This window comes from Juglans microcarpa x Juglans regia, chromosome 7D, assembly GCF_004785595.1.
Source record: "Juglans microcarpa x Juglans regia isolate MS1-56 chromosome 7D, Jm3101_v1.0, whole genome shotgun sequence".
Lineage (NCBI taxonomy): Eukaryota > Viridiplantae > Streptophyta > Magnoliopsida > Fagales > Juglandaceae > Juglans > Juglans microcarpa x Juglans regia.
Genome location: NC_054606.1, coordinates 12,556,665 through 12,628,753, shown reverse-complemented (window position 1 = coordinate 12,628,753; position 72,089 = coordinate 12,556,665). Strand labels below are relative to the sequence as shown.

The 72,089-nt window shown below is 35.5% G+C and overlaps 2 protein-coding genes across 2 annotated transcripts; one reads left to right on the top strand and one right to left on the bottom strand.

The window, feature by feature from the left end:
- Positions 1-26,857: 26,857 nt before the first annotated feature.
- Positions 26,858-45,611, top strand: LOC121238772 (protein ENHANCED DISEASE RESISTANCE 2-like). The gene is given in 22 exon segments (XM_041135795.1): positions 26,858-27,285; positions 29,926-30,000; positions 30,104-30,157; positions 30,257-30,322; positions 30,399-30,460; positions 30,740-30,870; positions 30,944-30,990; positions 31,061-31,158; positions 31,306-31,401; positions 31,499-31,563; positions 31,657-31,728; positions 32,083-32,229; positions 32,323-32,633; positions 33,516-33,579; positions 33,683-33,858; positions 34,333-34,434; positions 35,255-35,305; positions 35,393-35,536; positions 43,246-43,297; positions 43,300-43,340; positions 43,534-43,635; positions 45,340-45,611. Coding segments are annotated over 22 exon segments (2,202 nt in total). The 5' UTR covers positions 26,858-27,132; the 3' UTR covers positions 45,433-45,611.
- Positions 45,612-48,586: 2,975 nt separating this feature from the next.
- LOC121238773 (disease resistance protein At4g27190-like) lies at positions 48,587-55,402 on the bottom strand. The gene is given in 6 exon segments (XM_041135796.1): positions 48,587-48,864; positions 49,406-49,475; positions 49,690-50,247; positions 50,988-51,098; positions 51,533-52,249; positions 52,490-55,402. Coding segments are annotated over 6 exon segments (4,422 nt in total). The 5' UTR covers positions 55,319-55,402; the 3' UTR covers positions 48,587-48,727.
- Positions 55,403-72,089: the final 16,687 nt, after the last annotated feature.

Here is a 72,089-nt window from a genome sequence, read left to right as displayed (position 1 = left end):
ATAAAATAAATAAATAAAACAAAATGTGCACGTTAGTAACACATGAGGCAAATTTTAATTTATATTAATAATACTAGATACAGTATTAAAAAATAAAATCTACTATTAAAAGATTAACTTTTTTTTTTTACATAAATCTCATATTTATTCATATATTATAAAAATATAAATTAAAATTTATAAATTTTAAAACTATAAATATCATTTTTGGTATCAAGATTTCTTTCCAACGGGCTTCAGGAGACAATATGTTGATGCTCTAAAAGTCATACAATAGGGCAGAATGGGAGAAAAAGTCATTCTCAACCCGCTGAGGTGATACGGCCCTCGAACGGCATGGTCTGGTGTAACACCCCGCTCCTTCCTTCTGACGTAAGCAAGTTTCGAGAACGGAAATTATGTAACAGTCTGCCCCTTCTCTCTAGCAACTGCGAGCCTCGTTATGTTTGTCAAACCTCATTGGCGTGTTTCTAAAGATATTATGTAAATTCTAAAATACGTCCAGTGTTTTAAATGTACTGAAAATATTTATATGGGGTATTTCTAATATTATTGAACTAACCTTGATTTTAAATAAGACAATTATAATATTTTTGAAGAGCTCCAAAAATATTATAATTGTCGGAAATCATTTTAATATTATTATTAAAATGATTTCAGTTATTTAAATATTATGAGATTATTAAAATGATTTAGTTTAAATAATATTCTACCTTAATTCTTCTCAGTGCTTTTAATTAAGTTAATGTTTACGTATTTTCAAAGCAGTGTTTTAATCCTCTACCGTTAGATCGTTTTGAAGATCCCAAGATAAAAGGATTAGGATTAAAACTCAGACACTCTCTCTTTCTCCCTCACTTTCCCTTTTCCCTCTCCTTCTCCCTCTCCCCTCCCTCTCCCTTACGTCGCTCGCGGCAAGCCTCATTCCTCTCATCTGATTCTTCCATCGCCCAGCCTGGCACCGTCGTGTGCCACCCAGTCTCACCTCCACCACCAACGGCGTCCTCTCACACCGGCAAGCCCCCACCACCGAACCCAGCCTCCACCTCGCAGCCACTTTCTCCATCGCACGCACGAAGCAACCCACGCACGGTTTCACAGTGTGAACCCCTTTCCACAGCCGAACATGGCCACCCACGGCCGCCGAGCACCACCACGAGCCCCCTGAGTCTCCCCCCCTTCCTCCTCCCCTTGGCCCGAAGCCTATAGCCCCTTCCTCAGTAACATGAAACTCCTCCAACGTACTCGTTCTCCATACGCACAGCTGCGCTCCGCCTCCTAGGGCACCGCACCACCACCAGAGGCTTCCCCTCCCATCGGCGACCTCCCCTAGCCACCCCCATGCCCAACCAAGCCACCTAGCTTCTCCACTCTCTCTCACTCTCTCACGGACCCTCCCTCATGCACATCTCATATCTGCCATCGTGGCACCACCCCAACACCACTATCACCTCACCGAGGTCATTCCAAGCCCCTATATGCTTAGCCCCTTCCAGAACCACCACTTTACATGGTGGACAACCACTGTGCTTGGCTAACTGCCACTGTACACGGCTAGATATGATGTGTTACGCCCCTCGCCGCCACCACAAGGTCACCATGAGCCATTCCAAGACCACATGTAGCTATCCAAACTCCCAAGCAGCCACTATACGTGAGTTAGCTGCCACGTACGACCCTTCCGACATCATCGACTATGACGATCAACGAGCAAAGCATGGGTTATCCCGTCGATGGTATAACTCTCTCTCCCTTGCTATTTATGTTATATGTTGGTTGGTTGGTTGGTTAGGTTGTGGACTGTACTGTTAGTATTGTAGAGTTTGCTGTGTAGTATGGAGATGTGATGTGCTGTGAAGTGTTGTGGACTGTGCTGTGTAGTGAAGTGTTGAGCGTAGTTGGAAAGTATGTTGTGTAGTGTTGTGGACTATACTGTGAAGTGTGGTTGTGAAGTATGTGTTGTACTGACGATGCGCCTTCGTGTGGATTAGGAATAAAGTACATGTAAAGTGTACTCTTGTAGCGTAGTGTGGGATAAGGAGAGTATATGTAAAATATACCCTCCTAGCGTAAGGTGGAATGAGAAGAGTACACGTGGAGTGTACTCTGTGAGACGTAATGTGTGTGAAGGGAGTACGCATGGAGTGTACTCCATGTGGTGGAGTGATACACCATATGGCGGGTGTACTGTAGTAGTAATGAGTTATAGCGTGTATGGAGGGAATACACGTGGAGCGTATTTCATAAGGCGCAGTGATACACCGTGTGGTGTGCCGCAAAGATAAGGATGGTTGTGTGGTTGATGGGCATAGAACGTGATAAGTAGTGTTAGGAATTGTGGAACAGTGTCCCGAAGCAGCTGTGATGTGACCTGTAATCTGAGGTGACAAATGTCACCGTAATTGCCTTATGGCTAGGAGCATGTGTAAAGTGGCAAAACAAGTGTAAGAGTGCACAGCAGAAGCATGACTTGGGAATGTCACAAAGTGACATGGCTACTAGCAATCGTGCTTGTGATGGGTGAGGAGTTAGTATAGGAATGGCATAGCAGGAACGTGACAAGATGTCACGATGTGGCAGGAGTACGTGAGGGATCGTATTCATGATGAGTTAGGAATTGGCACAGAAATGATGTAGCTGGATGTCAGGTGACATGACAGGGTCACGGTGTAGCTTGGGAGTAGTCTCGAGTTATACGACGTGACATAAGGCATAGTTGTGAACAGAGTCTTGTCTTGTTAAGTGTTGAGATGAACTGTCAAAAGGGATTGGTAGCATGAAGAGTCGTGCTAGCTTGGTTAAGAGAAGGTTGGTATCGGAGTATGGCGCTTGTCCCTATGAGCATGCGATCAACGTGTTATATGTTAGTCTTAGGTGATAAAGGGGTAATGTACATGTGTAATCTGGTGAGACACATGTACCAGATGGATTTACTGTATGTAATGGGTAATCTATCCTAAGCATGGTTACACGGTGGTTAAGCATCAAAGTTGGGTTAGAGCTTTATGGCGTGAATGGATGAGAATGAGGATTTAGTGTGAGCTAAGATGCATGGAGGCAGTGATGGGTGTATTGTCTAGGATTGGGATGCGTGATTCTGTCGGTCAGAATCATGCATCGGAATGTAGTCAACATGAAGAGTAAGATTAAGATCTTAGTGTTTTAATCCTAAGGTAAATTATAGGTTCATCTTAGGGGATGAGCACTCGAAGTAGAACATCGTGTTTGGAAGAGGTAGTGAGCGTAAGTAAATTCCGAAGGTTTTAACATAGTAAAGGGCACGTAAGAGTACTGGATAGAAGGAGAGTGTTCCAAGTGATGTGTAACTCTATTTATAGTTTAAGTTGCTTATGCATTAGATAGAAAATGACGTTAAGATTATGTGTATGCATGTAGGTTGCAATCTGACACACACATGAATGGACTGCATGATATGAAAGAAGCATGAAGTCCAGCTAAGTATTATGTTCATACTCTTCTAGAGTTTTCTAAAATATAAGAAATGAAAATGAAACATTTTTCCCTTACGACGCCTTCTAAACAACACGAAAGATGTTTTACGAAAACATACTATGTATAAGTGTTTAAAGGTATACATATGTACGGCCTTCCTTGGCAGCCCCTTTTTACGCATCCAAAAGTATTAATTGTACGCATGTGAATGGATGATTATACGTAGTATCTATTGTATTTATTTTTCACGAAAAGAAATGTTGAGGCATGTGCCTTGAGCTTTGACTGACGCGAAGAAAGTGTGTTAAAAGGTTCCTATGAATTGATGTTTTAAGGATGCCATGAACCAATACTTTAAATGATGCCATGAAAGATGATATTTAAGCCCTTGCTTTTAAATGACGTTTTCCATGAACGAACTGTTAAATGAAAGATAGAACTGAAAGAAAGGACTGAACGTTTAATGTATGAAAATGCATAACGGCCATATGAATGAATGAAAAGGATACCGAATGAATGGACACATTGCAATGCCGGGGTAAGTAGTACTGGTAGTGCACCCAGTACTGCCCCTGACTGAAAAGAGTTTCACAACCAGTGGTCACGGGCAGAGTCCGGGTCCAAAGGAAGACCGCTAGCCTACATGGAACGTAACAGTGTGTACCGGCTAATGAAAGTAATAAGAGAGAGTGTATGAATGTATGAACATATGAAAATAAAGGCACTGACGGGAGAAACGTTTTACAAAGAGAAATCTCATTTTTAAAGAAAAAAAAAATTCAGTCCAGTGATATTTTCAAACGAACGCACGCATGCATGTACATATAGTATGTATGGTATGATGAATGCATGAATGAAAACCTATGTTATTATATTTTAACTGTATGAAGTAATACTTACGAGTCATCGACTCATTTTAATTTTTATGTATGCCCCTCCCCTAGCAGGAACCAAATGAGCAGCACGCGTCAGGACGAACACGGCCCATGGGGAAGAGCACGAAAGTCTAAGTATGAGAGTTTAATTGTATGAGAGGCCTTTTTATCTTAAGACTAATGATTTCCGTTGTAAACCTCTTTTATTCTCAAAGTATATTTTATTTTATAACGTAAAATCTTACAACCTAGGTATGGAAGTAAAAAGTTTTAAATCAAACGGTAATACTCGTCGTCCTTTTCTAAAATCATTTCATAAAAAGTCACACTACAAGGACGGACATTACATCTGGTGCCTCTAGCAGTGGTCTGGTGTGGCACATACTGTAACGGCGCACACATCCATGGCAGTGAAAGGGGAGTAAGTGCAGAGAAATAAAGAGAAATTAACAAATGGGTTTACGTGGTTCGGTATAATGCGGACGTCCATAGTCATTTAGGGAGAAGAAATTCACTATAACATTATTATTTGCAATCTCTCATTCCTTACTGTACAATGGTGATTTCGGATACATTTGTTGGAGAAAAACAAGCTCCTCGTCCAGAGGTTGAAAGAGAAGTCGAAGAAGAAAATGAAGCTGAAGAAGAAGAAGATCCATCATTTGGAAGTCGTCCGAACCTCCTATTTATCTAATTTCTTTTCTCGCGTGCCCTCTACAATGGTGGAACAGGGACTGCTTTGCTTGCCCGACAAACTCCTCTTTTTCCCATTTCCCCTGACATCCCTCCCTACTTCCTGACCCCTAACAGCCCACCCTACTCCCTGACCTCATGCCTCCTATGCTTCCTGACTCCCCCTAGCTCCTAACCCGGTGGGTTAGGTCTAGTCTTTAGGCCCTAAAGTTTTACCCCTTCACAATACCCTGCGAAAGAATACCTTGAGAATTTCAAAGGTAAAAAGTACAATCAGATTGGTCTACTCGAGTACTTAGGGAAATAAATTATGAAGGTTGGTCCTTATCCACTCATTCCTCGTGCTAAGAAGTAAAGATTTTCGAGCTTGGATTTACGCTAGCTCAACCACATAGAGTGCAAGCATGAAGCTCAGCTAAGGTGGGAGATAGGCTCAACCATGTAAAGTGCGCACAAAGGATGGCCGGGCAGTCAAGAGACTTGGCTGCCTATTAGAGCGCATGGGAGGTCGGGTGGTCCCTGACCTTTCCCTAATAGGGTACGAGCACTGATGTGAACCCATGAGAGTGGAATATCTTGAACTCATAACCAATTTGAAAACTCATCTAAGAAAGTCAAAATCAAGTCAATGGATGGAGAATCTGGACTAGTTGAGAACTCGTTTCAATGACCTAAATTATATGAAAATCTAGACCCGTTGAAGAACCTGTCTCAAGAACCCAAATTACAAGGAAGAATGCCACAACGGTTGTGATTTACCTTTGATAAGTTCAAAAGTTCATTCAAGAACAAGATGAGATAAAATAAAAAATAAAAAACTCAACTCACAATGAATAAATTCATCAAAATAAACTTTTTAAAATGATATTATAAAGAGTATTTAAACCAAAATCTAATTAAAACCCTAGCTAAAATAAAACTCTTTCTACCAAAAATACCCATGAATAAATAGTATCGCGACTATAGTAACTCGGCTACAATAACTTCTTTAAACCCTATTCAACAAAATAAAACATATGTGAGTCAAGCATCCTCAAACTCAATTACTCTAGACTAATACCTATAACTAATAAAATAAGTCCATTTAATAAAATAAACAAGTTCAAGGCCTTCAATCACATAAACATAATAATAGGCCTTAATTTATGTTACACTCTTCTATAGCTTGTATCACGTGGAGGATCATTAAATCTCTTTCTCTCAAGCCCATTTTGAATATTTGGCTCTTGCTAAACTTGTCCCAAGTGGGTTGCACCAATCTTTGCATTGCTTCCTTGCATTTTTTAGCTCTCGAACTTGTGATTGCCCCATCTGAAATTTACAAATGATCTTTAGGACTTCATCTACCATGGTGTCCATCACTCATCCTCTTCTCAAAAGGATTCGACCTCAAATCTCTACCTGCATCAAAGGAAAAAAGATCAGAAACATTGAAAGTAGCAGAAATATGATACTTACCTAGAAAATCCACTTGATATGAATTTTCATTAATTTTTTCAAGAACTTGGAAAAGTCCATCTAAGTTACTCCTGTCATCAACAAACAAAAGTATTAAAGTTAAAGGAGTAAATAGATTAAAACCATAAACAACTTCAAAAGAAAAATAAGAAATAGTAGTATGCATGGTGCTATTATATGCAAACTCTAATAAGGTCAAATGATACTCCTATGAACGTCCATGTAATAATTTAATAAATAATAAATGATGCTCCCACAAACGTTTATGAAACAAATCTGAAGTTTCCTTACACCACTCCAATTATATGCAAACTCAATGAATGGCAAGCAATACTCTCACAAATGTTCATGAAACACATCTAAAGTTTTCCTTACACCAAAATGATCACTCCAATTATATGCAAACTTAATGAATGACAAGCAATACTCCTACAAACGTTCATACAACATGTTAATGAATGACAAATGATATTCCCACAAACGTTCATGTAACATGTCAATGAATGGCAAATAATACTCTCACAAACGTTCATGCAACACGTCCAAAGCATTCCTTACACCAAAGTTACCCAACAAACCATCATGTCTATCACACACAAGCAACTTATGCATAAAACTAGTAGGCACACAAAGTCTATTCTCTCTAAAAAAGTACTAATCTAGTTTATAGAACTTACCAAACGATATTTTCTCACAAGTTTCATACACACTAGCAAAGTCATCGTCATTAGCATACAATTTTTTTATCATATTTAAATCTTAATAATTTTGCATTTAAAATAAAGATAAAGACATACCTTCTTGCTAATGCATTAGCCATAAAATTTTTCTCACCATGTGTGTATTTGATTACATGAGAAAAAATCTCAATACAATCCTTCCACTTACATGCATTCTAGTCAACAACTTATTTTGTCATTTCAAATGTGTCAATGACTCATGTTCTTTAAAGAAAAGTCGGATAGAAATTGTCGCACATGACACAAAATCAATGTAGTACTTTATCTCCCTAATAGGTGGCAATCCACTAAACACACGGCTAGAAAAAGATACATCAAATTCATTAGTATTAAGACTCGTTTTAGCATAAAAACTTATTTTTCTCTTTGTTTTTCTCTTGCTGATACAAATTTTTAAAATGATAACCCATAACAAAATAGAACGAAGTATATTGTGAAGCTTGTATTGGTAAGTCATAAAAATTCCTTGGTCAGCTCATTTATGTTGGAAGACTTTAAGAGTGGTCTAGGTGGTGTTCCCTCGAGTTCTTAATTTACTTATTTCTCTTTGGATATAGAAAATCTTTGTTTAAAAACCTATCTCAACGAATTCCTTATTCAAACTAATGAATCCACTACTAGTATCCCCATAGAACCTGATAACATCAACCAAAAAGATTACAGTATAATAGATATATAAAGAAATCTACAACATTAAACAATTCCTAATGTTCCAAAAAATCAAATATATAAACATTCTATTTTTTCTTCTAAATTATTATTTCTTACAAATTATACTATTAAAACAGTAGATAAAACTATTAATTTAAATAATGATTATGAATCGTTACAACTATTAATAAAGTAGGCTATTAAACATCACCAAGAATAGAATTACTCTTTCATACATATTGGACTAGTACAAGTATAATCGACCCGTTTACCAAGGAGAGTCTCACGAAATCTTCCCTCTTTACCTTCAATTACATCCGAAAACGACTTGTAAACCTTATTATGACCGTCCCTCGGTTGTCCGCGGATTCCATTATCAAGAAGTGTATCCACAGCTTCTTGTACCAATTTCTCCTGACACATTACTAACAGAAGTGGATTAAATACCTCAGTATTACTTGTTTAAGAGATGGAAGACACTGTAATTTTCATGATTCATTACTTGGAATGGTAGAATCAAGCTTGTTCCATGGTCCAGTTTATTTTAATTGTTATCCCAATTATTCTCTTTTATTATTCAATACTAATATCTTACATGCTTTAATATTAAATATTAAAACAAACGGTTATCAAATGATGAAAATATGTGCAGTAAATAATATAGAAAAGATATACAAAATCAATTTCTTTATTAAAGATAATACTTAAAAGGAGACTAATTCTCAGAAGAATTGGAAGCAAAAGACATGAAGAAATGAAGATTTACAATGGATGGATTTTGAGAGTGAGGAGTAAGGAGGACTATAGTGATTTGGGCGAAAAAGGAAGAGGCTTCAGATGAGAGTTTCTGAATGCCCTAATAAATTAATAATTAATATAATATTAAATTTTAAAATCTTATATTACTATAGTTTATTGTATTAATAGTTATATTAATACTATATAACTAGATATTATAATATACTATAATATATCACTACATTATATACCATAATATATCACTATAGTCTATAATATAATATATCACTAGTCTATAATACAATTATAATATATATTATAATATACTACAATATATTATCACTATAGTATTATATACTATAATATACTATTATATATATTATATAATCGAAATCAGACAAAATTGGACCGGAACCGGAAGTAATGGTTTAGGAGATAACCGGTGCAAAATCAATTCTTGAAAATGCAAAACAGGTACATACTTGTTTGGTCCTAAATTTTATCCAAAACTAGATCAAACCGAATTAATTACACTCCTAAATGAGATGAGATAGATTTACATATCTAAACCGAGCCTCATAATAAAACTTATCAAATACATGCAAAAGGTATAAAACATCCGTATATACTTTCTCCTGAGGAATATTCTTTGAGTTGACATGGCACATATAAAGCCTAAGTTGTCCATGTCAATTTGATAGCTAGACAAAAAATTTAGTTATAAAATAATCGGTTCTTCTATGCACAGTCATCTCATGTAGGCGCTGTGAAGTAGCTGATATTAAAAGAAAAAAGACGAATACGAATACAAAAAAAGAAAAATAGAGAGACTAAATCCATTTCGTTTCCCGCTTCTGAAACCAAAACATTCTGAAGCTGCACGATATTTCATCGTCCATCCAGAAATGGGCTTCTTCCTTCCTCGTGTGGGTGCGATTGGGGTGGGTACTCCATTGGGTGGGTCAACCCAAGGCCGGTCTGGTGGGCTTGGTTTGGGTCAGCTTCATGGGCTTGGTTTGGGTCAACTTCGTGGATTTTGTTTGGGTCAGCTTCGTGGGTTAGCATCAATTTGGGTTAGTTTCGTGGGTTATCTTCATCCCCATACCGTCGCAACCAAAAGATACCATCAATCTTGGATGTTTGCTTCAATCTGCAATTTGTTTCAACATTTGCACACATGTTAGACAAGACAAGATTTGTCTAGATAGATCATCTGTTGAAACAAATCAAGCATGCTACCGTCGCCATCCAACCTGAAATTTTCTTGTCTGGTCAGTGATAAACAATTAAGCATATTGTGATTTAGTATTTTTTTTTCTTCCACAGCATGTTGTGATTTAGATTAGATATTGTTGGATGCAAAATATTAATTTTCTGGTTTGTTGGCTGAAAATATCAATTTTCTGGTTTGTAGATATATTGATCATCAAAACACTAGCTCCCAAATGATATTTTTATTTTCCTACACATATAAAAAAATTAATTGTATTAATTAATTACCCAATAATATTAAAAATATTGAAGATTGATGTTAGTAAAATTTGATCAATGTGGTCCTTTTAAAGAAGGCATGCTTGTCCGTTTGATTATATTGCATGGATTGGTTAGCTAAGGAGTGTCGATGGATCAACAATGATGAATGATTATTATTCTTTTTCCTCATGTACATTAGTTCAATTCTGAAAAACCAGCCCATGCTCTATAATGCGACTCTTGTCTGCCAATGGATGATTATAATTGAGAACTATGTAACCAAATCATCAACAGTTCAAACTTGAAAAAGAGTGTTGAACTTAATTTCTAGGCTACCTTCTTTTAGCCTCTTAATTAATTCAATGGATGATTAGCTAATGGATATATATAATTTTTGTGTTTTCAATGTGAAGGGATGATATTCATGAATTAGTTGTTTTCCACCTTTCATAATTAGTTGTCATTGGTGTTGTGTAATTCACAAACAAAGGCATCAATCGTCTGACATGTGTAAATCTTATTTGAATTTTTATCAAATTTTGATCAGTTTTTTTTTTTCTTGAAAGAAGTATGTACAATATTAATCTTCACTCTTGGTCGATTGATTAAATTCCCTGAAAACTTATCAAAGACTGACCTTGAATATTGAAAAACTTGAACAGAGTATGGGAAAAGGAGAAGAACACCAATCTTCGCTAACACCATCTAGCTCAAATCCCTCAAACTTAGTATGTTATTTCATAATTAAAAAACTTATTGCAACTCAATATTTAGCATCCTAATTATTATTTTTATTTTTATGTTAGGACATCCCTCAAACTGGTCTACTAAACTATCTAAATTACATGCATGGTTACTTTGGATTAGTGTCTGCATGGTCACCAGCTTTCCTTCTATATCCTGATGGCAACAAAAACCTAAGCAACATTCTGGGAGATATATCATATATGTTTGGTTACTTTGTGCTCCCTTTAGACAAGCATATAGTCCACTATGACCAGTGATTACCCTCATCTTTACCCCAAGCATTGGTAGATCTACATATATATAGTAGTTCCTATGTAACTTTACCACTAATTACAATGAAAAAGCTTGGATATGGTATTAGTGTATTAGTCTCTACATATATGTTACTGATATTAATATTAGATTATGGGAGATATATCATATATGTTTCATTACGCATGTAACACCCCACTCCTTTTTTCTGATATAAGTAAATTTTGAGGACCAAAATTATGTAATAGTCTGCTCATTCTCTCTAGTAACTGCGAGTCTCGTTATGCATGTTAAATCTCGATGGCGCGTTTCTAAAAATATTATGTGATTTTTAAAGTACGCCCAGTGTTTTAAATGCACTGAAAATATTTATATGGGATATTTTCAATGTTATTAAACTAAATTTGATTTTAAATAAGACAATTATAATATTTTTGAAGAATTCCAAAAATATTATAATTGTTGGAAATCATTTTAATATCATTTTATTAAAATGGTTTCAATTATTTAAAATATTATAGGATTTGAATTATGTTGAAAACTCTAAATTAATTAAATGGTTTTATTCCCTTAAAGATATTAAATAAGATTTCATTATTTATAAAATGATGAAGGAATATTATTTTATAAACTAAAGTTTAGTTTAAATAATATTCTACCTTAATTCCTCTCAGTGCTTTTAATTAAGTTAATATTTACGCATTTTAAATTTGTGTTTTAATTCCCCACCTTTAGATCGTCTTGTAGATCTCAAGATGAAGGGCCTAGATTAAATACCCAAGCCCCCTTTCTTTCTCCATCACTTTTTCCTTCCCTCTCTCTCTCTCTCTCCTCCCTCTCCCCCAGCATACGTCTTATTCCCCCTCTCCCTCACCTGATTCTCTTATTCTCCAACCCAACGCCGCCTGGCCTCACCGCCACCACCATTGACGTCCTCTCACACTAGCGAGCTCCCACCACCGAACCCAGCCTCCACCTCGTAGCCACTCTCTTCCACGCACGCTCGCAGCCCCTCACTCACAGCTTCACCGTGCGCAACTCCTAGAGCCGCCATACATGACTACCTAAGCCACTGCACCTCAACCACCTCACACTAGCGACCACCTCTCACAAACCCAACCATCACGAACCTCTCTCTCCCTCTCCCTCGCACACATGCATAACCCATAAATGGGTTTCACACGGGTTTCTCCCATTCCACAGCCGTACGTCGCCACCGACGACATCCAGCCGCCGTCTCAAGCCCCCTCTGGCCACAATCGGCCTACCCCAACCACCATAGCCCCAATCTAACCGTCACGCATGCCCTTTCTCTTACAGACTCTCCCTCCACCTCATGGTTAGATCCGCCACCTCCAGCCACTGTGGCGCTATCCCAACACCACCACAGCTCCACCAACAACCCCTTCTAAGCCCCTCCATGGCCAGCCACGACTAGCCAAGCTTTCCCCCCCCCCCCCCCCCCCCCCCCCCATTTTTATGCTTTGAGACACACGGGTTCCCCTTGGATGCCCATAGCTCCACTGTGCTCCGCCACCCCAGCCACCATGAGACCACCTTCAACCTCCCTTGGCCTTCCCTAGCCTAGCCCTAAGCCCAAACCACCACTTTATGTGGTGGACAACTACCATACATGGTGGACAGCCACTGTACATGGGTTAGCCGCCACGTACAACCCTTCCGACATCATCAACTATGATGATCAGCGAGCAACGCACAGGTTATCCTGACGATGGTATAACCCTATCTCCCTTGTTATTTATGTTATATGTTAGTTGGTTGGTTGGTTGGTTAGGTTGTGGACTGTGCTGTTAGTATTGTGGAGTTCGCTGTATTGTGGGGTTCGCTGTGTAGTGTGGTGATGTGATGTCCTGTGTATGTGAAGTGTTGGGCGTAGTTAGAAATTATGTTGTGAAGTGTTGTGGACTGTGTTGTGCTGCGAAGTATGGTTGTAGAGTATGTGTTGTAATGGTGACGTGGCGTTGTGTGGATTGGGAAGAGTACAAGTGGAATATACTCTATGTGGTAGAGTAATATACCATATGGCGTGTGTGAAAGGAGTACATGTGGGGTGTACTCCACGAGGTGAAGCAATATACCGTGTGGCGTGTCGCGAAGACAATAATGGTTGCATAATTGATTGGCGTAGAGCATAGTGAGTAGTGTTGGGAATTGTGGAATAGTGTCCCAAAGTAGCTGTGTTGTGGCCTGTAGTCTGAGGTGACAGGTGTCACCGTGTTTGATTCATGGTTGTGAGTATGTGTAAAGTGACAGAACAAGTGTAAGAGTGCGCAGCAGAAGCATGACTGAGGAATATCACGAAGTGACATGGTTACTAGCAGTCGTGCTTGTGATGGGTGAGGAGTTAGTGTAGGAATGGTGTAGCAGGAACGAGGGACCGTACTTACGATGAGTTAGGAGTGACGTAGCAGGATGTCAAATGACGTGATAAGGTCACGGTGTAGCTTGGAGTAGTCTCAAGCTATATGACGTGACGTAAAGCATAGTTGTGAATGGAGTCTTGTCGTGTTAAGTATTGGGATGAACGGTCAAAAGGGACGGGTAGCATGAAGAGTCATGCTAGCCGGGTTAAGAGAAGGTTGGTATTGGAGTATGGCGCTTGTCCCTACAAGCATGTGATCAACGTGTTATATGTTGGTCTTAAATGATGCAGGGATAAGGTACATGTGTATTCTGGTGAGACACATGTGCTGGACGGATTCACCATATGTAATGGATAATCTGTCCTAAGCATAGGCACACGGTGCTTAAACCTCAGAGTTGGCTTAGAGCCGTGTGGCATGTATGGATGGAAATGAGGATTAGTGTGAGCTAAGGTGCATGGAGGTAGTGACGGGTGTATTTTCTAGGATTGGGATGCGTGACTCCGTCTGTCGGAGTCATGCGTCGAAATGTGGTCAATAGGAAGAGTAAGATGAAGGTCTTAGTGTCTTAATCCTAAGGTAAATCATGGATTCACTTTAGTGGATGGACACTTGAGGTATGACCTTGAGTTTGGAAGATGTAGTGATCGTAAGTGGATCCCGAAAGTTTTAACATAGTAAAAGGCCCGTAAGAGCACGAGATAGAAGGTGAGTGTTTCAAATGAATTGTAGTTTATGTCTTCTAAATTTAGTTGCTTATGCATTAGATAAAGAATGATGTCGAGGTTATGTGTATGGATGTAGGTTGCCATCTGACATGTACATGAATAGACTGCATGATATGAAAGTAACATGAAGTCCAGGTAAGTATTACGTTCATACTCTTCTAGAGTTTTTTAAAATACATGAAATGAAAATGAAATGATTTTCCCTTACGATGCCTTACGAAACAACATGTAAGATATTTTACAAAAACATGCTAAGTATAAGTATTCAAAGTATACGTATGTACGACCCTACTTGGCATCCCCTTTTTATGCAATCAAAGTATTAATTATACGCATGTGAATGGATGATTATATGCAGTATCTATTGTATGTATTTTCTACGAAAAGAAATATTAAGGTGCCTTGAGCTTTAATTGATGCTTTAACTGACACGAAAAAAGTGTTTTAAAAGGTCCCTATGAATTGATGTTTTAAAGATGCCATTTTAGTCATTTCAGCCGATACTCTTAAATCACATTTTTCCATGAATGAACTGAAAAGATAGAGCTGAAATGAACTAAAAAGGAATAATTGAAAGAACTTAAATGAATGGACTGAATGAAATGAACATTTAATGCATGAAAATATGTAACAGTCATATGAATAAATGAAAATTGTATCGAATGAATGGGCAGATGGCAATGACGGGTAAGTAGTACTAGTACTGCACCCAATGCTACCCCCTAACTAAAAAGGGATTCCTAACTCATGGTCACTGGCGGAATCCAGGTCCAAAAGACCGCTAACCCTAACATAGGGGCGTGACGGTGTGTACTGGCCAATGAAAATGATAACAAAGAATGTATGAATGCATCAAACTCTTAAAAAAATGAAGGCATTGATGGGAGATACGTTTTACGAAGAGAATGCTCATTTTTTAAAGAAAAACTCCGTCCAGTGAAGTTTTTAAACAAATGCACGCATGCATGTACGTATAGTATGTATGGAATGATGAATGCATGAATGAAAATCTATGTTATAATATTTTAACTGTATGAAATAATGCTTACAAGTCATCAACTCATTTTAGTTTTTATGTATGCCCCTCCCTCCACAGGGACTGAATGAACAGTACGCATCAGGACGGACACGGCCCAAGGGGAAGAGCACGAAAGTCTAGGCATGAGAGTTTTAATTGCATGAGAGGTATTTTTATTTTATTGTAATATTGATGTTTACCGCTGTAAACTTCTTTTATTGAATACATGAATGAAAACCTATGTTATTATATTTTAACTGTATAAAATAATACTTACGAATCATCTACTCATTTTAGTTTTTATGTATGCCCCTCCTCTTACAGGGACTGAATAAGCAGTACACGTCAAGACAGACAAGGCCCAAAGGGAAAAGCATGGAAGTCTAGGCATGAGAGTTTTAATTGCATGAGAGACCTTTTTATTTTATTGTAAGATTGATGTTTTCCGCTGTAAACCTATTTTATTCTCAAAGCACATTTTATTTTATAACGTAGAGTCTTGCATCCTGGGTATGGAAGCAAAAAGTTTTAAATCGAACAGTAATTCCCGTCGTTCTTTATAAAATCATTTTATAAAAAGTCACACCATAAGGACAGGTGTTACAACGTAGTCTTTTTTATTCCTTACGATTATGTAGTTCCTAAACAATTGTGTGTGTATAATTAGGAAAATTTAAAGGTTGAGGTAAGGAATTGGAGTTTTCTATGCAAGAGTCTTCTTATTAGATTGGCAGGGGGACCCTTTTATAAAGTTCATGAATTCATACAATTCCAAGGTTGGCATTTAGAAAATATAGTCCACCTCCACCACCTGAATTGCGATATCATTAATGTTTGGTTCGTTTTATTTTATTTTTATTGTTTTTGTGGCATTGGCAATTGATTTATACTAGTGATTGGAATATTTTTGGTATTTCATAGCTGGAACATGCTTCCTAATTCCCAAATATACATTTGCTAGCTAAGCTATTTCAATTTTAATAATGATGAGGAATATCTTCTACACTAACTTTAAAGAGGAGAGCATGGGAATCTTGATGTTTGCAGTACAATAATTGCGATTGTAAATTAAAGTGCCTTGTAAATTAAATTAGGTTTGTAATTACCAATTCTTCTCCTTGCTTTGTGGTATGTTTTATGCCATCCGACATTTTAACCAACTACTATTTTGGTCTCATCTTTGCTGTGATTTATTTGGTCATATAGATTATGCCTCAGCCTAGTAATTTCTCTTTCTTTAAATTAACCATACTACTCCTTCATTACAGAAGATTAAATAAGAATCATAAACCCAAATTCTTGTTACTGTCAAATCACGACACATTCACTGGTCCAATCATGATCCAAGCATTCAAAAGGAATGCAATGCATGTATACCATAGGCACAATCCATTCACTAGTTTAAGCATGATCACCAGAAAAAACTCCAAATCAAAATAGTTGAAAAGTAAAACAAAAGCAAATAACAAAATAAGAAAATAATGCATAATACAAAAGGATATGTACTTGCCTTCCACCTAGACCAGACAAGGGCGAGTGTCTTCCTTGTGCCTTGATCACCTTCTTTTATGATTAGGATTTCGAGATGAAGGGAAAGGGGCTGGGTTAGGGTTAGGGTTAGGGTTAGGGTTAGGGTTAGGGTTAGGGTTAGGGTTAGGATTTCAGGATGAGGGAAAGGGGCTGGTTAGGGTTCGGGTTAAATTTAGGGTTAGGGTTATGGATGAAAGGAAATGGGCTGGGTTAGGGTTGGGGTTAGGGTTTCAAGATGAGGGTTAGGGTTAGGGTTTCAAGATGAAGGGAAATCGGCTAGGTTAGGGTTAGGAGGGAGGGAGGTCTACTGGGTCATCTTCGAAGGAGGTGAGAAGTCGGAATGAAGGGAAATGGAAGGGCTTTACATTTCGAAACACAGAGAGAAAGGAATGGGCTTTGCTGGAGAGAAATATAGCTTCAAGGTCTTCGAAACACATAAAGAAATGAAGGAAGGGGCTTCGAGGGAGAGAAGTTTCTTGAGGGTCTAAGAAAAACAGTGAGGACGGACGGAAGGGGCAGTTGGGGAGAGAAAGGGGGAGAGGGGTCGAAAAACACAGAGAGGTCTTCGGAGAAGGAGAAACATAGAAGAGGATTCAAAACTTGGAGAGAAGGAGGGAGGGCTGGGGAAATGTGGCAAACTTAATAAAATCAAAACGGTGTTGTTTTTAATTTTCCATGTCAGCGCCGTTTGCCAAACACTTGCACCAGCCGACTGCCTCCAGTGTTTTTCTAAAATCATTAGTTAATTGAGTTTTTGCTGGCCTGGCTTCCATATATGATTACCTACGAGTTTCTATAAAATTACCTTCTTTTTATAAGCAAGCATGTTATATTTTAAATAGTTACATGAAACAAAATTTAAAAGGATATGAGGCCTCAAATCGAAACTAGTAATACAATACAAGGAAAAAAAAAAAAAAACAACTTGATTTGAAATCAATGACTTGACTTCCACCCATTTCCTATAAGAGAAAGTCGCTTAAAGAAGTTTTGTTGCAGTCAGAAAATTGGATTGCGATACTAAGACCAAAAGCAGCAATAGATTGTTTTGTGTTGCACTTTGTTGATCCGGTTTGGTTGGGCCTCATTTGTTTTCACAAAATTTCTCAACTCATCTCATCTAATTATTACAACTTTTTCAAATTCTTACACAAAATAAAATAAACAATTCAACCTTTTCAAATTTCAAAATAAAAATAACATTAAAAAAATATATTCTAATAATATTTTATTCAATTTTTAACTTTTATCTCATATCATCTCATCTACAAAATCAAACGAGGCCTGAAAGAAACTCCTACTTTTTCTTTCTCATGATCTTTGGTTAGAAGAAGTGGAAATATAGAAAAATAACATATGGTAAATGGTCTGATACGCTAGCGAACAACCATCAATGGCTGTCGAATCTCATAGAGATCATGCACCACTGTTGGTGAGAGGACGTTGGTCGAATCTACAAGAGATATGAGGCAGATGATCCTATTTCTACCAAGCGTGGTGGTGCATGGATCTCATGCACGGCTTAGGTTGTGCGTGGGACATACGCGATACTCGTATGGACGAAAATTTTCCAACGCCAAAGGATCGACAACTGAGGAATCTTGTGGCGCAGCGCGTAATTTTTATGGGTGATCAAAAAGTAGTAAATTGGCCAATCTCTGTGCTATTTTCAAAAAATATGAAAATAAAAATAAAAAAATTCGTTGGACAACTCCGGAGAGTAGGAGGGAAGGAAGAGCCAAAGCTCCACCCCCACTGAACAATGGTGGAAGGATATTTTAAGAGATGGGTTTTGGATGGGAGGTTTAGACCTCATTTGATTACATATATAAGATGATATGAGATGAAAAATCTGTAAATAATAGTGAGATAGTTTTTAAATAGTAATAAAATGATTTGCCTTACTCTGTTTTATGGAGTTTTGATAAATAAGAGAGAAAAAATTGAATACAAATATTATAAAGTTAAAATATGAATAGAATATAATATTTTTAATATAATTTTTATCTTAGAATTTGAAAAAGTTAAACTATTTTTTGTATTTTGTTTGAAAGTTTGAGAAAGTTGTAATGATTAGAAAATAATTAAATAAAAAAGTTTAAAATTTGTAATTAAAAAATATTTATATTTAGATGTTGAGATAAGATATGATGGAATAAGTTGAGATCTATAAAACCAAACGGACTTATGGGGAGAGAGAATGAGAAAAAGTGGTTGGTATAAAATTCTTTAAAACTATTTGTGTAATTAATATAAACACAGATATATATATATATATATATTTGTAATTAAAACATTATTTTTTACTTAAAAAAAGAAAAAAAAAAGAAAAAAGAAAAAGCAAAACATGTTCCGGATAAAGGAAATCCCTCTGATCACTAGCCCTTTTTCAAATGACTATTTGTAACTTGGTTTGTTGCTTTTTTTTTTTCTTCATAAAGTTTTTAGTAAAAAACTGATACATTGGATGGGATATATAAGAAAGTCATAATTTATACCACACACTTTATTTTCATGATGCGACATCACAGTGCAGTGCCGTGAGGTTTATTAAAAAAATAAAAATACAAACATAAAAGAATAGAGGAAATTTAAGATTTTAATCTTTAATTTTTTTTATTTTTCAATTCTATTTTATTTTTAATATAGACGTTTTTTTAATTTTTTAATAAGACATATGGCACCACATCTAAAGATAAAATGAGTGGAATAAATAAGGGATATAATAGCATTACTTTGTAAGAAGATTTGAAACATCTATGTAGACCCTATCCCGTCCATCTCCAATTTCATCAAAGAAAAATAATTTGTATAGGTTTTAAATAGATAAATCTTGCATAAGTAGATAAATCTTGCATAAGTTTTTGTAAAAAAATAAACCCATATTGAAAGTGTAAAAAGAAATGTTTTTTATTAATGAAATCTATTTTTTATAAAGTGGTTGCATAAGACTTGTATTTAATATTATTCTATTTTAAAACGAAGGTATTTTATGTAAAATGATATTATTTTTATAAATTATTTTTATAAAAAATATCATTCATTTAAAATATAATTATATAAAAGATTGTAAATCATTTTTCAAATCTAAAATATGAATCACAAATCAATAGCTAGCAAAGTACCCATGCTCGTTATTTAGTCTCGAATCTTCCCTTCCAAATGATCACATGTAGAAATCTCTTGAGCTAATTGGAGTGCTTTCTCACATGAAAAATGTTATTTTGTCAATTTAACTGGTTCTTCCATTTTGACATTTTATATATTTTAATTTTTTATTTAATAATTAAAGAAGTGACTATTAATATATTGATATATTTTTTCTATTTTTAAATAATAAAAATATAATAAATAAATAAATAAATAAACTAAATATTCCAGCGCTCTTCTCACATTAACGTATTGCAGAAAGATGATTGTTTTAATAATAGAAAAATAAAGATCATATACAACGACATGTTTCTAAAGTTTTCCATTGGTGGCTCATCCTTGTCACAGGCCCACATAAGTAGGCCGATGAATTTAAGGTTATCGGGTCCCGCACGAATGGGACATTGCATGCTCATGGTGATAGGCCGGTACTACTACACATACTGTTTAATAAATTGGTAAGAAACCAATCTGGTACTTATATATGAAGTATTGTTTGTCAACATGACAGCTAGCTAGGCCAGACAGATTGAGTCAGCAAATGATCAGACTATTGTTCAAATAACTTTTCGAGAAGTAGTACATTTATAAAAATAAACTCATAAAATTTATGTGATAAATTAGATTTATTTTACTAAAAAAATTATTTACACTCTTTATCAGGCTAGATCTAACTCATCTTGAGAGGCCCAATGACTGAAGTATAGTCGACTCACGAGTCAGGTTAAGAAGAATGAAGCCCAAAGCCAATGTGGAAGAGAGTCGACATGGAAAGATAGGACGACATCCCTACCAACATGTTCATGCACATGCACGTAATAGTAGAGTCATGTTGCATTAAGGAGTCAGATATAGGATGTGGACATGTATCTCGACAAGGACCTCGGCCTGTCCCTGACATAACACACACAATGTGATCGCACTCACTAACCTGCCACTTAGGACACAATCCAAGTGAGTCACGCCGCATTAAATGTAAGGACAAGGTACCCAATATGGAAAACGGGCACATCTAACATAGAATACGTAGGGACCATTTCGGCAGGAGGTATAAAAGCCAAATCTCAGTTAGAATTCAACTTACGTTCTCACATCCCGAGCCCCCACCTTTCTTGTGTTGCATGAGATTGAGTCCAATGATTGATGTGAAAAACACGTTGTCAACATATGTTAGATCTACTAATTTACAATAATTGTAATATTACAATTTAATGTATCACATTAAACTGTACTAGTTTGTAAGTTTATTTTTGTGAGATCTTTTTGTGTTAATGTATTTTTCAAAGATTTTTAAATCCAAAAGCCAAATGATCTAGTACAAAAGCATTGGACATCAAACCCTAAATAGTTTAATATCCTTGTAGATACTTTTCCGTTTGATTAATAATCACAAACTTTGAATTGCCAAAAAAAAAAAAAAAAAAGTACCAACTTTGGTAGTAATAAAAAGTTAAAAACATATGCGATAATCAAAGATGGAAAAACTGCAATGAGCCAAAAAAAGGTTCGAATTACATGATAAAAAATTCCTCTCGTACCAAACCTCTAAGCTATTACGAAATCTGGCCGGTCTCCATTAAACCCATGATGCCCTTAACCCGATCTGATATTATTTGTAATGATCTAAATAATACAACGTCTAGTGATCAGTAGGCAAAAACATCTGGAAGTGATTGATAGGACTTGCGCTTTGAACATGTAATTAAATATTTCTTGTAAAATAAAGCTAGCTACTCATGACCCAAAAATTAAAGAAAAGGACAAAAAAGATCGATAAAGCGTCTTGAAAGAGATCAGAAATTAAAAAAAGCCCTGTATTCAACCATACAATACAATTGAATGAAGCATGGGACATGCATCCAATATTTATTAGGAGTTTCTTATCTCGAGATCATCATGATCAAGCTCGTGGTCCCAGCTACCAAGATCCATCCATTTGAATAAAACCTACAGTAGTGGTTAGACGTTGGCCTGATAACTCAATGCATGCATGCATGCATGCGTAGCTTTAATATTTGTTTCGTTCTAAAACGCATCTTTTTTCAACCGAAAGTAAGGCCGGCATGGTGGAAGATGACTTTGATTTGACATGCATGCTAAATTCAAATCTAAGTATAAAAATATGGAAAAAAAAAAAATTACAACAATGAATTATTACTAAAATTATATAAAAATAAATTCATAAACTGATATAATTTTATGTGATTTATTAAATTTATTTTATAATTTAATATATCACATCAAATTACGTTATTTTATAAATTTATTTTTATATAATATTGTTGTACCTAAAGTTTTTCTCATTATGTAATTCCACAATCAGAGTGCAAGTGAAGAACATCAATATAGGAAATTTAGCAAAATTAAAAAATTACTATAAATTACCTTTTTCTACTAATAATTGCACCCTTTAAACGATTTTGGGATCGATTGTGAGCTCATTCATAAAAAGTTGTTATGAGAACCATAACTCTCGCTTCATATCCTCGATCTAGCATGAGATGGGTTTCTCTTTTCTTCCATTTTTGAACCTTCCAAAGAAGCGGAGCCTCTATGATCTCAAACAGTAATAAATTATTTCTATTTGTTGATGATGAAAAGAGAAGTTGTCTCATACTTATCCAAAGTATATATAGCCAGAGGTGTAATTGATCAGTTTAGCTCGGTCTAATTTTAGATAAATTTTGAGATCAAACCGATATACACTGATTCTGAGAATTTATAAACCGATATATAATATGGACCGATTCATTATTGAAATCGAAACTTTTGATTTTTTTAATTTCGGTCCAATCCAGTCTGATTTTTCTAGTTTACTATTTACACGTATAGTAGTTCCTAATCTAATGCTCGTTCTCCTCGAAAGTAAATTTATATTAATAATTACTTAGTATATGTTAATGTTCATGTTTAAGATTAAAACTTCATGTTAAATTAATTTTATGTTATAAAATTAATAGACATAAATAATAAGATTAAAATCTCATATTATATTAATTAGATATGTATTTAACATATAATATATATATATATAAAATAATATAAAAAATTATATATAACATAAAAAATTAAAACATATATATATATATAAAATTTCTACTTATCATTCCCGACACCACACAACAACATGTGATTTGTCATTTTTATCATTTTATCTAAACACACACATATTGATGTGTAAATATGTCATGTACTGTTGAAATAAAATGACAAATTATATATTGGTGTGTGGTGTAGAAATTAAAAGTAGCATTTCTTGTGTGTGTGTGTGTGTATATATATATATATACACACACACACACATACATATACCGGTTTGATTCAAACTAATTTTCAAAATAAGAAAATTGGTATCAAACCGGTTTCGATTCTTAAGAACTAGTATCGATTTGTAACCGGTTTTTCGATTATTTTTTACATCCTTTATATATAGTTGTTAAGTGACCTTCAAAATTTGACGGGCAATAAATCTCTTATTTCTTGTTTGAAGATAGGAGTTTTAGAATTTAAACTGAAACCATTAGATTTTTTGTGAAAAGGGGGAGACTTTGCTGATCAAAGTGGTCACAGACTCAAGAGAGCGAAAAGAATCGATACAGCGAGAGTGATGAAAAAAGAAAGATAAACATGATTATGCTTTCGGAATTGGAAAAGTAACTACAACGAAGTAATAGCCTCTACATAATCTTATTTTAAATAAGAGATATTTTTCATAAAATAGTTTGTAAAAGTAATATAGTTTTAGAAAAATATTCTCAATTTAAAATATAGTTATATAAAATTAATGTTATAAAAATTTAGAGGTGCTTGTATATCATTTAATAAAAATTTATCGTGTTTGGCAATGTACTTATGGTTATTGAACAAAACCGAGCGACTAATAGTCAAATACTTTATTATATTTATCGAATGTATTTATATGATTAAAATAACATCAATTATGTTTATAAAATTATATTAATCAATAATCATAATAAGATACGTTGAAGCATCCCGCATATGTTGAAGCCAAATCATTGAAAATAGACCTTTATTTTTAGATCAAACATCAATGTACCATGATTCCAAAAAAATTAAAATACATCAATGTATTAATCCGCATAACACTGACAAGTTATCATTGTGGACATATATGTTGTTTTCAACATTAACACAATGTTAATTATCGCATACATATAATGTTATGGAAATATAATATATATATATATAGTAATTTAATTTGAAAGACTTTACAATATACATCATCCGCATGATACAATTTGATTTGTAAAATTTAAATTTTAAAATTTATTTTCTAAATCAAGTTATGACACCTGATTAGTGTGTGATGTAATCTGTAAAAGTGTTTCAAATAGAATTATTATACAGACATATATATATATATATATATATATATATATATATATATAGAAAGAAAATATTGTCACCAAATTCGAGACCTTTTAATCTTACGTTTATTGAAAATCTTGATTTTTCTTTCACTACCAAAAAAAATAAAAAATAGTTCTTATTTGTAATTATCATTGTCAAATGGAAGGTCACTAGTTGGATTCATTCAAGTTTTGTTTGCATTTTAGATATTTTCAAGTACTTTGTTATTATTCATAAATTATTCACTATTATTTTATTATTATATACAAAATATTTTACTAATATTCAGATCTAGATAAACAGACTCGTTTGGAGAGTGAAATGAGATGCAAATTTTATCACTAGTAATAAGATAATTTGTAAATATTAGTGAGACAGTTTGATCAATTGAGTATTTTTTAAATTTTGAGAAGAAGAGAGAGTTGTAATGATTAGTTTTAAAAAATTGTAATGATTCATTTGAAAATTTTGTATTTAAATTATATTTGAAAATGAGATGAGATAAAAATAGATGATATGAGAATTTTAGAATAAGATTTATTTCCAAACAACCGATAGTCTCGGTTTAATTTGGTAGAGTAATTCTATGTATCTGTCACTATTTACTATTTACATTTTATATCTATAACTTTTTTTTTATAAAATGTGAGAATATTTTTTATAGATATTTTTATAGGATATGAGACGTGTGATAGTGATTAATAACATATGAGAGAAGAATTTTTCAAATTGACATATCCCGCTTTTTAATTTACCAACAATTATACTTTACTACCGTTTTTTAATCTAAATATTGAGATCACAACTGCACTAGAGAAAGCAGTAGCCTGTACTACAAGCCTTGTGTAAAGTAAGACTTTACCATAGTGCCCCTCCCTTACAAGCTCAAAAATTAAAGTATTGGCTCTGCACGAGAGATAGGTTTCGTATCAATTTAAGGTTATGCCGTAGATTTATGCGTAATTTGTTTTCAGAGATAAAATGAGATGATTTAATATTAAAATTAAAAATTAAATAAAAAATTATTAGAATATATTTTTTAATATTATTTTTATTTTAAAATTTAAAAAAGTTAAAATATTTATTTTATTTTGTGAGAAAATTTAAAAAAATTATAATGATTAGATGAGATGAACTAAGTTGAGAAGAGTTGTGAAAATAAACGACACATTCGATTAGGCAATAAAAAATAAAAGCATAGAGTTAGATACTTCGAGTAATAATTTAAAAGAATATTTGTATTTTTTTAAAAATAAAATAAAAAATTTCAGTCACAAAATCAATAATGTAAGAACCACCTCAAAGATTGATGTATCCAATGAACTAAGAAGTTGGTGCAATTATTAAATTACAATCATAAAGGTAGCCATATGGTCCGAACTTGTTCATAAATTGGTAGATAAATGAACACCCAACAAAATTAATATATTAATGCAGTTTATATATATATATATATTCATCACTAAAGAAATACTAAAGTTTCATATTATATGGACGTTATTTATAAATCTGATAAGTAATCATTTGATGATATATACTTAACCAAAAATAATCATAATAACTATGGTTTTAATGATGATGGCGGTGGCGGCAATGGAGGCCAACCGCGTTGATATTTATGGATTGATCTTAATTCAGTTCAAATTTCAAATGAGACCTTAATATATATGATCAAGGACTATAGCCATCCGTTTACATTGAATGCATAGATTGTTGATGCATTGTTTATGTAAACTTATGGACCATTTTCAGCCCAACATACTTCGACACCTTAGTAATAGAAGGAAGACGTAAGAGTTAGTAATAAAAGGAAGAAGCATGAATTAATACGATTATTGGAAGGAAAATGATACTTGGCTCCATGAATTTGTCATTTCAATTACTGTTTTGATATATTTTTATTTTAAAAAAATACTTGAAAAAAATACAATTTACACTAGTAGTAAGTTTGAGAGGGAAAACTCATGGAGTTGAATAGCAATACTATTTTTTAATATTATTTTTATTATAGAATTTGAAAAAAATAATTTTTTTATTTATGTTTTAAATATAAGTTTAAAAAAATTTTAATAATTATATGAAAAAATATAAGAAAATTTTTAAAAAATTTTATATTTAAATATTATTTAAATATTGAAATGAGACAAGAATAAATAATACAAGAGCGGTGTTACTCTGCGTCTTTGCCACCTAAGTAGCACCACTTACTATTACCACTAGTTACTTTTATAATTTTTTATTCATATTTAAATATTTTTTAAAAATAAAAAATATATCAATATATTTAAAATCACTTTCTTAATTATTAAGTAAAAATCAAAAATAATTTCTTTTTTTTTTTCCCAAACGAACGAGTAGAACTATAATAATTAGTGGGCAAAGCAGCTTTTTTTCATAATGCAAACCCACTATCCATTTGGCCTTAGGTCATGGTCGGACGGAAGATACAGGTGACCAAGCAAAAAAATAAATATTTTATAATAAAATATATTAGATCCAATTTTCTACACGTCAAGGGCAACAGAGTCATTTGGCATTGTCTCTTTTGCCTGGCAATCTTTGTCTTATACATGCATTCAGTTGCTTTCCCAGAGAGAAACAGAGAGGGAGGGAAGGGAGAGAGCGAGAGTTTTACCTGCAATTCCAAAGAGGGGCCATTCCCTGTGAAACCCCCGTGATTCTCTGAATCCCATAGCTGGGATCAGAGGTTCACCATCTTTACCCTTCTCCATTTTTTGAATTATACATCATTGGAAATCATTTTTGCATGAATTTTAATTTCTAAGAAAGAAAAAAAGGGGAGAGAAAAGAAGAAAGAAAATAATCTGGGAATCGAAGAAGTGGGCCTCTTGAGGATTGGGATTCTCTGAGATGGGTACGTCGCAAAGTGAGGGAAGAATGGAGGGGTGGCTCCATCTCATACGCTCATATCGGTTTGGGCTTCAGTACTCCCGTAAGCGCTACTTCGTTCTCGATGATCACCATCTCAAATGCTTTAAATCGGTTCCCACTTCAAGTAACGAGGTCCATGCACATTCCTTTCTCCTTCTTTTGTTCTCTTTTTTAATCCAATTCTCATGCCGTTGGATTTGATGTTAATGTTGCTAAACGGGTTGTTCTTCTTAAAAAAAAAAAAAAAAATATACATGTCAAAACAGTGCATTATGTTTTTTATTTGGTGAGCTGAGGCGATGGGTTGTTATATTATTATTCTGATTGTTGGTCGATGACGAGTAACGTAGATTGGATGGTAGGATATGAGATGAGTAAGAGATTTCTATTTAAATGGTTGGATACTTTGAGTGAATCTTTTCATGGATATTTCTGTGTTTGAGAAGTTGATTTAGCATTCCCCTTCCATTCTTGCGTTTTGTTTTACCAATGCTGATATGGTTAATAGATTATGGATAAGTTAATAATTTGAATTCTTGATTAATATTGGCTATACTTTATTTTTATGAGCAGCTGCTATAGACTTCAATGGACTTAGCTTTTGCAATTTCCTTGTATCTATTTCTCGCTCTTGACTAGGTGTTTTCTATTGTATACATCCCGTGCACTTGGGCTACACCTATTTCCTTATTAATATCGATAATATATATACCGATAAAAAAAATTGAGTTCTTTATTAACTTCTCCGTATATCATACAGACACAATTTCTTTTATATGCAAAATAAAAATAAAAGGAAGAGTTTTCTGGATTCTTTTTCTTTCATTTGATAAATTTGGGGAGATTCCAAACTTCAATCCCATCCAATGATGGCCTTAAATAGTTACATGTATAGTATTGATTCATGGACTTTTTGTTTACACTTGACTTGATGTGAATTAAGCTAGATCCTACTTCGACTGAAATTTTAATGAAAAACATTTTACATGAATGGTGATTTGGATATATATTTCGTATGGTGCAAACCTTTTTTGTTGCATCATGTGAGCCCAATGGGCATGCTTTGAGATTGTTTGAAGTAGTAACAATTAGAATGCTGGTTTCATATTTGCCCCACTTTTAAATCATTTTATTAGATCTCATTTCCATTTTTTTCACAATTGGACATTACTCCTTGTAGGTTGATGATGATATTCAGGCCTTTGGAATTTGGAGCTGTTTTTATTACTTCCTCAGTCCATGATAGATAATATTTTTTTTTCTTTTTGATCATCTCAAAATAAACGGAATTTCCTAAACCTAAAACCGTTGGTTAACTTGGTTTGATGTGCCTTTTTTTAACTTGGTGGACCTGACTAATAGAATATGCATTTTTCCCTCCATGGTACGAATTCTCATGACAGTGGTCAAACCCATACAAATTCATGAGAGAAAGCCACCATAGGAAACAAATACAGCAGTATATCATTGTCAAGAAGCAGTCATTTGTTTACATAGAATAATAAACGGATAGATAAGTAACATTATAATCTGCATTTGTTAAACCTTCAAGACAAAAGCCATATTTGTTTTCTTTGCAAAAAATTAAAATTTGTCCACAAAAGTTTCATTTGACTAAAGCTCTTCCTTTTGGTTATATCTCCTCTTCTTATTGCTTCTTTTTAATTTTGATTTTGGGAAAGCTGCTTCAAGAAGGAAAAGGTGTTGGACTAACCCACAAATCTTACCTGGTTTTGATAAAACTAAAAATGTTGTCAATGAATGACCAATAATGTCTATTCGTTTGACTTAAAAATCTAGTATTTTAAATCAAAATAAGTCTAGCGTGGGTTTTTAAAAGTAATATATTCTGTATTATTTTAGTAAATACTTTTGTTTCTTGCATGTAATACATAAAAAAAATATTAAATAATTTTTAAGGGCATCATGTAAAGTATTTATAATGGAACAGGCATTTTCTCAAGTTTAAACTCTTTTTTATACTATAATTCCACTTCTCTTGCCCATCTGAGGGAATTTAGGAAGACTGGTGTTTCATTAAGAGTGCTCCGTATTTGTGTGCTTTCAAGTATCTAAGGTTGAAGGACTTTTTTCCTTTAATTTTCTATATTGAAATAACCTTGAAAATTTGTCTACTAAACAAAATAGAAAGAAGAGGAAGAAACCTTCCCCTCAAGAAATGATACTTATTACCTTATTACCCAAAAAAGCATTATAGAATGTACTTCCACTACTTCTATTGCTGGATCTTGCCCTCTATTATCTTTCTCATTAGCATCCTTTTAAAGTTATTAAAGATGCTTTTGTTTGCATTTTTTTTTTCATCGGCAAACAAAATTTTATTGATCATAAGAATAGGCAAAAACTCAAGTATACGGGACATATACAAGAGCATCGCCTGTGCATGCTAGTTTATTGATGTTTTCATTTTCTGTTTAAATTCTAATTTTACAAATCTAGTGGCTTTATACCCTCCCTTTCATGTCTTTTGTCTAATATAAAAATCTAATTTGTTTTGTTCTACTGTGTCGTTATTTGGTGTTCATCTTGCTGCCTGGCACTATGATCAATAAGAGTCTTTGTTTATTTAGTCCATGAAGTTTTGCCCAAATGAATTGGGATCTGGTGGTTATATTTTGGCTTGCCCACTTTTGGAATGGGAATGGTACCATGTGTGTATCTTTGCTGTTTATTTGTTTGACATATTTTAAATCATTATCTGGTAGAAGTGCTAAAAGTAAAAGGCTTGATTTACTTATTTATTTATTTCAGGATCCTGTTAGAAGTGCTATTATAGATTCCTGCATTCGAGTAATGGACAATGGGAGGGAGAGCATTCATAGAAAAGTATGAATGTTTTGCATTGGTGGCAATTTATCTTCTAGTTTATTTTCTCACATGATCATGTGGTAAGGGTATGGTTTGTAATGGTACTATCCGTGATGTGCAGGTACTCTTCATATTCACACTTTATAATACTTCCAATCACAATGATCAACTTAAGGTCTGTATTTACCAAAAAAACGTACGTTAACTAAATTTTCAAAAACTGTGGTATTTATCTGTAATATTTGTGCTTAAAGTTTTGATTTAAATATTGTAGTTGGGAGCAAGCAGTCCTGAAGAAGCAGCACGATGGATTCATTCTTTTCAGGAAGCAGCTTTAAAGGTTATAAGGTGCTCAATTTTCAAATATTCTGCACAACTATTATGCTTAAGAGGCTAATGCTTAGGTATATATCCAGGGTGGTCCTGCAGTGGTGGATAATCTTGTTGGTTGCTTGCAAAGCAGATGGCCATCCTTTAGGTATAATAACTATATTATATGAGTATTCTTGTTTGAAAAAATCCATATAATCTGGAAGTTTTGCATGCCTATTTACAATGGAGATAATTTTGTTAAAGTTTATTGGATATGGCTTGGTGCTAAATACGGGCTATAGTTACACTACCTTGATTAATTTATCTGCGGTTTTCATCTGACATCTTTATGTTCATTTCCCTTAATAATTACTTTTTGTTACTTTATAATTCTATTGCTTATCAAATAATTTATTTTTGGTACTTGGAAATTTTTAATGCACAGATTAAGTGGTTCTAGCAGGATAAATCATTGTAGTCCTATTGACTGGGCTCTTCATTCTTCCTCGAGAATGGATCCTGTGACTTCGGATGTTATTGCTCCTTCATCTTGGACGATATTTGGTTGTCAGAATGGTAAGAATGAAATTCACAATATGTCATTGTAGTTAGCTGAAGTTGCATGTACGAGATTATGGTATATATGCAGGTCTACGGCTATTTAAAGAAGCTAAAGATCGGGATTCTTGTATGAAGGTTGGTGGATTTTCTATTCACCAGTTATTGTTTGCATTTTATTTGTTACACATGTTCCCTTCTCTGGCAGTGGGATGATCATCCAGCAATAATGGCTGTGGGTGTGGTGGATGTAACTTCGGAAGACATTTTCCGGACACTTATGTCTCTTGGTTCCGCAAGATCAGAGTAAGTGGGATACCCATGGTCTCCTTATATTGTAGCTTCGTATTTTGAAGTTCTTATTGTCCATCATTTTATTGCAATGATAAATTGAAGACATATCGAAATATCTTGTTAGTTACTAAACATTGAACTCTACAAATTTTCTTGCAGATGGGACTTCTGTTTCTACAAGGGCAGTGTGATTGAGCACCTTGATGGTCATACCGATATTATTCACAAGCAATTATATAGTGATTGGTTACCTTGGTTAGATCAAATTTAAGACTATTGTTTTCTTTTTCTTTTTCTATTTTTTTCCAGGGTGGGGGTGTAGTATCTGTCATTGACATATCCTCCTATGCAGGGGGATGAAGCGAAGAGATTTATTATTGCGACGTTATTGGAGAAGGGAGGAGGATGGAACATATGGTAGTAATGTTTTGGATAAATATGTAAATATTGTTTTATCAACTGATCTATCTGTATCAGAAATGTAACTTCCTTTGGTTTTTCCTTTCACAGTTATTCTTTATCATTCTGTGTTTCACAAGAAGTGTCCACCTCAGAGAGGCTATGTCCGTGGCTGCCTTAAAAGTAATGTATGCTTAAAATTTGATAAAACAAATGTCTAGACCTCATGGATTTTCTATACGTGACATGCAATGGAATTTTCTTATACTGTGATTTAGTTATTACCGTCATCCTTCAAGTTTTTTCCACCTCATGGATTTTATTGCATCATATGTAGTCAATATGTAAGCATGTATTCAGTAACCTGGTATGGAACTTTCTTCACTGTGATTTAGTTATTATCATCATCATTCAACTCATAATTTTATGACATGCATCGTTTTATAATATTGTACCTTTACATTGCTGGTTTTGGAATCCTATTTTTACTGTTACCAATGGAAGCAATTGGGGGATGAATGCTTCTGCCTCTTACAGGTGGAGGGTATGTTATATTGCCTGTGAATGAAGGGAAACAATCAGTTGTAAAGCACATGCTTGCTATTGATTGGAAATTCTGGAAATCTTATCTACGACACTCTTCAGCACGATCTATTACCATCCGTATGCTTGGGAGAGTTGCTGGTAGCTTTCCACTCTAGATGGGGTTTTTTTTTTTTTTTTCTTTTATCAGTTGTTGATTTTTTTTTTATCCATTTTATTGCTTTTCACATGCAGCATTACGAGAGATGTTTAGAGGAAAACTAGGAAATTATACATCTCCCGATTTCTCTTCAGGAGAGTTGACTAGAAACACTAGATTGAATCAGATTGAAGGGGCTAGCACGGTTGATTTCAGAGTACTGACAGGGGATGGGAAGACCAAGGAAAATATTGCTGAGGAAATGGAGAAAACACCTTCGGAACATGGAAGCCTTGTTGGCTTGAATGATGCTGCTGATGAATTTTTTGATGTCCCAGAACCATCCGAATGCGATCAATGTGAAAATAGCCAGACTTCTGATTTTGGTCCAGATATATACTCCCAGGTACAATATGTTTGAAGATTGTTCTCATTGCAGATGTAATGTAACTAGTAAAGGGAGTCTAGAGTAAAGGCTTTTCTGTTATGGCATGATGACATCTTCTAGTTTAACTGGCATTTGAATCATATTGGTTCCAATGATGTGCTTAAGTCACGATCAACTGGTTGAAAAAACTCAGAAAGAGACCTTCTCTTTCACTTAGGGATTTAAAATTGTAATTTAAGGGTATCTAGAGTTGGGAGAAAACTCCCTTCTGCTATGAACTTATCTTCCTGGGGAATCTGTATGTGTGTCTCTGTATAACTAGTATTTGGCTCATGCTCTGAAATCATGACTGAGTCATTGGTGAGATGATGGGAAAAAAAGTCACAGAGGCCTTTCTCAGATATCCGTTTGTCTAAAGTCTAAACTTTGGATGATTGTGATCATTGTCCTTAACTTCTCTGTACGTTCAAGTGTTTGCAGAAGATAGTCTGTGCTGTAGATTACTCATAATTAAGTGGTTTTTTGCTGCTATGACTATGTTTTTTATGCATATAACTCTGAATTGACCATATAACTATGCATATGGCTGGGCTGTTTATCCTGGTTTGAGTATTTTCTGGATCTTAATCATGTGCACTTTGACCACTGTACCATCATATAACATTTGTCAGCTGTAATGCATGCTAGGATAAAGATATCAATTCTTCACCACTTACCTTAGCCCTATTTCTTGTGGTGCACATAACTCACTATGCAGAATTGTCACCGTTTTACGCCTTTCAGTTTTGGTATTAATTGTTGTACATTTGTTTTCAGTGTTTGGTTTTAAGAGATGATGTTAAACTTTGCACACACTGATTTTGGCTTTCTCACTTAGTTACTGAGGCATTGAGATTACAGGATGTACGTCAAACAAAATTATCAACTGCTGCTGGTCTTGTGAAAAGATTGCATGATCTTGCAGGTGATTAATATTTGATATCTGTACACATCACTTATTCTGACTCAAGTAGTTCTATGTTTTCTTCCTTTATGATTTGATTGTGGCCAGAGATGATGCTCTGCAGTTCACAAGAGGGGCTATATGGACTTGCAAGAGATGGCAAGGGAAGACTGTATCTCATGCTGCTACAGAACAACTCTTCCAAAAGACCCATCTTGTGCATTGGCTTGCAGCTGGATAGCAGCAGATCCTTCAACTTTCCTAATTCGTGGACCTAGTTACCTGGATGACCATAAGAAGGTATGCGCAACAAATAATAATGAACCCAAACTAAGGGTCTAAAAAACTCTTACTTGTATCAGTAAGATGTTCATCATGCTCACCAATGAAAGATCCTAAAATTGGCTTTCAATCAGCATAGAATTGCAGTTCTTGATTTCTAATTGGCATGTTATCTGTGAGAATGCCTGATTTATGATTATGGATTATTCCATTTGTTTCTTTGTAGCATGTTTTTTAAGTACCGACCATACATATGGTGTTTTTCTATACTTTTCCCAGCAAAGAAAGTGTTCAGTTCATAATTCTCAGAAACAATAATAGAGACATCAATACCATGGATTGTAGTTGCTACAGTTTTTAATCCAGTGTACTAAATTAAAGTTAGTGATGTCATTCCTAAACATTACCAAAGCTTCATTTCACAGTTAGAATTATAGTGTTGATTGGTGAATTTTAATTGATAGTTCTATTCGCTTGTTGCTTATTTTCTAGGTCAAGGCAAAAGACACCTTAATGCAAATGGTTGCTGCAGATTGGCTAAAATCTGACAAGCGAGAAGATGATCTTGCAGGCCGTCCTGGGAACATTGTTCAGGTTGATAGTTACTTGCAGGGGCAGAACTACCTAATTGCTTGGCCCCCCAAAAAGTTTTCAAAAAAATTTTGAACTCTTACTAGCTTTTTGTATAAAGTGCCCCTAAGTTAATTTTGGCTACTCTAAGATAACTCCTTTCGAGTTTTAGCTGGTTAATTCTATAAAAAACAAAACAAAAGTTAAGTTTGGGTTGTATGCAGAATAGTAGGCTTTTCAATAGTCTTTCCAAGTTCTCTCAGTCTTATATATCAAAACCCTAGCATGTGTCTGTCTGAAACAAACACTATGTGACCCAAAAATCCAAATACTATATAAATCCCAGTGTTAAATTTAGACATGCAGTTTTGAAGACTACAACGCTTTAAGAAACAAGAATTACAACTTACTGTGGGAAAGTAGAAAAATCATCTTTTGAAATGATTGTATAGATATCAAACTTTTGTACATAGTCATGGCGTATAACTTTTTATGGAATTAATTTAACATTTGTCTGTTTTTCTTCTACATAAATGTGCACAAATATAGAGAGAGATTATAGTATTGCTGTGATAATGTACTTACAAAGGTTGCCACCCCCCCCCCCCCCCCCCCCCCCCCCCCCCCCCCCCCCCCCCCCCCCCCCCCCCCCCCAAAAAAAAAAAAAAAAAAAAAAAAAACATTCACACAAGTGAAAAGATCCTAGTTCCAGCCAAGGTTAGTTGCATGTATATTTGTTATTGGTATTGATTTCATAGCTATGATCATCTAAATTAATTGCACTAACTTCATTTGCATGATTATCTTTGTGATTGAAAATAAATTTTACAAGCTTTGTTGGCAGAAATATGCAGCACAGGGTGGGCCGGAGTTCTTCTTCATTGTAAACATACAGGTCAATTCAGTCTTTTGTTTATGTCTATATTATTACTTTTTTCTGTTATTCTGAATCAGTAATAATCAAGTAATATACTGTGATCAGGTCCCAGGCTCAACAACATATAGCCTTGCTCTGTATTATATGCTGAATACTGCTGTGGCAGATGCGCCCCTGCTAGAAAATTTCATCAAGGGGGATGATGCATATAGAAACTCGAGGTTTAAGCTCATACCGTATATATCTAAGGTTAGTATATTCTCTTGGGATTAGAAACTATGGAATCACAGTGCTAAGAAGATTATTTTTGTTACCAATTTCTTTTGTTGACGAATTCACAACTAAGAATAACAAGAAACATTAACCACTATAGTTCTTGTTTCTTGTTATTATTATTTACAGGGTATTGTACCTAGAAAAAAATTATTTACAGGGTATAGCATCTTCAATTTTCATGCATTTCTTGTCTTCCAAATATCTACTCCATTCAATCCCTGTATTCAATCAATCAAAAGCCCAAGTTTCTAAGCCTCTTGAAAAGGAAGCACAAAAGGAATGGGTATTCAAGTGACTATAGCATGGGCTTTCGTTTTGTAAATTGGATTATCAGCTTCTAATTTATATGAAAAATTGATTTGTGTTTCATTTTCCTATTGAATTGTTTTGTGTTATCAATTATGGTGTATTTGAGTTTGACAGTCAAACAGTTCTTATGGGAAAAGGTAGTCTTGGATGGCTGTTGGTCACCTTGGAAGCTTAGCTGATAAGTTTCCGGACTAATATGATCTTCTCAATCAGGAAACAAAACCTTCATTGCTTTGTGATGTTCTAATTTTCATGATTTATATTTGGCCCTTTTAGAGTAAGGAGGTGGTCGTCCTAATTGACATCTCATCATTCTAGAAGTTAGAGGGAGATGGAATGAATTTGCTAGAGAGCTTTGTAATGTGTTTTTTTTTTTTTTTTCCAGTCTTTCATTGGCGAGGGAAATAGAGCGGTCTTTTTGTAGTCCCCAAAATCAGTTATGGTGGGTTATTCCTCGGAGTTGATACTGAAAAATTGATTGTTATGGTTGAGAAGCAGTCCCATGCAGAGGCTTTGGTTGGGCCAGGGCAACTCTTTTGCCAAAAATGTTCCTTCTGGTGCATATAGTGTATTGAAAGGTAGTACAGAGAGGAAGATGCACGATACTCATTGTATGATGAGGAGCTAGCTACTAAATATTAGAGGGGAGGTGATTGTGTTGTTAGATTAAAGTGGGCATGGGCTGAATGCCACTTGGGCCAAAATAAGGCCATATACAATTTGTTCTAGCCAAGGCCTAAGTCTCCTAGGAGGTCTATTTTAGTTCAAAGCTCAATTCTTTTGGGCCTGTAAAGTGATCCCTTCTAAGGCCCTTTTAACAAGGCTTATGCTAAAGGAAAGGTCCTGATATTTGAAGTATTATTAGCAATACCCAGCCCAGCATAATCCAATCTTAAAGGATTGTTTTGCAGATCCAGGCTTCTTCCTCATCCACGGCTTATAACTTTGAGATGGGTCCAATTTCTGTAGACTCATTCCCTTCGTCAACGGTTGATGAAGTTCTGGTGGCTCAGCCACAGTGTTAAGATTCCCTGATCAATATCAACATTGGCTATTTATTGGAGCAAAATCTAGTCTGACTTCTTTCACATCCCACTTCTACTCTATGACCCACAGATCTTTCTTCCGGCAGTGTGGGTAAATATGGAGGTGGCGATGGTAGTATATGGCATAGGCCTCTGTGAGGTTGGTGCATCTCCATTCCTGGTAGTGTTGAATGTCTAGAAGAACATGTTTTACATGTTGTTCCTATTCAGGAGCTTTCATTGTTGCTGATGAGCCTAGGTCTCTAGTGACTAGGGGGAAGCATTTTTCTTTAGGGGTTGGAAAGGCTTCAGCAATGAATTGGGACTTTGTTTCGAATGGGGGACAAATTCAAATTTTGAAAGACCTCATTAATTGTGAGCCTTCAAAAATTTGTCTGCCTACTGAGCATGTGAATTCAGGTAGAGGGATAGTGACATCAGATTGGGTTTTGAACAAAGTTAAGAGCTTTCATCATTATGTGGTTTTGATTCTGAATCTAACATCAAGGGCCATAGCGAGATGAAACGATTGTCATGCTCTATAAATTATGATTCCAAACTAGAAAATTCTAGTCAATAAACCAAGGGGAGCTGTGTTAATGGTCTTATATGAAGCGTAACATATTTTTTTTGGAAAATTAAAGGATTGAATGGGGTAGAGATACAGCTTAGGATGAGAAACTATGCCTTCTGGTATATGGTATGTAGTATTGTACAGTGTTTGTGGGGTTGTAACATGTGGATTGGTGTTTTCTGGATTCTGGTGGAGCCTCTAAAGGGATCTTGCTTATGTTGATAGAAGGGTGGTGGAACAAGAATACTTTTGTGGGGGAGTTCGTCATAGGTTGCTATTCTAAAAATGTTTGTAATCCATTTTGAATTGGCTTCTGACATTTATGGCCCAATTCAGACCATGTCATGAGGCTTTTGTAGAGAAATTTGGAAAGTATGGTCACTCTGTGGGATATGCCACGGTGCATCAGTGGTGATTTCGATGTTATCCATTTGAAAAATTCTATTCTCAAGCCGGTGTGTAGAGCACATTCTTTGAGAATGGAATGACTCTTATCCATTCCTTGGTGATGGGTCTATTGAAGCACATTCTTGTTCCGCTATGATTGAATTCTCAAATTTAATTTTTGAACAAAATCTCACTGATCTTCATGTAGTTGGTGGGAGCTTCACTTGTTCTAATATTTGAGATACCCCCTCATGTCCCCATATCGATGGATTTCTCATATCCTCAGATTGGGAAGCTTAGTTTCCAAGGCTTTATTTGGACTATATTCCTAGTCTCCTTGATGCAAATATATTATCGTCAGTGAAAAGATTTTTTAAATATAAAAATATGCAGTTAAAGATAGAGGCTTTGTGGAAAGTGTAAAAATATGCAGGGGAGAAATTGAGGCTGAGAGAAAGTGACAAGTACACAAAGTTTTTTTTTTTTTTTGATAAGTAAGAAACTTTATTGAATGAAACTAGGCGAAGCTCATGTACACATGGAGCATACAAAAGAAACACCTAATTACATTCTAGAAACCTGAAAAGAAAACAAAAACTCATGAGCATTCCCTCCCAAGGACAATAGCCGAAAACCACTGCAGCAAAGAAGACACAAGCAATTTCCAGATATCCTCTACATTTTGCTCCTTGTTGTCGAAGCACCTCTCATTCCTTTCCATCCATAAACACCACATTTTGCACAAATGAATCATCCTCCATGCCGCTGCCAATTGAGAGCTACTATGTTGCCTATTCCAACATGCTAGTAGATCCACTACTCTCATTGGCATAACCCAACTCAACCCAGCTCTACTAAGAACACCAACCCATAACTCCCTAGCCACCTCACAATGTAAGAAATCGATCCACTAATTTTCTTACACATGAAGCACCACTCCATAACAATCATGCTACGTTTCCTCAAATTCTCACCTGTCAAATTCTCCCCGAGTGCGGCTGTACAAGTTAAAAAGGCAACTTTTGATGGCACAAAAACCCTCCAAAGACTCTTCCATGGAAAAGAGAATTGCTGCTGAATAGATAACACCTTATAATAAGATTTAGTTGAAAACGTTTTGCTCCTCGTGTGTTTCCACAGCATTCGATCCCTCTCATTTCCTCCTAGAGTCACAGAATACAAGAAACTGAAAAAATCTGCAATCTCATCAAGTTCCCAATCCTGAACATTTCTAGTAAAAATAACATTCTAATGCACAGTCCCATTAGCACGACTCAATACCTCTGAAACAGTAGCCTATTGATTTCCAACCAATCTGAAAGCAACTGGGAAAACAGAATGAAGAGCTCTCTCACCACACCATTCATCGAACCAAAAACGAATTCTTTCACCCTCTCCAACCACAAACTTAATATGTTTTACAAAACTGTCCCACCCCTTCATAATATATTTCCATAAGCACACACCATAAGATCCCCTACCCTTCTTATAGCACAATCCCCCCCAATCACATCCATACTTTCAATCAATAACCTCTCTCCACAACGAATCCTCTTCCATTTGATACCTCTACAACCACTTCCCTAACAGTGCCTTATTAAAATTCTTCAAATTTCGCACCCCCAATCCTCCACACTCAATCAGACAGCACACCCTATGCCAACTCACAAGATGAAATTTATTCTCCTCTCCCATACCACCCCACAAAAGTGCTCTAAACAACTTCTCAAACTGATTTGCCACATCAATTGGTAATGGGAATAAAGAAAGATAATAAGTGGGAAGATTGGAAAAGGTGCTTTTAATAAGGGTTAATCTTCCTCCTTTTGATAGGTATAGCCTCTTCCAACCTGACAATCTTAATCAATTTTAGCCAATTTTAATCAGAAGAACAATTCTATCGACTCCTTGTCCGTGAACAGTAGAGTTTATTCTAACCAACTGAGATTGATGACTATCTTAAGCAATTCTATGAAAATTTGTATGGCGAATAGTTTAGGTATATGCCCAAGTTGGATGATCTTTCTTTTGATTCCCTTGTTGAGGTTGACACAATGTGGATAGAGAGAAAGTTTTGAGGAAATCAAGATACTTGAGGTGAGAGGAGCTTTGAACGGAAACATGCCCCTAGAGCTTGATGGCTTTTCTAAGGCTTTCTTCCACGCTTGTTGCGATGTGGTGAAGGAGAATATTATGGAATGGTTTCAGGACTTTCATGCTAAGATCAAGTTTGTTAAAATCCTTAATGTAACCTTTATTGCTTCCATTCTAAGAAGCTAGGGGTAGTTAATATCAATGACTTACGACCCATCAAGAGAGCCCAAAATGATTTTGTGATGGAGGTGCTTCAGCAAAATTATCTTTGATACGGTAAATGGTTTATTGATTTCTAACTTGTTATTCACAGACGATACGTTGGTTTTCTACGAGGCAAACCTGACCATCCTTGGTATCTTCCATATTTTTTGTATGTTTGAAGCAATATCTATCCTAAAAGTTGAACTGGCCAAATTTGAATTGCTCCCTATTGGTAATAATGAGATTGTAGAAAGTCTGGAGAGCGTTTTATGATGTAGGGTTGCTTAATTGACCATGACTTATAGCAGATTTTATTTGGGATTAGATTCTTTAGAATATGGAGAGCATTGATTGGCCAAATGGAAACGGTGGTATTTATTGAAGGGTGGTAGGATTTCCTTGATTAATAGTACCTTGTTGAACTTGCCTATTTATTTTGTTCTCTCTTCCCACTTCCTGTAGGTTAAAAAATATTATTTGGAGAACTTACAACGAGGTTTTTTGTGGGTATTGTGAGGAGAAGAATAGATTTCATTTGGTAAAGTCGTCTAAGGTGTGGTCTCCAATCTCTGTTGAAGAATTGGGGGTCTTTAGTTTGATGTGGTTCAATTGAGCTCTCTTTGGAAATGGCTACGACATTATGCTAAGAAGGGAAAAAGAGAGCTTTTGGAGAATGGGGTGGATGGAGTTCTAATGAGCTCAATAGATTGCATGTCGTAGGTCTGTAGAAAAGTATTGGGAGGAGATCGGGGGAGTTCACACCCTTTAGGCACGTAGTGGGAGATGGATCAAAGATAGTGTTTTTGACAAGACGTCTGGTGTGGGGATCAAGTTCTTAAGGCAGCTCTCTCGAAGTAATTTAACATTGCTCGTTTTAAGGAAGATTATGTTGCTCACCATTAACAGTTTTTGAGTGATTCTCCTTAGTGGGATGTGGGTTTTATCAAAGTGGCACAAGACTGCAAGGTGGAGTTTCTTACAAGTTTTTCATCGCTTGAATTCTCTCTGACTGAGAATAGGCCCTAAGGACAAGCTTTGTTCAGCCCCTTAAAAAGTGTTGTGTTTGAAGTAAAATCGTTATTAGGTGTAATCTCCCCATGAAAGTAACCTATTTTCATGGAAGAATATTTTGCAGAACAAGGCTTGTCTATGATTGTTTTTTTATTTTATTTGACTATTGCTTTAGGAAAGATCTTCGCATTAAATAATTTAAGAAAAATAAATATTATTGTGATGGATTGGTGTTGCATGTGTTTGAGGAGCAAGGAAATGCTAAATTGTTTTTTTATTGCATAGTGAGGTGGCTAGTGCTCTTTAGAATTGTATTTTTGTCTTCTTCATCCTAGATTGGATTACGCCTTGCAGTGTGGTGTTGGAGAGGGAGGCTTAATTGTGACTCCGGATGTAGAATAAGAATTATTCTGACACCTGGCTAAACAACAGAAGCTAGAGATTGAGATTGAGAAGAAATGCAAATAGAGAGAAAAATCTGGGGTAAACTCTGAGATTAGGTTTTCTTTCAAAAAATAAATTGATTATCAATCATCCTTTCTGAAGCCCACAAGTTGGGCCTAAATAGCTAATGAAAAAATTAAAATTGTAATTAAGGCCAATTAGTAAAGTACTGAATGAGATAAGTATCACTAAAATCTAGCCTAAAAATCCGGAATAAAATCATTCCTAAAAATAAACATGATCATAAAAAAAATGACCAAAAATGAAAAATTAGCTTAAAGTGGCAATTCAGAAGGGAAAACAGCTGATTTTTGGGTCTAAATGGGGCTCACCAGGCACGGCTTGGTGACCATGACGTGCACGCTGAAAAGAACTTTCCAAATTGGGGTCATATGCACGATTCTGATACCCGTAGCCAAAGTTATGTCCAAAACACTGATGTCACCCACTTTCCTCGCCCGACTAAGAAATATCAACCCTTCCTCTCCGAACCCCCTTTTCTCGCCCAACCAAGTAATCTTTTTCTTTTTCCACCGGTTTTGCGCTGATCTGCGTTCTTAAGGTAGCCCTGTGGTATTAATCCTTAATCTGTCAGCCGAGCATCATCATGCCCGGATCCTCCTGCATCAAGTTGTTTGTTGTGGAAGATGATTCATGTTATGTTGTATCTGAAGAGAAAATGACCGAAACTTTGAAGATGGTGAAATGGTGGTGGATCTTGAGAATTTTGTTTTCAAAACCCTTTACCATTAGACGATTGTTCATTTTGGTTTTCCTGTTTCTCAGGATTTCTTTGCTCTTTTTTCTTTTTCTTATCAGGTGTTCCTCATGTATGTGCCCTGAGTACTCGGGCAATACCTTTTTTGATCATTAATAAAGTTTGACTTTCTTGTTAGGTTAGAAAAAACTAAAGCAAGTGATTCTTAAGTTCAACACCATTGGCCTAGAAGTGTGCATTGCTCAACGTTGCATTTAACTTATATTTGCAGATGTTATGAAAGTAATTTTGATATTGTATTGATCTCTCATCCTTTGTGCACAACCAAGTTAAACAAAGTTCTCTACCATTCTATGTGCATACATCTTCATATCTTCTAAGTCCAGCGTATTGCTTATTTGAATACAGAGACCCTCGCAGTTCCTGGATATGTCTACTGTGATGTGTGCTTTCAGCACTATATGTTGCCCATTATGATCTGGGACTCAGATTCTGCCATTTTGATCTCATGCATTCAGATGTTTGTACACATGATAGTTATTAATGTTTATGGGTTCACTCATCTGAACAGGGATCTGTAGAAGTTGTTAACTTTTGTATTTTCCAGCATTCTTCTGATTTTGTTGGCATGAAGTGACCTAATCGTCTATACTACGCACGAACCTTATATATATATATATATTTATATATTAGAGTAATGCTAAATACAGTCTTAAGGTATGCAAGCTTCACGCACTTCGTTTGAAAAAAAGTGGGATCCGCCATTAAAAAAATGATTTTTTCATGTAGATCCCAGACTTACCCACTTTTGTCAAAATGAGTGCGCGATGCCTGCACGCCCTAGGACTGCAAATATTATTTCTCTATCGTAAATGTATGGTGCATGGGTTAGGAGTGTTAACATTTATTTTCTCAGGGTTCATGGATAGTTAAGCAAAGTGTGGGAAAGAAAGCATGCCTGATTGGTCAAGCCTTGAAATTAACTATTTCCACGGGAATAACTATTTGGAGGTAAGTTTTCAAGAAGTGTTGTTCCTTTATATATGTACCTTGTCCTCTTCTGTGTGTGCGTCTGCATGAGTGTGTGAGAGAGAGAGAGAGAGATGTTCATGCCCCCAGATCACTGTAGTGAGACAGAAGAAATACTATAATTCAGGATCGGGTCTTATAACATCTGCTAATCTGGAATAAACAATCATTTCAGCTTGGGATCGATATTGGGTCCTCAACAGTTGCAAGGGGTGTGGTCAGTCTTGTTCTCGGGTACCTTAACAATCTGGTTATTGAGATGGCATTTTTGGTACAGGTAAAACTACTAATTTCTTTCATTGGCCGAACTATAATTTTTATACCTTCATGTTTTTTGTTTACTGTCAATTGAGTCCTGGTTTTTCAACTTGAGAATATTCAACCCAGTAATTCCAGATTCCATTCAACATGAAATCCATCTGTTACCTCGATCAATGCCGCTGCATTTAATTTCACTCGGGACTCTATATGACACCTGAAATGATGTCCTATTGAAGGTTATTATTTTGTTTTGCTTTTAGAAAGGAACACTGCACATGAGATGGACATAGTCACCCAAAACAAATTCATTTCAGATTGCATTCCATTTTAGCAAACTGATAGCCTTGGTTACAGAGCTGGTGGCAATTGCAAAATGCACAATGAACAGTGCATGGTGTACGGATGAGAACAGTTTTAGTGGGAAGTTCACCCCAGTAGATCGAGTCCTCTTTATGTTTCTGAGTTATTTTTTTCCTTCTAGTAAAATATTCTTTACTTTTAGAATATTTGTGTTCCTGTGACCCTGTCCAAGAGGTGCGTGGATGTTGTTTAGAATGAAGTAGTGGAGAGTTTTAACGGGGCTGGAAGTTACCTGCCTTGAATTTGTAGACTCCGGCTGTTGGTCCGTTTTAAATCTCTGGTCTTGTGTCTTGGTTTGGGCTATATGGCAAGCACTGAAGCTTCTTGATGTCCACACTATTCAAACTCAAAAGTGAATTCTATGAATTCTTCAATATTTTTTAATTCAACCCTCAGATCAAACCACCCCACCCACCCCCCCCCCCCCCCCCCCCCCCCCCCAAAAAAAAAAAATAAAAATAAAAAAAAAAATAAAAATTGTGGAGACAAGATCATTCCCTTATTGTTGGGTACTCCACTATCCAGATCTACCCTCATGGTACTCGTCTCTGTATTTGTCTTCCTCTGAGTACTGTTCTTGACTCTTCCTTCCTATCTATGTTCTTTTTTTATGATTTTTTTCTTTTATTTTTTTTCTTTTGAGTTTTTATTTATTTTCTTGGAACTTCTGGATCACCAATATGTCACCTATTGAGTGGCTGTTTTTGGTCACATCAAGCCTCAGTGACATGTAACGATGGATGGGAGGGACTACAAATATAGTAGGAAATTACAGTATTGAAATTACAGGGGAGTAATCTTAAGTACGCATAAACTTATAGGAACTAAATTGTTATTTGGCGGTTTTCATTTGTAGATACTGAAAGCTGATTATTTCTACGGTTCAGATCTTGTGAACCAGAAATATATATGCCACTGAAATTGAATTATGCAGAATTACTTTTTTGTGTCATGACTCAGTGTGAACTGTGAAGAAACTCAATTCTCTTTTCTACATCAATAATGTGATAACCCAATATGATAAGTGGTAAGAGTAGGCAGTGTATGAGAGATCATACATTGCTTGGGAATGAAAAGTTCTTGCTCTTTATAATGGTTTCAATAGAACTCCAATTGTATCATTATCTAATCATTTTAGAGTATAGTCCATGTGGCTTAGGCCTTCTATTAGGGTGTAACCATAAATGTGGAACTTGAGCCGTGCCACTTACGATAGTGAAAAAATTGGAAACAAAAGTTTGCTTTTTTATCAATTATGCTTGTTTAGCATTACTCTTATTGATTATGCTTCTTTTAATATCACCTTCCTGACAATCATATTTCTTAATTCTAATGCTAAATGTCAATCTGTCATGTATAGGCGAATACGCCAGAAGAGCTACCAGAGTATCTCCTTGGAACCTGCCGTCTTAACCATCTTGATGCCTCCAAAGCAGTATTGGTGAAACCATGATAACCTCCCAATACTTCCTTAAAAACCACCCAGATGTTGGGGACAAAGAGCTAAAACATAAACGCTGAAATTGGAAGTTCAAGATGCTTATGCTCTATAAACTTGCAGGACTCATTTCTTTTACCAGATCAAACTGAGATTGACAGCTGGTTATTTTTGGTGTATATATCATTAATTGACATATATATATATATATATGTATGTGTGTATATATATGTATGTGGCGTCTGAGAGTGAGTGTGTGTATATGCTACTTTTTATATATGTATTTTTATACTAATGAGTTACACGTATGATATAGTATTCTATTTATAATATTCTAGATCTGACCATAAAATTTCCAGAGACTATTCTACTACAAGCTACGTATTAGGACATTCCCCACCCTCAGATATTTTAGATTGATCTAGATTTGAACGTTGTGGTCGTACTGCAGCAGGCGCGTGTGTCCCCTACGCCGATGCAGATTTCGGTGTTTCTCGAAGTTGGCTCTAACTGTAATATTCACTCTGTTTCTCGAAGAGTTATGAAGACGTGACACGGAGTGAAAATTCCTACTTAAAAAAATTGTTTTATAGACATGATCCGTATCATCAATGTGAATTTTGATGAGCCTCTCCGTATCACTCTCGCATGTTGGCATTTGATAAACAAGTGGTCCATTGTTTACTTTCCCCATGCAATCCTCCAAAGACTTTAACGTAAATCTATCCTGTATTTTTAATTTCCAAGTTCTTTTCCATTCAATCCGGATTGCACTCCTTTGTTGCATGAATCTACGCTCTTGACCCTTCCAATGCACAGATTTTATAATGTATCTATCTACTACCATCGGCACTTGAGGTCCAAATCAATGTGTCTTCGGTCTCCAGTTTTCATAGAAGAATGTTTAGGATCTCCGATGCAGATTGATCATTGAATTATTTATCCTTGTTACGCAAAATGTTCCTCCAAATTTAGCAATTAGGGCCTTATTGATGTCATATAAGCTTCTGATCAATTCGAGTCTTCCACCAGTGCTTTGGATTGAAGTGTATCTTGATCCCTTTAAAATCCTACCAAAAGTCTTTTAACTTTGCATCAATCCAGCTATATACGAATTCGTTTGTAAGTTGCAAGGAAGAAAGAGGTCATCCAATACATAGGCATACATGTAGCTACAACTCGAATAAGTGTGGTTCTGCCCACATGTGATCTTAGACATGATTTTTTCTCTCATGGCTTCACATGTTCTTTTCTTTGAGCACAGGATGAACAGAGGTAAGCCTAGATAGATGTTGTCCAAAAGAATTTTTTTCAAACCTAGTTATAAAATGATTCAACAAAAGTAAATTTACAAATAGATGATGCGATACGTGAAATCTACTTTTGATACATTAGATCTATAAAGCAGATTTAACATAACATATTAAGCTAAGTCAGTTTGTGACTTTATTTTTATAGGATCTCTTTGTGACTATAACACTTCTCTTTAAATTCAAACTTTGCAAAATCACATAAAATTACAAAAATCATAGAAATTAATATTTTAATAGATAATTATGCAAGTCAAATAATACTTGTAGTATATAATTTATTCTTATCTATGTCATACTCTAAGCTTTAAACAGCATCCTCGTTTGGCCTTACCCAAGCATAAATCATCTCAATACAGGATTGCTCTCGTTTAGACAAGGTAACAACAATCACTTTGTCATCAGGAACCCGACCCCAATTGGCACGGATCGGGAACTCAACCCTTTGCACTTCATGGCTAGGGGATTCTTAGCCCTGACCAAAGAAAAAAAAGAACTTCTTTTGCCACTATTTGGCATTGGAATGATGACCCTCAAATTGCGCCAGGTGATCATGGGAACGCAAGCAGAAGCTATAGATGTTGCCAGCTGACACCCTAATCGAATGGGTGGCAAAAACTCTTGGGTAGTTGAATCAGAATATTCCTCTCGGGTAGGCTCCAAAACCATCCTCCACGCAATAAAACATGACATGAAGATTCTCCAAGCATAAGAGTGAAGTTGAGTAGGCACCAACTTCAAGAAATCAAGAACGTCGCACACGGGGTGACAAATGGGAAGCCTCAATCCATGTGCAAGTGCACATGCGAGAAGGGCAACCTTCTCATCGAAGCCCTCCATGTCAACAACACTGCAAAGAGGAACTTCATGAATCATGAAGTCGAAAATCCCATAGGAATCCCTCAATTTGTTAGGGTCGGCAGAGGTGTAATGGAAGACTACCCAAAGCCCTCATAATAAGGGACATCACACTAAGTGGAAGATTTAGGAGCCAACCAAGGAGCTCCACGAGAAGGAAGTCAAGTGGTATTCTGTTGAGCTATCTGTGCCGAAGTGCGAAAAATGGGAAAAATGAAGACTAGGATTTCAACAAGAAACTATGAGACAACGAGGAAATAAGAAAGTTGGGAAACCAATGAACGAGAAGAGAGAGAAAGAAGGATGAGAGGAGAAAGGGTATTTGTAAAAAAGAAATGGCGTGACAGTTAAGCATTCAAAAAGTGAGCCAAATAGGCTGACAACGACATCATTATGGGCATATCCCACGATTTGATGACTTGACCGAGCATGAACAGAGGAGTCGTTACAATTCTCCCAAAGTACGGGGACATGAACTGCCAATTAGAGCTCGCAAACTTGAGCCATTTGTAATTATCAAATTCCCGCCACGCCCACGTGATGGAAATTTGGAGGATAACTGAAGGAGCCTTTCGGATCCCGATAAGACGGGTCCAATGATATGTGAGGCCCATATGTCACGAGCCCAATGGCGAGTTAGTCCCCTAGGTATCGTTATTCATTATGAATCAATGTTATAACCACCAGAATGATAAGGTGATCCTATTGTTAAGGAGATGGTGAGAATCTCGCCTAGATCACCTAAAGGGGATGTTATCCCCCATTGAAAGTTCAGGAACCAATAAGTAAAATCAAGAGATTGAGTTATCAATTTGCTCTTATCAGCAAGGTGCTACGTCTATATAAATGACGAGGGATAGTGATTTCAGGTAACTTCAATCCTAGAGCCTTTATAACAATCCCATATACGTATTTGCTAACTTAGGCATCATAGGTGCATCAGGAACACTGGACTGTCATCTTTCTTTGTCGCAAGTTGTTTGCCTCGGTTTATAGGATGTGAAACATGTCTTCAGCATATAGAATTTGATACACAAGTACAATAAGAAGAGTTATAGTCATCATGATATACTTGGAATCTGTTACAAAGAGATAGTTTCCTACTTAGATACATAATAAAAAAACGGAGGAAATAATAAGAGCTAACTGCATAAAGCATTCCTAGACTTCAACACTCGATTGGTACAAGCTGTAGAACCAGTAATTAATAGTCTTGGACAAGAACTCTTACGGACCATATTGCAATTGATCTGTACTAAGTTGATCTTGTCATAACACGTACCTGCATGCTTCAAACTCACAATTAGTTGTCAATTCACCTGAATGCCAGCATGATAATATGCATTAAATATATACAAAAAAAAAATAAAAATGATAATATGACAAGAGAATCATGGTCAAGCTAATCCGATTATAAAATAAAGATTAGGGATAACCATGTCTATAACAATTGGATTAGTCAATATTAATCCAAGGCACCTATATATCTGTTTGAAAATTATATATATATAGGCAAACGTCATCTTAAAGTTGTTCGAAATAAAAGAAAAATCACAAATAATCCTCAACATCATAATTATATTAATTAGTCATCAGCTAATTTTCAAAAAAAAAAAAAAAGTCATCAGCTCAAAGGAGAACGTACTACAAGAAATGGGAAAAGTGATGGTGATTACACAGACAAACTGACGGTAGAAAATACAGACAGACGAGAGGGCTGAGATCAGACAAACAAAACAAGTTATTGCAATTTGAGAAAAAAATAACCTAAAGAAATTAGATTCTAAGAAAAAAGATAATATAATTCCTAATTAGTTTTAAGTACCTTCGAGATCTACTCAAATATGATGAAGCGTAGATTTCATTGGAGCCCTCATCATTGGAGCCGTCCTATAAGCAGAGATCAGGTTAGATAACCTAATGATACAACTTTTTGGATATTGAAACATTAATTGCTGATGAGAGATCAATGATGTTAGTCAATTTTATAAACATAATAATTAATGCGATGCAATTTTCTATATCTAAGATTTATTCAAAAATCACTGAATTAAAAGTTTACCCTTTTATAAAGAATGTTTACTATAGAATGTAACATCCGTACCTTTCCTTTGATGATCATGTGTTGTATGGTGGCATTGAGGTCTACTCCTACCATGGGTTGTAAGGTTTTTGAGTGATTTGTATATACTCCTTGTAGTTTAGGAGTTTTCATCTCTGTTGGGACAAACATTTTCAAGTTGTTGCATCTAAATATTGTTATTGTCTCCAGGGATGGCCACTCAAAAGCATTAGCTTCGTTGCAAAAACACTCTAATTTTGGTAATCTCTCGAGTAAAAGGGATTTCACTCGGGGAAATACAATCACCTCTCTTTCTTCTTCTTCTCCTGATCCTTTTGCAAGGATTTTATCCATTTCATTGCAGCCCATAACTTCCATTTTCTCTAATTTCACGAGAAGTTTAGCTACAAATGGTGAGAATAAGTATTTCAAATTGCCACACCAATCGACTTGTAGAATTTTCAAGTTACCGAAGCCTCTAATTTCTTGTGGACCCTTCTTCCATATATGCAACAGTTTTGGCAAACAGGATAAACTTAACCGTGTCAAATTGTCGAAGACAAGGCTTTCCTCAACATGCAGTCCCTCCAGTTGAAATATTGTTGGGAATAAGTGTAGCTAAGACTAACACGAAGTATAGTAGCGGAACTAAACAAAAGAAATTAATGATAATCACACAGAAATAACACCAAGAATTAAGTGGTTCGACTCAAAATGAGCCTACGTCCACTGGTGGGGTTGGTATCGAAGATTTCACTATCAACAGAGATGGAGTACAAATCAATACAACAAAACTTCACAAGAAAGTTATCTCTCAAACTCACTCTAGACTTCTCTCTCAAGAAAACACTAAAACAAGAGTAAAATGAATTCTGAAGTCCTTAGGAAGAGAAAGGCGCCGTTTGATATTTATAGGAAAAGTGAGAATTTACTTTTGTGAACATTGGCTCGAGCGAACGTCGAGCGAGTGTCGAGCGAACGTAGATATTCTGCACTTCGCTCAAGCCAACAGTTGTGCGAGAGTCGAGCGAAGCTCTCTGCCTGAACTTGCTCGAGCTGGGTGTCGAGCGAGTGTCGAGCGAAGCTCTCTGACTTGGATATTGCTCGAGCTGAATGTCGAGCGATACTTGAGCGAAGCTCTCTGTCTTAATTCGCTCGAGCTGAATGTCGAGCGAATGTCGAGCGAAGCTCTCTGTCTGAATTCGCTCGAGCTGAGTGTCGAGCGAATGTTGAGCGAAGCTCTCTGTCTGAATTCGCTCGAGCTGAGTGAACCTCCGCTCGAGCGAACCTACGACACTTGCACTGTTCAATCAGAATTCAAGCCACCTCATAACAAATATCACTTCCAATAAATCACAATCACCTACATCAAGTTTTTCTAGATTTTGCAGAGTCTCAACCAAGTTGGATTGGATAAGAGCCACACTTTGCTCTTGCTTAGTCAATGTAACCTATCAAAATATTAAAAATTGTTAACAAATACTACTTGAACAGAAAAAGACGTGAACATTTTGAAATAGGACTTTGATTTTTTTTTTTTACCATTATGAGACAAAAGAATTAAGAATTGGAATGCATTTACATCAAAGGTTACACACAAAAGGTCTTTATCTAGCTAAACTCTTCATGAATTTATCCTAAGAGAACAAAAGACAAGATCACATAACCCACAACTAGTAGTAAGGCTTGCAATAACATGTATACTGCATCGTGTCATTTCTTTGTAAAATGAAATTAAAGCATATAGTAATAAGGAAAATCCATGAATCAACTCATGATAATTAAAAACTGGAATGCGTACACAATAAAAAGGTTGGTCAAATCAGTGGTTGACATTTTTTAGCAAAACGAAAATGAAAGAAAATGTGAACTAAGAGTTACAGACCTCTGTGATTGCAGGATTATTTGGTATTTGTCCAGGATTGTAGTGTTTAGTTCTCCCTACAGAGGAGCTTCCTTTGGATCTCTTGCTGATGCTTTGATCTGACATAACCATCGGTTTATAATTCTTGCGATGTGGTACACATGACTCAAGGCATCCGCCAAGAAAATCAGGGGAATCTCGTACTACTACTCTTGAATCCAGTTTTGTGTCCATTTTCTTTGGTTTTCTTCGGCTCTGAGTTTCTGACCCAAATGTCTTCAATTTCGGACAACGCCACAATAGGATGTAACGAAGTTTAGGGAATACAATCACATCTGTTTCCCTTTCTTCTCCAGCTTCTTGCTCTCTTTGAATAATATTTTCGATCAGATTGCTCTCTGAAATATATACTACTTGAACTTGTACAAGCAGTTTCGCAACAGAAGTTGAAAACAAATATGTTAGATTATCGCAACTGGTGATTTCAATTTGCTTCAGATTGTGAAAGCCTTGAAATCCTTGCGGAATATTCTTCCACACATGTGTCAATGCTGATAAACTGTACAAGGACAGAGTTTTCAATTGAGAAAGTGTACAGTCCTCTTTGACCTTTTGTCCTTCCAGTTCCAGATTAAATAGTACTTGTAGCCTATATGAATCCGAAACCTCAAGTACTTCTAAATTGGGTATCCAAGAAATGGTGTTGGATGAAAATAGTTCAGTGCTAGATCCATTTATCTGTCAAATTCACAAGTTCGAATATCATGAATAAGTGTCAAATCTAAATTATATATATGTGTGGGTATGTAAATATATAGCGTGGATTTTATTTTTTCCTATTTCTTCTGTATTTTTTAGTTTCGAAAAGAGGTAACAACCAATTATATAATTCAATGATTTGTTAACTAAAAATAAATACCGAACGACTGATAAAATTGCATGCATGTAACCAAAGAGAGGAAAGGGAAAAAATCATACCTCATCAACAGGATCCATTGCTTTACAAAAACCAATGAGCATTGGTAGTTTCCAGAGCCTCATTTTCTTCAATTTCGGCAAATTCATTTCAAAAAATGCCTTCTTATGTTCTCTGCCTTCCAATGAGAAAATTTGTTCTATATTTTCACAACAGGTTATGTCTAACTCTTGGAGTTGAACCAAACTGCTCGCTATGGGCACTGAAAAGACATGTTTCAAACTCCTGCAATCCATTAACTGAAGATATCTTAGGTTGTTGAGGGCACCTCTACTACTAAAGGACCTCTCCGAGACTTTGCTATAATATATCTATTTTAAATTAGCCAACAAAGCGAGCTTTAGTGACTCCAAGAGAGGGAAGGCAACAACATGTAGAGTGTCGTCTGGTCTGACATCGAGCAAATATTCTAAATCTTCACAACGAACAACTAGAAGATCCTTCAAGTATGGAAAACCTTTTCGGTCTAAATCATGCAAAATATTTTTTGAGTTTTTTATATTCTTCAATATCAAAACTTGAGATTTATCCAATAGTGGAGCAATATTCGCCAGAGATTTTTCCACAATATCTCTTGCGTCACCATCGAGTCTCAATTCGTCTTCTGAAAAATATCTCATTTCTTGCTTTTCATGGGTATTAACCCGCCTTAAATATATGTCTTCATCATTCCAAGGTGCAATGTTTATCCCAAATTTCATCTTTTGGTTTTTGAAGTGCAAGTCTTGTGGCAAGAACTTTATACTTGGCAGAGAAATTTTTAAAGCCATCATTTGATGGGAATACGGGATTATTTCGGCAAGGCTTGCATTATCTGTTCCTCCTCCATTTCCTCCTGTAGATTTCCAATTTTGAAATTCATACGCGTACAATTCTTCCAGTCGAGATAAACATGATAGGACACCAGCTGCAATTCGCTCAAGATAATAGCATTTCGATAGATCTAGCAACTTCAGCTGACTAAGATTTCCTATTTCCTTCGGAACCTCTTTGATCCCAGAACCAAAAAAGCTCAGCATTTCTAGTTTCTCAAGTGCTCCAATTATTGACACATCTTTTAATTTGTCAGAACAATACTCCAACTTCAACATTCGAAGGTTCTTAAGGACTTGAATTGATGTTGGCAATGGTACCATGAAAGACATTCTTTCCAAAGACAACACTCTTATTTCCTTCATTCCGTCAAACATATTAGGTGGGAGATCAAAATTAGAAGATGACAGTTTTAAAAGCTGAAGTCTAGGACAGTTCAACCCTTCAGGATGTTTTGTTCTTTTTCCAAGCATAAGAGAAATTGCGGCAAAGCCTTCATATGTATCCTTTTGTGGCCATTCTTTAAGTCCAACATCACATCTAACCATAAAACCATGTTCATCTCTGGATGCAATTGATATGGCAACATCCCGTACAACATCATGCATTTTAATGAATATTTTTTTCCCACTATCTAGCAATAGATTTGATCTTTTAAGATTATGAACAATTGCATGGACTCTTCGCCTTGCTTCTGCTATTGTATCAATGTCTGCAAACAACCTTCGCCCAACTCCGTATCTTACTAAATCTTCAATAGGTATATTATAATCTTCTGGAAACAAACAACACAGAAGAAAGCATGGCTTGGCTTCTTCACTTTTTAAATGACTGTAACTGAACTCTATGCTGGCATAGACCCTTGGATGTAGACCAGGGATATTATGTGGAATAGACTTTCTAAGCTGCTCAAGCGCGCCATCCCACTCATCTTCATTGCTAATGTTTCTCATAGCACTTCCAACAGTTGCAATAGCAATAGGTAAACGTCCGCATTCCTCTTCAACCATTTTGGCTTTTAGTCGTAGACTGGGGCTACCACTACATGAATCACCTACCATCTCTCTAAAAAAATTCCATGCTTCTTCTTTAGATAAGAGTTCGATTGGAAAAATCTTAAGAGTATTCATTTGATTGCAAGTTTCTTCATTTCTTGAGGTAAGCAAGATTTTCCATCTATTATCTTTATCTCCATGACGAATTCCAATAGCCTCGAGATCAAGTGGTTCCCAAACATCATCCAGTATTATAAGGACCTTCGTACTCTTCACTAGTCTTGAATGTAGTTGAGTTGCTCTTCCTGATAAAGACTCTTCATTAAGTTTCGGGCCTAGGCACTCCGCAATTGCAGCTTGAATCTCCTTCAGGTTTGGATTTTGAGACACCATTGCAATTGCAACTTTATCAAATAAATTATCACTTTTTACTCTTTTGGCTATCTCTTTGGCCATTTCTGTCTTCCCGATGCCTCCCATACCACATATCGCAATCATGTCCATCTTGTCATCCCTTAGAGCCTCCAAAACTTGATTAATCTTTGTCTTTCTTGACTCGAAATTCTTAAAGCGTCCTTTGGATGTTGATCCTACTTCCAACGGAGGAGCACGAATGAACACCCGCTCATATTTTTCACCTTCTTGTAATAGCTCGACTATGGCTTGAGTATTCTTTTGAGCTTTCTTACCTAAGGAGTAACGAAACTTTAGGTCTGGGCACCACCCATTCAAGCACATCGTATCAGCATTAACTTCTTCTTCAAGGAATTTTCGCAGCTCTTCAATTCTTATGTCCACATTTGTTTGCCATGTTTGAACTTCACGTGCGATTACTTCTTGATTCCAATTGGCTCCTTCAACGGACTGTTGCACGGCCTCCTTCTTTAAAAGTAGCTTCTGATAATGCTCGTTTACTTTCGTGATGTTCTTCTCAGAGGAAATCAGATAGCCAACATGTTCTCCGCAAAGAGTAGCCAAGTATTCTCCAAGTTTTTTGAAAAATGATGACACCAGAGTCTCCATTTTCTTTCCTTCTTTCTTTCGTTCGTTCTCTACGTACTTTTGCAGTTTTTTATTTTCCTATTTCACTTTTGCTTTTTTTGGTAACTGATCAGCTTTTAATTTTGACTTCCAAGCATAGAAGCTGTCAAAGTAATACAAGGGTAAATTCCAAGATCGAATTCACAGGGACAATGAGAATTTAGTAAACATTTCATTTTCGCAAGACAACATATTACCGTTTGGAGTGACACGAAAGTTTAAAATGATAAGAAAAGATTAAACTAAATGAGCTAGCAATGAACAAAAAAATAATAATAAGAAAAGAAAAATAAATTTTAGAAATTAACCGCTAACAATATTAACATCTAAATGGGGCTATTTACTAAGAGAGTGTGGAATGGATTATGAGTGAAATTGTCGGGATGATCAAACATAAGTAAAGCTGAAAATAAAAGTGAATCTATTTTTCTTTTTTTTTCTAAAATTGCTAAGAATCGAGCTTTAAAGAAAATGCGCGGAAGTTGACTTAAACTTGTAAGAAGCAATTAAACAAACACTTGGGATGCAATTTTCACCCACTAATTTGGTGATGGATTTACTTCTCTTTTCATTTTCTCTCAACCATTCTCTCATTCCTAGAGATCATGGTCGGATAATATAGCAATAAACCACAATTTTTATTTTAATAAAACTACTTGACAAATTATATGAGAATCATAGAAAAATGAAAGAAAAACATCAAAGTCATATTACTTGTTCAAGTATCAATTGTGCCTTACGTCTACAATTGATCTGAATCAAGAACAAAGAACTCTAATATTTTCTAGATGCATATGGAAATATAATCCATCAAGTTAATCATCAAAAGCACTAATTGTTGAAGAGAATCCAATCCCAAATAGTCATGGGTTACTCATTGAATCCCAAGCTAAAAATCTAGCCTATCATCTCTAAATTAGCAAAATGCTCAAGAAGATTAAAATCCAACATCACTAATTACTGTTTTTAAGGAAAAATGATTGACTGAAAATATACTGTATCCCTTAAAGATACTGAAATCCGAAACTACCGAAAAACCAAAACTCACGGAAATAAGAAAAATGAAACTGAAAGACAAAAGAATTGTCCCCCAGAAAAACAGATGAAAACTAGTAAAAGTAAAATCGAACGAGAGAGACAGCGCACGAAAAAAGTTTATTTCTTTTTATACTCTCTGCGTTTTGCCTCTCCCAGCACAGGTTTTCCTCCTTGCGTTTTGAGCCCTCTTCGTGCGTTTCGTCTCTGCGTGAGTGCGTTTCATTTCTGCAGTGCGCCCCTGCTGCTGTGCGTTTCGTCTCTGCAGTGCGCATGTCTCAGCCCAGCTTCGCGTCTTCTCTGCGTTTCACATTTGCCGTTCGTGCGTTTTGATCTCTGCTCCCGCGTTCCACTTCGTGCATGCGTGCTGCTGTCCATTTCTGCCCAGCACAGATTCGCGTTTCATGTCTGCAGCCCCGCATTTTGAGTCCGTGTTGTGAGTGCGTGAGCAGTTCAGCGTGAGCTCGTCTCCAGCTCCTGCGTTCGCGGTGAGGCCCTCTGCTCTTTGTTTCATTGCGTGGGTGCCCTGCACCGTTTCTCTGCAGTGTGCTCGTTCGTGCGAGTGAACCCCTCCCTCTTTCATTTCTTTTCCTCATTTTGATTCCAATCCCTAGCTGCTGTGAATTTCTGTTACTGCCATGCTAATTGGGCACTTCCAATAATACCCATATATTTTTAATATCTTTCCCATAATGCCCTGCAACATTTGTAAAATATCAGAATAAAATTTGGGATATTAAACAGAATTTAACATTGAGTCAAGCATTAAATTTCACTATATAATTAAGTGCTTAATTCATTTTTTAATTAAACAAATCATTCATTTTAGCAACTTAATCATGTAATTTTTAACACTTTATCAGTAACTACATGAAATGTGAAATGAGATGGAGAAAGATAAGTTGGCAAACAAATTGAAATGTAAGAATAAAAATATTCGGAAACCAATAGCAATGGAAAACGATTGCACGGCCATTTACAGATAAAAAAAAACATAATATAGAAAAAAAAAAAAAACTCAATTGTAAATTGAGACAAAAAGATTTGAATAAATACCAAAATGAAGGAAATTCACTAATTAGATGTAAATGAAAGAAACAAAATTCTTTGCTTTGCATGTTATTTTATTTTTGTGTTTGTCTCTCTCTCTCTCTCTCTCTCTCTCTAGACATCTGGGTCATGTTAATTGACCTCTTGTTCTTAATTTTGTTCTTTGATTTGCGATGTCGAGAAACAACTCTGCATCCAAATGACCAAAGCAAGAGAATAAAGGATCGTGAAACCAATATATTTGCAAATCAAAGAATTATTCTATAGAATAAAAAAAAGCATCAGCAAATTGAGACAGAAAACATGTTGAAGAAACATCTAAGGGAAGACAAAAAAAAGTTTCTGAAGTTTGTGTGACTTACCTCGTACGTATTCCTTCTCCAGACAACAGATCAGAAATAATATCAAAGAAATTTATCAATCGATTGGAATAAAGTGATCATGGTGAGCATCAGATCAGCGATGTTGACCAAATGTACTTGAGATAAGAGTCACAAGTCTGTACCATGTACTTACATGAGATGATGTTCTTTTCTTCATAGCCACTCCAACCCACCCTTCTTTTGACGTCCACCATTCAAAGTAGGGTCTGTAATTAGGTAGACACATTTGATTTTGTTAATAATTTTAAATATTTAAAAAAATAAAAAAATTCATAATATTATTAAAAAATACATTCTTAATCATGAAATATACTTCATCATTAAGAAAGTATTTTTTAATAATTTTTTTACTTTCTGATTAAAGAAGTATTTTTTAATAATAATATAAATTTATTTTATTTTTTAAAATATGTAAAACTGTTAAAAAATTTATATAATAAATAACTTAAAAAAAAAACACTTGAAATAGTAATGCTACACCCCAGCTGAGCCCCTAACGGTGATTGTAGCATTGTTCTTATAAAAATAATTTGAATTAAAATATTTTAATAGATTTTGAAAAGGAAATATAAAAAATTGAATAAAAATATTATAAATTTAAAAAACTATTTGAATATTATTTTTATTTTAAAATTTGAAAAAATAGAATTATTTTTATATTTTAATTATTTGAAAATTTGAAAAAATTGTACTAGATTTTGTGTTTGAATAATATTTAAGTAATGGTTAGATGAAAAAGTTAAAAATTTAAAATTTAAAATTATTTTATGCTTGTATGATGTTTGAAAAAAAAAAATATCTGAAAAATCCTAAAAACACCATAAAATACTTCAAAATAACTTGAGAATAATTTGAGAAACCTTGTGGCCAGACAAGGCCTTAGAGATAAACTCCAAGCTCCTACCCGATACATGATCTTCCCATTTTGAAGTTTTTCTTTCTTCTCTCCCTCATGATACAGGCGACACCCTCCTTAAAGTACCCAGTCACACAACCATGTATGTATGTGTATATATATATATATATATATATATATATACACGCTATTGCAAGAGATAGAATCACAAAGCTTCCACCCAAGACCAACAGATTTCAGGACTTGAAGAAATTCTTTTCTCTCCAGCCGAGACCCCTCCCTCCTATTCCTTCAGCTCACACCTCCATCACCTTATTTTTTTATTTATTATTTTCTTAAACCTCCCATTTTATTCAAAACCTCACCAAAGGGGAGGAATACCGTCCTTACAGCAGTAGCAACCAGTCAACGAAAACAATATAGACACAATACAACTCAAACTGAAGAAAAACGTACAATCAAACCAAGTAAATTAAATTCTTATAGGCAAGCCGATTTTGCCGAACCGAATTAAAGTAAATTAAATCCTCATGTTTCTCAATCTAGTACTCCACCATTTCGGGCACCACCATGACAACAATCATCGGAGTTTCTTAAGGCATCCATGCAATAACCAGACAATTCAAGGCAATGTTTTGAATACCATACTGGACGTCATACTAGTTAAGGCACTGGAACGAAATATTTCGATACTAATATCATTTCGGGATAGCGTTTCGGGATAGTCGATATATAAATAAATTATATATATAAATATATATAAAAATTATATTCCAAAATAATAGTCTATATATAAATAAATTATATATAAATATATATATAGATAAATTATAACTAGTCTAGTCTAAATTTGAGGTTAAAAAATAAGCTTGTAATTTGAAAAAACGAAAAAAAAAACACAGGCTAAAATATAGGCTGGTACGGCCGGTATTTGGGCCGGTACGAAAAATATCGGCCTTACCGGCTGGTACGGTACGAAATCCAAAACATTGATTCAAGGCCCTCGAGCCCGACCCAGGAAGGGGAAGACAATGAAGATCCAATAGGAATAGTTTAATTCCAACAAGATAGGCATGTTAGAGATCCAGTTCAACTCTAAGTAGAACCATGATTTTTTTTCAATCAAGTCCAAGATGGAGTATGTTTTCTCTTTGCTAGTCTCATGCATACAATGCATACGTGTCCTACCACACAGGCTTATTCAAAGTGTTATGTCGAGCAAGCAAATGCACTAAATAATCTTGGAAAGCCGTTTGTTAGTCATTTTTCAGAAACATTCAATCCTAATTGAAGGAATCATGCTAATTTTTTCTAGAGGTAGAATCAACCATCCATGAATTTAGGTGGACCACAGATGTAGCAACAAATTCAATTTTGTCCACCTAACCCAATCTATCCTCATGTTCCTCAATCTACTCCTCCATTTGGAACACCACCATGACATCAATCATCCTTAAAAGGAGTCTCTCAAGGCATCTCTGAAATAACCAGGCCATTCAAGGCGCTTGAGCCCGATCTAGAAATGGGAAGACAATGAAGACCCAATAAGAATAGTTTAGTTCCAACGAGATAGTCGTGTCAGAGATCCAGCTCAATGTAGGAATGTGGGGTGACACACCAATGAACATGTCCTTGCTTGGGAAGCTTGCAGGGAGCCCTGCTGCATTAAATGGCCAGATCTAGAGTCAGTGTGGTGCAAAATCTTGGCAGGTGTGTCCCTGATTGGAGTGACTGTGAAGAAGCCCAACTACATTAAATGACTTGATACGGGGAATCAAGGGAAGGACATCCCGGCAAAAGGACCTATCCTTGACGGGATGTCGACTGATGAGCTACACTTGATCAAAGGCCCAGAAGGTGAAGATTGGGGGATGAGTGGAAGCTACCAAATTAATTGCAGCAGCATGGTGCCCTATATAGGGGATAGACGACCTCAGACATATGGAAGAAGCAAAAACTCTACCTCAGAAGGAGGATATAAGATAGGACACGTGTAAGAAACAAGGGGGCGGGAAAAATCTTAAATTCCTCTAAAAATGAACTGACTCAAGCATCGGATGTTCCAATCAGTCAATCAGGGGGCGAATTGCTTCTTAACCTCTTTCTTGACAGGTCCCATACGAGGAACGAGGAAGCTGAGTCCAGGCTTACGAGACACGTTCGCAACACTCCCTTTTACCTCTCAAGGTATAAAAAGAAAATTTGAAATGTTTCCGATCGTGTTTTTTCTCCTGCAGCTAATTTGCTACATACTTTTTTGCCATCTCCAAGTAACACATTCTGCATCACTTGATTTCTGGACTGCCGGTCTACAAAGTCAAAGAAGTCGTGACTTATTCCGATTGGCATGCATGTCTCATGTGCCATTCAGAGTAGCACGTGAGCCCCACATACTGCCTATTTCTTGTATTTTCAGTGCCATACTCACCACTTCATCAACTCCCTTTGCTTGGATTTTCAAGATCCAACTAGGGTGTAAATCTCAGGTGTCAATATAGTGTTTCGTGCTTTTAAACACCAGCAAAACTAAGATCGGTCCAAACTTCCATGTTTGCTTATGTTACTAGTTACCCTAAATTCAAGTCATGTTAGACACATTATTATATTTTTTGATAGAAGTTAAAAGTTTGACTTATTAACGCTCCCAAATCACTGCCACCCCGTGTGACCTTTTGGACTCTTTTATATTTAGTCTTTGAAATCCTCCAATCCACCATTTTTTTATAATTTATCCCGCACGAGTATTATTAGACTCCTGAAGTTTTATAACATAGAATTGCGCGATGAATCAATGCCCTCCAACTAGTTATCCTCTACAAGATTCATGTACAACATCTGTTAGTTAATCTTCCATCTACCACACCTATCCCTTACAATTATAGCAGAAACCCCCGCAAGACTACCAACTCAAACCACCCTTTGGGTTATCTCTTTCTTGGTTTATGAAGTAATCTATTGGCCAAGAAATGCAACTTGGGATTGATTACTAGCTTAGTTCCAACCTCCCCTTTCTGTTCTTTTACTTCTACATAATTTATTGTTAAGCACGTTAGTATGAGGTATAGTTTGAATACTAAGAATATTTCAGAATATTAAGAAATAGTTTAAGTTAAGATGTTTTATTGAGTTTTAAGAAATGAGAGAAAAAAAAATTAAATAAAATTATTATAAAGTTAAAATATTGTTTGACTATAATTTTTTAATATTATTTTTGTTTGGATGTTTTGAAAAGTTATACACAGTTTTGTGTTTTATTTTGGAGTTTAGAAAAGTTTTAATGATTAGGTAATGATTAAATGAAAAAATTGAATATTTGAAATTGAAAAATATTTTATATTTAAGTGATATTTAGAAAAAAAAAAAATCTGAGAATACGTAAGAATAATTGTATTCCCAAACGGATCTTAAATGTTTTAAGGTGCTTATAATGTATCTTAATTTGATAGTCCTATATCCATTTTTTGGGTCTCTATTTTCCTTATATATATAGTATATCCAGTGTTTGTTGCGTGGACACATTAATTGAGGGGATAATTTTTATATCATGAATAGAATGTAGAGAAAAAAAGAAATGAAAATAGTGTGTATTGAAGTAAGTTCCCAATGAAAGCCATATGCATGATTCAGATGTAGGCACTGTGAACATGGCGCACTTGCTAAGTTTACAGCTACAATAATTGCAGTACTCCCCTCATTAATAAACATTATAGAATAGTACTAATTAAGCAGTACTAGACTGCCTTCATTATCCTTTTACCCACAACTCATGACTACTCTTCCCATACATTTTTTAATGACTCAATTCTGAATGATCCTATCCATCACATTAAACAATGATAACATGCAAGCAGTCTCACCGAATTCAGGCCCTCAATATCTTTAAAAAAATAAATAAATAAAAGGAAGTTGCTTGGCTCTGGGTGCAAACGACAGCTATGAAATGTGGATGATAATGCAGACATTAACATTGGGGAAAAGCATCTGGTGGTCATTTCAATTACCAATAAGAAACTCCCACTTGGGGGCAAAACAATGAGAAGTTTCAAAGTTGAAAGAAAGTACCCTACTTTTTAGCCCAAGGGATCGGAGTCCCCTTTTTCCCATTGATATATGATGCCTTCCCATCTCTTCATCTAAGACCATAGTAAGCAATTCCCACTAACCAAAAGCTGCATTATTGCTGGCATTCAGACCCAATGAATAAACAGTACATATTTTGAATTGTGAAAGGCTCCCGTAATTAAAAAAATACAAACCCAAAATTATATGTTAGTCCTAATAGGTCGAATCTATAAGATATTTGAACACGTTTGTGTTTTATTAAAAAAGTCACACATTGTATTACAAGAGGAAACCTATTTATACAAATCTAATGTTTACACAAAAGGCAGTAATTGATTTGTTCTGCTGTACAAGACTACACTAGGCTAAAGTTTAGGTGCTCTGTTGTACAAGATGACACTAGCCTAAAGTTTAAGAGATGAACAGATTTCACTCCATGAAGCTTGCATATCTGAGATCACGGTCGAGTGATTGGTGGGATTGATATGTTCATCTATTACGCCCCCGCAAGATGGTGCTACCATCGGCGACACCAATCTTGGAGCGTAGAAGCTGAAATCGCTGGCGTGATAAGGCTTTGGTCATTAAGTCAGCTAGTTGATCATGAGTTGAAACATGAGCTTCCTAAAGCAATCATTTGCTCACATAATCCCGCATAAAATGTAAATCTATGGCAATATGTTTCATCCAAGAGTGAAGCATCGGATTTAAGCTTACCTACGTGGCTCCTATATTATCGCATAGAATTTTTGGTGGAAACGAGATTTTAATGCCAAGTTCAGGGTAGAATGATTGAAGCCATGCAAGTTCAGACATGGCATTGGCGAGGGCCCTATATTCCACTTCAATTGAGGAGCGAGCCACAACTCATTGTTTTCGAGTGCACCAAGATATAGGATTAGGACCAAGGAAGATGATGTACGCAGAGGTAGACGTGCGATCATCAGCGTTCCCTGCCTAGTCCGCATCAGAGTAGGCGAGGAGCTAAGGAGATGTTGATCATTTAAGGTGAATCCCATGATAGATAGTGTTCTTGAGATAACAGAGTAACCGTTTGACAACAACCCAATGAGTTTCAGATGGGCAGTGGATGAACTGAGCAAGTTTATTCATCGGGAAAGCAATATCAGGGTGAGTTAGTGCCAGATACTAAAGAAAACCGATAACACGCCTGTAGGTGGTGCTATCAACGGGACCTGAACCATCATGAAGATGAAGACGTCCTGAAGTGGCTAGGGGGTAGTGACATCTTTAGCACCATCCATTCGAGTTTTGAGCAGAAGATCCTACACGTATTCGTGCTATGAGAGAAAGAGCCCGTGCGAAGTTGGGATAACCTCAATGCCCAGAAAAAAATGAGGAGGCCCAAGGTTTTTCAGAGAGAACTGAGAGCCCACCTGCTTGATGACTGTAGAGATGAACACAGAAACATTGCCAGTGAGGATTAAATCATCAACATAAATAAGAAAGTATGCAATAGTTCCGTGATTAGTGTAGATAAAGAAGGAGTGATCCAAGGCAGACTTCACAAAACCAATGCCGCAGAGACAATCATGAAGAGCACGATACCAGGCCCTTGGGGCTTGTTTCAGTCTGTAGATGGACTTCTGAAGATGACAAACATGTTGAGGATGGGAGGTATCAATAAATCCTGTTGGTTATGCCATGAACACATCCTTGGTGAGGGTGCCGTGAAGAAAGACATTGTTAACGTCAGGTTGTCGGAGAGGCCAACCTTTCATCACGGTAAGAGATAGGATGATTTGAATGGTAGCAGGCTTCACGACAGGGGAGAATGTTTCTGTAAAGTCGAGCCCAGATCGTTGATGAAATCCTTTGGTGACGAGGCAAGCTTTGTAGCAATCAACGGACTTGCCAGGCTTATGTTTGATATAGAACACCCATTTGGAGCCAACCAAGTTCTGATGGGATGCAGCAGGAACCAGCTTCCATGTGCCATGGTGAACAAGTGCTGTAAATTCCTCACTCATAGCTTGACGCCAGTGCGGGTCTTTAAGAGCTTGATGAACACTGGTGGGCTCTAAGGATGGTGGTAATGCATGCTTTGTAGTCATAAATAGGTGCTTGGGTTTGTGAATATTGTTCATGGACCGTGTGACCATGCGCAAAGAATGAGGAGGCCTGGCTTCAGCAACCTGTTCAGGGGTGGAAATAATAGGAGCTTGGGATATGGGAGCATGCTCAGATGGATGAGAATCAGGGGAAACATTAACACAAGGTTGTGACAGCCCCTATTGAGTAGCTTCATCCAATAGAGGACTCGAGGAAGCCTGACCACCTGATGGTTGCTTTGACATATCTGGCATAAGGCAATCAAGAGTTAGGAGCTGAGGTGAGGGGACACAGGCTAAGAGGAGAGGGAAGGAGAAGACATTAAAGTGTGAGGAAAAATAGTTTCGTCAAAGCGAACATGGAGAGATGAAAAAATGTGATTAGTGACTGGATCAAGACACTTATATGCATTTTGAGAGGTGGAGTATCCAAGAAAGATGCATGAACGGGATTTTGGATCCAACTTATGTTGCGAATACGGTCTGAGCCATGGGAAACATTAACAGCCAAAGACCCGAAGCTTGAGATAATTGGGACTGGATTGAAATAGAACTTCAAAAGGTGAGTGGAGAGAATGCAATGGGGTTGGCATACGGTTGATTAAATAGACTGCAGTCTGAAAGGCCAAATTCTATTTTGAAGGGGGGAGCTGAGCACGGTGGAGTAATGTCATTCCTGTCTCCACTATATGTCGGTGACGGCGTTCAACCACTCCATTTTGTTTCGGAGTGTGTGGAGCAGTTGTGAGATGACAAATACCATGTTGGCTAAGATAGCCTTTTAGTGCGACAAACTCACCCCCATTATCTGAGTACAGATGTTTGAGTGGTAAGGAAAACTGTTTCTCAAGAATTGCCTTGAGTTGAGGAAAAATGGTGGAGACTTTAGATTTTTGTTTCATAGGAAAGTACCAGCAATATTTCGTAAAATGATCAACAAATAAAATATAGTAGCGGTAGCCTTCAAGAGATGTATGTGGAGATGGACCCCAAACATTTGTGAACATATACTCAAGAGTTAAGGAATTGGAAATGCTAGATAAATGGAAAGAAAGTTTGTGACTCTTGTTGATAGAACATGAGGAACATAGTGAATGAGCAATACGTTTATTTGCTGGTAATTGAAACATTTTTATCAAATGATGAAAAAGTTTCCGAGAGGAATGACCCAATCGGTTATGCCGAATATCTGAAGACACACATTCAGTGGTGAAGACTTCTTTCGTAGCACCAACATTGCAAGATGAAGCTAGAATTGTGTAGATGCCATTATCACATTTGCCTTGCATTAGTGTCGCCCTCGATGTCAGATCCTTCACAAAAAAATGGAAGAGGTGAAATTCAATAACAAGATTATTAGTCTTGGTGAATTCATGAACTAAGATTAAATTCTTGTGAATGGCAGGTACACAAAGAGTGTTGGTTAGAGCAATGGTTCGAGTAGGAAGCCGAAAGTTCACAGTACCAACATGAGAAATTGCCAAACTTGATCCGTCCCTAATGATCACCTCGTCAGTACCATCATACTCAGAGTGGATGGATAGCTTGGACATATCAGGGGTGATATGATGAGAGGCACCAGAGTCAACCATCCATGGTTTTTCTGTGGAAGTAGCAGCATAGTTAGCATTGGGAGAGGTTGGGTTCCATAATTTCTTACATTGGTGAGCCGTGTGACTAGGTATAGCATAAAATTGACAGATCACAGAGGGTTTGGTGGAAGACTGAGAACTATTTTGAGACTGGGAAGAACGTTGATTGGTCCGAAAGGTGTTGCTCCTGTGAGCTTTGCCTCGATGAGATGAGGTTTGAGGGGCCTTTTTTTGGTGGTAGTTGGCTGTTGCAATAGTGGTCTGTTGTAACGTCTCAAGGCATTTGAGATAAGTTTCATGACTGACTAGCAGATCATGGAGTTCTTCGAACGTGAATGGAGTCTCTCTGGTTCGAATTGGAGTAGCGATGTCACGAAATTCAGATCCCAAGCCATTGAGGATGTAGAGCGTGAGATCATCATTTGTGAAGGGAGAATCCACCAGTCCTAGTTCATCAGCAGTGCATTTGACTTGCTGGAGGTATTCAATGACATTCTTGGAACCACGATTCAAGGAAGTAAGTTGATCCTTGAGTTGCATGACTCTCGTGCGAGAGCGATTTGCATAGAGACGAGTCAGTTTAAGCTAGACCTCTCTTGAAATGCCAGAGGCAGCAATCAAGGGCATAATACTTTTTGACACAAAGGTAAAAATGCCATTGAGCAAGAGTTTATCTTGACGGATCAAGTGATTGCGAGCAGCAATAGCATCAGCAGTTGGGTTAATCCCAAGTGTAGGACATGGATGAGATCCATTGGGTTAATGACAAGGGTGTCAAATTGGGCACGCCATGTAGAAAAATTGGAGGATGTCTGCTTGTAGGCCGGTAGCTGATTATGGGCGTTGATGGCAATGATAGTATTTTCTGGTGGATGAGTGGAAGTGTTGGAGTTGGTGACAGAGGTAGGCGGCTAAGACATAGCGGAAGCAAGGGGATCAAACTCGTTAGAGATAGAGATCTCGTGATACCATATAAGATATTTGAACACGTTTGTGTTTTATTAAAAAAGTCACACATTGTATTACAAGAGGAAACCTATTTATACAAATCTAATGTTTACACAAAAGACAGTAATTGATTTGCTCTGCTGTACAAGATTACACTAGGCTAAAGTATAGGTGCTCTGCTGTACAAGATGACACTAGGCTAAAGTTTAGGAGATGAACAGATTTCACTCAATGAAGCTTGCATATATGAGATCGCGGTAGAGTGATTGGTGAGATTGATATGTTCATCTATTAGAATCTAGGCATCCTTTAAACCCACAACAAAACTTGATTAGACATTTACTCGGAAAAGCGACTAAGATAAGCCCCTAATACTTTATATATAAAGTAAATTACTAACTTGTACACCTTCTCTTTAATCAACCAACTCTCATTTAATATTCTATTTTTGATATCCATAATTGGGTTGCTTTTCTAGAAATTAAATTTGCAATCTTAGTCTAGTTTGTTTTCGTGACGATGAATTAAAATTAAAATTAAAAATTAAATAAAATATTATTAAAATATATTTTTTTAATATTATTTTTATTTTGAAATTTAAAAAAATTAAATTGTTTATTTTATTTTATATAAAAATTTAGAAAAGTTGTAATAATTAGATGAAATGAAATGATATGAGTTGAAAAATTTTTTGAAAACAATTAAGACCGTAAGTTTTGTGTATTTTTTTAAGCAATGAATAAATTTGGAATTGAGATCAAAAAATTATTTTCTAATGATAAATTATTATTTTTTTTCAAATAACTGGACAACACTTACACATCCTAAAACCGTACTAGACATTATTCATAATAAAATCAATTCCACACATGTTAATTGTAAGAAATATGAGTCCGAAAATAGCTTCAATTTTAGACTTATTTCACGAATTTATTTATTTTATTCTACGCCTTAAAGTTTGATCAGAAATCTTAATTTTTTTTGTTTAAATCAATCCCACTTGCTAAAAAAAAGGGTGAAAATGGAGCTTACTTTTTTCCGGCAAAAGGTCCCTAGCTACAAGCGATCACATGCAAGAAAATGGTGTAATAATAAGTTGTTGGGCGCTAATTAAGATCAAACCTTAAAACATTGTTGTTAGTAAAGAACCATAGAGCTAGGATATATAGCTGATTATAATTAAGCCATGCACACGTCATCAAGTTCCTTTTTATTTTAAATACTCTTAATTCGATATATTATTTCCAGGATAACATGATATATATGTTTTATAAGTCAGTAACGTCATTATTAGACCGTCTCGAAATATAATTAATACATAATATTTAATTTGATATAATATATATATTTTTTGATAAGTGATATTATTATATATATTAGAAACTAAATAGACGATTTTAATGATATGGAATTACTTAATACAATAATACATTTTTGCATGCGATATTAATATTCTTTGTTCTTCGCACACTTTGATCCAATTCGGATGAAGTAATTGGAGATTTTTTATTTATTTATTTATTTATTTTCTTTTTATTAAAAAAAAAAACCTTATTTCATTTGAAGAAGGAAGAATATAATTAGGAGGAATATTATCAAGAAAGAAGTTGGAAAGTGAGGTTGTAGGATTTAATCGATCAATTGGACCGCATTAGGCACCAACTCTATATATAAATATACATATATTCTTTACGCAAGACAGCAATAAGTCATGCATTATCTTGCGAATTTGATCAAAAAATCATCAACTCATTTGCTTGCTGGAATCAAGATCTTGAGTTCACCTTTTCTTTTTTCTAATCATTCACTACTTTTATCAACTTTATGACTGGCACTGAAAATCATATAAGATTTGACCATATTTTAGTAATTAATTAATTAAAATCATCATCATGTTATATATATATATATATATATATATATATATAGAGTGCATCGACTTTACTAAAGGAAAAAGTTGAAATAATAAAGAAAAAGCTAAGGAAATAAAAACATAGAGTGGACTGAACAAAATGATCAGTACGTACTGGTTTTTCTCTCTCTCTTTTTTTTTTTTTTCCCTTAAAAAAACAAACAATATAATTGCTTTCCTATGCAAAAGGATAATGAAGGGAGATATGTATTTTTTATTCTCAAATTATCAAGTGTTTTATATAATTTGCACATTCATTAAATTATGATTGTCAAGATTACTACTTCTCATCACATTATGTTCTCATCAACTTTCTCGATCGAAATTAGACAGTGCAATTTGAGCTACTATGCCTTGATGAGATAGAAGTCATGCTAATGATCAGATTGAGTTCTAAGTTATGGCTCAAGTGTATCTTGAGGGAACGTCTACAATTCACACATTAGATTCATTTCTGCTCGGTCTTCTCTAATGACAATATCCCTAATACTATACTAATAACCAAATAGAAATACACACTACAACAGAAAGACTCTTTTGGGACGAAAATTAGCCATTTTGTCCAAAAAATTATTTTGGGATGAAAAAAAATCATCCCGAGCTCGTTCTAAAAACACTATGCCAAAATGTATATTGGGACGAATATCACCATTTCGTCCCAAAAAATATCTTTCGGGACAAAATTGAAGGAAACCGTTCGAACGGGAATTTTTTTTGTCACGGTTGAAATTCGTCCCAAAATATCGTTCGAACAGAAACAATTTTACGTTAGAACAGTAATAACATGTTTGAACAATTGCAAAATACGTTCAAACAAAAATAAATTCGTTCAAACGGTATGAATTTAGCTTTGCGTTCGAACGTTAAAGGGTCAGATCGAACAGTATACGGGTTCGAACGGTATAAGTTATGTTCGAACACAATGGAAATAAATCACGTTCGAACGTTGTATGATCGTTCGAACTCTACAAAAATAAATTGCGTTTGAACGTTATTTAGTCGTTCAAAAGATAACTATTTTATTTAAAATCAATAATAGAAAATCAAATAGACATTTATAATATTTGAAAAAATACATTAGAAATTGTTTAATAGTCACAAAGTTTTATAATAAGTGCGAACTAAATAAATAACCGTGAGACTGACATTGTTCGTACATAAATAGATAATCCCAAAATCTGTAAGCAAAAAACCATCAATTGCTTGGAGGCCTATACTGTTGCATAAGCCACTGCATTTGGAGTTGCATCTGTCTTCTGAACTCTTCTTGTTGTTCTTCATGTTGTTTGAGGCGCATCTCCATATCTACTTGTTTTGCCAATTGAGCCTCTAACTCATGCTGCATTACAGTCAATTCTTCGATTCTGGAATTCGCATTCTCTAGCGCTATAGAAGTCATAGATGCATTCCCAGAAGAAGAGAAAGAAGGAGAAGGCTTTACACAGCGACTCAAACCCCTTAAATATCCTAAACATTGACCCAGGACTTGTGTAAAAATATCAATATCACTTGTTGAGGAATTTTGATCTAACGCAGATTCAGCAAGTAGGGCAACCATTTTATCCTAGACATATATAAGATAAAGAATTAATATCGTCATAAATATTCTAATATATTTAATTAAAACAGGTTATAATACTTACATAATTTTCACTGGCATCAGGATGAGTCCACTCTCTATTATGATCAGTGTGCAATGCAGCATATAATTTTGTCAAATCATAATTGATATCTGAATCTTGCTACAATAAATGTGTTAAGATATAAAATTTTAAGATATAAAGTCATTATAATTCATCCAAATAATTAACCATATCCAATGAAAAAAATAGTAATACCAATTTTTTAGAGAGGCGATAGAAAGATTTTGAGCCTGCATGATGATTAATCTTCAATTTTGATCTATTTATTTTGTTTATAGAACTTTGCTCCTGTAAAGAAATTAAAAATATTATGAAGCGAAATGACAAATAAGATAAGTAAAATAATTAAATTTAATTATACCTGATATGATGGATCCTCAAACATATCACAAAATTTTTCCCACTCAGAAGGTCGGACATCCTAAAAAGAATGTTGTCGTGCATCTTCCTTTTTTTCAAACTTATTATAATGCTCATGACACATTGTCTTATATTTGTGGAATGCATTATCCACAAGCTCTTCAACAGTCTTACGCTCATTTCTCCGACCAAAATTTAATTCGAAATCATCATTGAAAAAAATAGTCACAAACACATTATCATTTATAATATTCTAAATTTAAGTAAAATATAGAAATTTATTCTACTAAATCAATATTTTAAACATTATCAAACAACGCTTCTTAATAAGCTCTTTAACATCTTGGGGAACTTTCTTCCATTAAGTCATTGCCAAAAGTGCGTAAGTTCGTGTAAGAGCACCCACATGCGATGGAAGCCAAATTGCTGGTTGTCCTTCGCCCCCGGTATGTTCATCAGGAATGTTAACCTTGATCTTACCCACGTTACGATATTTTTCCAACGTCACCCCTCTAGTGGTGCCTCGACCTTGACGAGATTGTACTGTAGACTCTATAAAATATAACATTGTAATCAATTTAATTTATATGTTTATTATAAGACCTTAATTAATAACTTTTATGAGTATTAGATTTTTATCTTGTTCTGTAGAGTCAATCTCTAATGGTGAGTCTGAAGGAGAGCTATGAACAGGTGGAGATGGCTTGCGAACTTCCTTCCTCTTTGGCGGCATCATTTCAAACTACTGATACATTCAATAAGTAAAATATTATTCATCAAGTATAATATTAACACATAATTGGTCAATCATAATCTATATCAGTTTCATTTGACAATTCG